Source organism: Lepidochelys kempii, chromosome 3 (genome assembly GCF_965140285.1).
Source record: "Lepidochelys kempii isolate rLepKem1 chromosome 3, rLepKem1.hap1, whole genome shotgun sequence".
Lineage (NCBI taxonomy): Eukaryota > Metazoa > Chordata > Testudines > Cheloniidae > Lepidochelys > Lepidochelys kempii.
In genome coordinates this window covers 146,742,806-146,813,979 of record NC_136382.1, presented here as the reverse complement: position 1 = coordinate 146,813,979, position 71,174 = coordinate 146,742,806, and the positions used below count along the sequence as shown (strand labels likewise).

The window sequence follows — 71,174 nt, the reverse complement described above, 5'->3', positions numbered from 1 at the left end:
TCATACAACCTGCATTTCAATACAGCCATATAGGAGGCCATGCATCTGGGAGAAAAAGAATGTAGGATGTATTTGCAGGCCTGGGGACTGCATTCTGGAAAGCAGGTGACTGAAAATGACATGGGGGCCATTGCAGATAACCAGATGTACATGAGCCCCTAGGGCAATGCTGTTTGCCCTTTTTTGCTACACGTCACTAGAGATTTTGCATCAGTCTTCTTTCTTCCATTTTTCCACTGAAAAGGGATAAAGGGGATGGGAAAAGAGAGAGAGAAAGGGAGGAAAAGCTCAGAAATTGAAAAAAAAATTGTTTTAATCAAAAATCAAAATGTTTCATTTTCTGGAAAAGGACAGCTCTCTTGGCTACATTAACAGGGGAATAGGGGCAGGAAAGTGAATGCTCTGTACACAGCATTCATGAGAGCACTACAGGAACTGTGTCCAGTGCAGGTGTTCACATACTTAAAAGAATATTGACAAAGTTGGAAAGGATTCAAACAAGAGCTATCTGACTGATTTTTTGGCCTGGAAAACATGCCTGAGAATGAGACCAAAGGAGCTCAATCTGTTTAGTTTATTGAAGGGAAGGCTAAGAGGCAACTTGACCAGTCTAGAAGTGCCTACGTAGGGTGTAGATATCTGGGACTCTACAGGGCTTTTTAACTTAGTAGACACAGGCCATGCAGGATCCAACGGTGGGAAGTTGAAGTCAGCAAAGGTCAAGCTAGAAATGAGATGCGAATTTTTAACAATGAGAATAATTAGCCACAGAAACCAAAGTATGTGATAAATTCTTAGTCTTTAATAGACTTTAAATCTCTAAAGGATATGCTAGAGTTCAGCCACAAATTGTGGGATACATGCAGTAATAACTATGCAGAAGTCAGACTAGAATACCATAACGATCCTTTGGGTTTAAAATCTCCAAATATATAAAAGGAGCATTAAGTCCTTGCTGAGTAGCAGGTTGGGAGTCTAATATTATTGATATTTATTTGTATTACTGTAGTGCTTAGGAGTCCCAGTCATGGACCTAGTGGGCTAGATGGTGCTGTACAAACAACAAAAAGACAATTCCTGCCCCCAAAGAAACTTTTTCCACCAGTTGATATAATACTACATGTAAAAGAAATTGACTTATCTGTCTCTCCTTTGAAATATACCTGCTTTAGGATTAAAATAATATTTAAAACATCATTTACTTGATCTCCAGGAAATAAATTATCTCACAAAGATAAGTTAATTTTTGTTTTCCTTTTTCATTAAGTAGTAGGAAACACATTATAGGAGTCTGTCCAAATGGGCGTGTTTGGCTGTTCTTCAAACTAAAATGAGCCTTGGAAGATTAAAGTGGAGTTTGACTCGGGATCAGGTAAATCAACATGTATATAATGCGACTAAATGGCCTACAGGACATTCGTCTGTTCTACAGTTACACAGGCTGTCTATAAAAAGGAAGTTATTTAATTTCTTTACCTGTTACAATTGAATATGCTGTGTGAGGCAACTGCTGAATGTTTCTTTGAGACATCTAAGATTTTAAGTATTAAGAGTAAAGTTACACAACACAACTTTCGATTTATATGTGGTCTTGCAGTTAAGGCAGAGGACTGTGTAAGGAGTAAAGAACAGGTATGCCTTGAATGATTAATAGCTACTGATTCCTTCTGGCTCTCAAAAACTCAAAAAGCACAGAGTGGATCAAGAGATGAGTGGGGGAAGTTGTGAGTTAAACAAACTAGAAATAATTGGCTGTGAGACTGAAGGTCAAATAGGGCAAACTGTCTGTTACTCCAAGAAATCTAAACTGCATGTTTTTCACCCCAAATTATAAACTATATGTTTGTTTGCCATTCTAAATCAAATATAACATGAATAATCTATTTTTTCCAATAAATGTCTTTCACTCTGAGTTAGGGCAGAGAAATGAGAAGCTTCTATGAATCAGATAAACTCTCTCTCTCTCTCTGTGTTGATAATGTCTTTGTTCTATTGTAAGCCCTAAATAATGTGAAATGCTTATATACAGTCACAGAATATATGGAGTATATTGACCAGATTTAGAATACTATGATTGATTTGGGTTTTTCTTTTCTTGGTAAATGACTGTTGCACTCTGCAAGTGATAGGCATTGTATAGTATAAAAAGGAAGGCTGAAAGATAAAATCACCTGACCTGCATATAACTTGGAATTATTAAAAAAAATTGCTTAAAAGGGTGGGAAACCCAATTCATGACATAGGCTAATACTGAAATAAAATCCTGAAAATAAATTGTGACAGAGTGCCAGGAGCCTAGACCTGATCCAGCTCTGGTCACTAAGGGGGCCAGCTGTTGCCCCCCACCCCTGAGTGGATTTAATTTGGAGATGGGTGCTCAATAACTTAATTAGGCAGAAGGCTAATGAGAACAGTCAGCCCATCAGCTGGGAACAGTGAGGTGAGGAAAAAAAGACAAGGTAAGAGGCTGGTGGGAGTCAGGGGACACAGGTTTGCAGGATGAGGCGATCTTTCCCTTTCTGGGCTAAGGGGAAAGTTAATGTCCACTTATATGTTGCTGTACAAGGCGGTACTGGTGGTGAGGACCAAATAAACAACACACTGGTGCTTAGAACCTGGAAAGTGCCCAGCCTGTTTGTGGTGGTCCACAGGGCAGAGGAGGGAGCCCTGCCACGTGAATCAAACATAAAAAGACTCTGCTAAAAAAAGGATTGAAGAAACCTGTTATACACCCATGCCATGTGCTGGATACCAATGGAAGCAGCAATGAAACTGAAAGCTGAGCACTCAGTTGGTAAATGGTCAGTGGAAATCAGAGGCGGGTGGTGGTTTCATATTTAGATAGAATAAATGGGCCAAACACACATTCACATAACCCAGTCACCGACCAATATTAAATAGTTAAACAAGGTGTGCTATACAGAGATCTCAGCCTGCTTATTACCATGGCAAACACACATTAAAACCCCTTTTAAAGATACAAAAAAGACAGAAATACAGTTAAACGTTTGAAATGTAGAGTGTTAAGTACGGTTTCATTTTAACAACCCAGTAGTCTGATCACACAAAGGTGATAGCTATTCTCTCCCTGGAGTGGATTTAATGGGGAGATGATTTAATTAGGCAGAAGGTTAAGGAGCTAACAACCCTTTGTGCCCTTTCCTTTTAGCTGGGGAGAGTTCTTAGAAGGAGACAACCCGCCACCTTAGTCTTTTTGATGGTCTCAAAGATGGTAATAACTGTCCTCGGAAAAAAGAAGTTAGTTGAGACAGGCTGGAGCTGTTGTCTTATTTCTTATAAGACAAACACACACACAAAAGGGGAGAGAAAAGAATATTAAAGAGAGAGAAAATGTATCTTGTCTCTGGTGTTGACTCCAACTTGCAATTGGAAAACACAGGCATAGCACCCAGCCTTATCAGCTACTCCAAGTCCTGGCAAACTTGTACCAGCATTGGGCTATTTAGGGCATTGCTTTTAGTTGCCTCTTTCTGGTCACAGGCTTACAGCAGCATTGCAAAATATGGAGTCTTGGGCAGCTAAACCAGGTTCCTTATTAGACAGGAGGAAAAAGGAAAGAGATGGGAAAGAAAAGAAATAAGGGAGGGAAAGAAAGGGACACAGTGGGGAGGAAGGAGGGGGGAGAACAAATCTCACATACCAGGTGGTGGTTAGGATGCAGCCAGAGCCAGTAGAGGTGGTGATGTTATCTGGGTGCCTCACGCTGGCCCACTCTGGTCAAGACATCTCTTAGGATGAATCTCAGAGACCAGCTCAGCTGACTTGGGCTCACAGGCCTTGGGCTGTAGGGCTAAAAATGGTAGTGTAGATGTTTGGACTCAGGATGGAGCCCAGGCTATGAGACCCTTCCCCCTAAAAGGGTCTCAGAGCCCAGACTCCAGCCCAAACATCCACATGGCCATTTTATAGCCCTGCAGCCCACGGATGCTGGAGCACCCACAGGGAAAAATTAGTGGGTGCTCTGCACCCACCGGCAGCCAAGCTCCCCACCTCACTTCACCTCCCCAGAGGTGCTCCTCCCTCCTCCCCAGAGCGTGCTGTGTCCCCGCTCCTCCGCCTACCTCCACTGCCAAACAGCTGTAGCAAGCTGCGGGAGGGGGAAGAGGAGGCACCGGGGTGGGGATTTGGGGAAGGAGTCAGAATAGGGGCAGGGACTTTGGGGAAGGGGTGGAGGCGGGGCAGAGGGAGGGTTGAGCACCCACCGGCACCATTAGAAGTCAGTGCCTATGCTGCAGCCTAAGCCCTGTGAACTTGAGTCAGCTGACCTGGGCCAGCTGCAGCTGTACCATGGGTCTTGTATTGCAGTGTAGACATAGCTTTAGGGGCTGATCCTATGCCCACTGAAGTTAATGGAGGAAATCTCATTGATTTCTGTGATCTCTGGATCAGGCCCATAGGATCCATTAAAGGTAATGGTAAAATTCCTATTGACTACAAGGGGAGCAGGAATTAGCCCAAAATAGATTAGTGCCTCATTTAGCTCATCTATAAAATGGGAAGAATAATATTTAATTTACAAGGTGCTGTAAAGCTATTTTCAGTAACTGTCTCTTCACATCTACTGATGAAAGCCTCATCCAGGATGTGTCACTTTTAGTTTTAAAGGCACATGTCAGCCCTGAGATGTTAAAAAGTAAATGAATGAATTTAAAGGAACAGGAAATGGGAAGGATGAGTGGAGGAAAACAGATTTGGGAAACCAAGATGCCAAACCTTAACCGAACAAAATGAACTAGACAAAGAGCCAGTAAAGGCCTGCCCATATGATAAATATTTCCACGAATAATCCTTGTTACACCTTTCTTGGAAGTGGATTCTACCTTTGCTGTTGTACTTAGTCTCACTTGTGGCTGGTGAATGGTCTCCTTTTCAGCAGATTGGTGCAAAAATATCAGCTCTGTCAAGACCAGTGTGAAATTGCCTTTTTGCAGAAACACAAATCTTTCTGTAGGAACGCTGCAACATTTTGCTTGTGTGAGTTTTAATTAAGGGCTGGGATTCTGATATTCTTATTCACCGCTGGAGATAATGAATGTCTTTGAGGCAAAATGTTTTGATGCTGTAAGTGCTTGATTGGAGTTAGCTGGCACTATTGTTTCACTCTATCACAATTGAATTTGTTGAACAAGAATAGGGTATTTTTTCTTGATTTATAATTACATTAAGTTTGCCAAAAGACTTTGTTCCAGGTGTTTTGGGATGAGAAAATGTGCTATACATTGACAATTAGCTGCTTGATGAGGATTAAAGGTAGGGTCTGAGGGAAGAAAGAGAGGCTTCTGAAAGCTTTGGTATTGCTGGAGCTGGAATATTGCCCAGAGCAGAGTCCCTCGCCTTTAGATTGGCTTGGGAAATAAAAGTGAAGATAAAAGGAAAAGGGTGTTACCTGTCTCATCCGACAAGGCTTTAGCAATGTTATCTTGGGATGGCAAGTAATAATTGTGAGAGAACACAAGGAATCAGCTTAATCTACACTTGAGGTCATAGTAGTGAACTAGAATTTAAGGTGCCTGATTTAAATAACTTTTAAGTTACTGTGTTTAGTCTTTTATACAATAGAATTGCTCCTTTGCGGGACATAAATGGCCAGATCCTTAGGGCAGGACAGTGAACTCTGGCCCCGTTACTTCCCATCCCCGACATGTCACTGAAGAGGCACAAAAGGCACTTGGTTAGGGCCAAAGGCTGAAGATCTGGCCTTAGGTTTGCAAGCTCAAAACATGAAGGGCAAAGTTAGGATCTTTGTCCTCATAATGGTTTTGAATGTCAGGATTTGGATGGATTCACTGCTACCAGCACTGTATAAGATTAAACAAGAGCCACAAATTTGAATGCCATAGTGGATTTCTCTAAATGCATTTTGGTGCAACTTGCTCCTTGTCTTGCATGATGAAAGCTGGCAGAAATGAGAGGCATGTATTTTAGATTGCAGCCAATTCCTTGATATGATTGATCTGTGATTCATTTACCCTCAGTGAAACAGAAGACTTGGTGTTTATGCTGTTGAGTGCTCAAAAGCAGTAATGCTTTCCTGAAGTTATCACTGAACCCATGTCTCTCTCTTTTGGAGTGGCAGATTTCAAGATGTAGTTATGTTATATGTCAAAAAGCAGAAAATCTTCTTGCTGACTGTGACTATGTAATTATGAGTCCACCTAAACTTCTAGGGATTAGAAGAGGGTGTAGTTGCCTGATGAGATGATTTTTGGACGATGCACTTCATCTGTTGTACAGCAGGCAATTCTACTTGAAGTCAGGAGGGGATATTATTGTTACATCAGTGGATTATTTGAGGTCCTTCAGTAGCTGAAGCTTGCTTTTCTATTCTTGTCATCCTCGGCATTAACTTGACTGGGGAACATCGGGGCAGGAGGAAGACTGTGAGAGGGAAAAGGGCAGGTGGAATTCAGGCAGCAGACTGAAGAGATGCAGAGGAACAGGGGCAAATGAGAGTGTGAGGGGGTAAGAGACTGTGAGGAAAGGGAGGGAAAATATGGGAGGCAGGTGTGGCACAGGAGATTATGAAGGAACAGGGAGGAAGAAAATGAGGGAGGGAGGAGACTGGGTGGTGGTGTGATGCTGACAAACCAAGTGCCAGCTCTCGCCAAAGTCCCAATGTCTCAAATGAACGCTGACCAATACAAAGCTGGAGTCGGTCTGGCTCACCTGTGTGTTAGTATTGTTAAAATGGAAATTAGAATTATAAATGTGTTTAGTGTTTAGACTTTATTGAGTGTTTGTGAGTTGCTGCCTGCATTAATCTAATTTAATCTCTGTTTCCCATACTATAAGGTAATATTTGAGTGGTTGCATTGTGAGCCTCTGTGAGTGGGTAAATCTCCTCCCGCAACCCATGAAGATGAGTCATGCAAGTGGATTCCTCCCATCAGGTGAGTTTGCAGCTCAGGAATTTTTATCCCCTTCCTCCCTGTGCTCTAACAAGAAGGAACAGGTTCACGATGCTGCTTTGACTCTGGGGGGCAAAAGCATAAGCAAGAGATCTCCAGCTGCTTAGCCTGGGTTATTCCTAAGGGACATACAGACCTTGCTTATTATAGAAGCTTCTATTATCTTTTGAAACTTAAGATTGTAACTCATTTGTGTATATCATTTACTTGCTTTAACCTTGTAAATAATTCTTTCCTTTTCCTATTTACTAAATCTCCGTATAGTTTATTATAGGATTGGGTGCAAATGTTGTCTTTGGTGTGAGATCTAAGGTGTAATTGACTTGTGGTAAGTAACTGGTCCTTTGGGACTGGAAGTAAATTGAATATTGTTGTAATTCTTAGTGTAAGGGACCATCTATCATACAAGTATGCTCACCTTGGTAGTAAAAGAGAATGGTGTACCCAAGGGGACTGTCTTTGACTCCATGTTTAGGCTGCTTTAGTGCCTGAGGAGTTTACATTTGATAATTGGTTGGTGAAATCTAAGTACAGAATTCACAACCAATTTGGGGTGTGTGCCCTGGTTCTTAACAGTCTTTCTTGAGATTGGTATTTTTATGCTCTTGAATCACTGCTGGCAGCATTACTGGTGGGACAGGTACAAAGACATGTAGACAGTAGGGGCAGGGAGAGAGATGGAAGGGGAGGGGGAGAGAATAGTGATGAGGGAAGGAAATGAAGGAAGAAAGAACAGGAGTACCTACACTGCAGCAGTTAGGACAGGGTCAGTGGACTCCCCCTCTGAGCAGCCTGGGAAGGTGTACATCTTATGTGTGCCTTTTTGTGTAAAAGCAAAATCAATTTTGCCCCTAAAATGATCTTGTGCACAGAGGCCTGGGCAGCTTCCCCACAGCAGTCATTGAAAAACAATGTGATTTATTTTATTTTTAAAAATCTAATCCTGTTGTTTTGGGTCTGACTCATGATTTTTGATTACTTGGGGTTGGCAGTACACAGGTTATTCTCAGAATAGTAGTTTTCCTAAGTGTAAGACAGCACCACCAGCAGCAAACTGAGACATTTTTCTAACATAGCTGTTTCTATCCATCCTGGCTATAACTTGCACATAAGTTCTTCTCTGACCCCCATCCTTTTGAGACCTATACATAAAAATCAAAAGGCTTATTTTGTAAATGTAATGGGTGTGTGTCATGCAAAAATACAGGATCTCAGAATGAAAACGCTGCTGGTTTTATTACAGTTACTCCTGTGCTGCCCTGTACTCCCTTGCACACATGTAGTTCCCCTTTGAAGATTTAGCTTCCTGTGTCTGGAGCTCTGCAATATTCACTGACTTGTGGATTAGTTTGTTTCCTGACATCAATGTATGTCATAACAGCATTTTCCTGTAATATACAGTAAGTACTTTTGACACCTTAAGGTATTTTTAATGTCACTGCTGCAATGTCTTTCTCTTGTTGAAAAGTAAAAAGTTTATTCTACTTGTTCGTGGGGATTTTTTGTTTTTGTTAATAGTGGTAGTCAAGAAAGTAAAAGGAAGAATGATGGTCTTGTGGTTAAGCCATTGGCCTAGAACTCAAGAAACATTGGTTCAATTCCTGGCTCTGACGCTGTTTCCTGCATCATGCTGGGCATATCATTTGGGACTTGTCTACATGGCCCTGCAGTGCGGACTATGGGGATGTGAATTGCAGCATGCACTAAAGTGTTGCACTGTAACTGCCCCATGTAGACCCTCCTACTGCAAACTAAAAGGTACCTAGTTAGTATTAATGTAGTTCTGTTTAAAATACAACTACTTTAATGCGAACTAGGTACCTTTTAGGTTGCAATAGCAGGGTCTACATGGGGCAATTACAAGACAACACTTTAGTGCATGCTGCAATTCACACCCACATAGTCCATGCACTGCGTAGACAAGCCCTTAATCTCTCTGTACTTCAATTCCCCATCAGTAAATCTGGGATAATACTTCCTTTCTCTCGCCTTTGCCTGTCTTGTTCTTTTAGACTGTAAACTTTTTGGATGAAGACTGTCACTTACTATTTGTATGTGCAGCACCTAGCACAACGGGGACCTGATCTCATTTGGGCCCTCTAAGCATTTAAAGTAATTAATACAAGTGGAAGGAATGTAATGCAGGTTAGCACTCAGAAAACTTGGTGATGGGTGTGCTATAAGAACCTTGAAAGATACATTAAAAGAGAGGAATTATTTATTAATTAGTCTGTTTTTAATTCCTGCATAAGAAATGGCACCTGCTGTTGAGAAAGGGGTTTGGGGCTAAGAATATGTTCAACAAGAAAAGACAATGTCTAACCATTTACACAAATGGTATAGAAGTTGCTGTGCCAGAGCTGCAGATCCCATCCCAAGATTTTTGCAAGAAGAAATCACTTCTAACGCATTCTCATGCTGTGCTGCAGGAAAGAGCCGAGAAGCATGTGTTGGTTCTAACCCCAGTAAGTGATTTATTACTGGTAACCTAAAAGTGACCTAGATAATCAACGCTACTTCCTGGTGTAGTGACATTACCAGTGTAAACCTTCTGAGAGCCTTCTCTATCATCTCCCCTCTTTTAGTTTTAGAAATGCTTACTAATATGGGGGTGGGGGAGGCCATTTGAGAGATACCTGTACTTTGGCGGTAGATGAGGCCGACTCCCAGAACCTCTGAGCCGGTGAGAGGATTATCCTGCTGCAGATCCATCTGGCTTTCTGTCAGTGTACTGTGCTTCTTTCTTCTCTGCCTCTCCATTTTCTCTTCTTCTTGAGATTGGGTTTAACTTTTCACTCTTTAATCATTTCACCTGTAGGCCTGGACTCTCCTTTTTTTTCTTTTTGACTTTGACTTTAGAATGGGTCTTTTTCTCTTGATCCCTTTGGACTTTAGGTCTGATCTTTTCTTTTCCCTCTCTCTGATTCTGTACTGGACCTTTTCCTTTATCTTCTCCTTGACTGTAGGCCTAGTCTTTCCCCTCCCACTCTCATTTCTGGCTGTTTACACCCATCCTCAAATAATTGTAGACTATTATGCATCCCTTCCCTTCACCCCTCATTGATGTTTTGCCAAGAAATACCTATATACAATAGCTTTTAAAATCTTTCCTTCCCATTTTAGTTAGTGGTTAATTTGATTGTGCTACGTACTCCCTCTTGCAGATCATTGTTACATAACACTGAACCTAACCCTCTGGAATTACACCCAATATCTCCCCGCAACTCAGTGTGATGCCTTTTACAATTGCCTTCAGCCAGTGTTGATCTACATGATTGTTCATATCCAAACCAATTCAACTCAATTTTTAGTAAGATTTTGTGAGTCATTAAATACTTTCCTAAGATCCTGATCTAGTTACATCTCCTCTGTTCCCCTCACACAGTAAACCCTGCCACGTCATCACTTTTTTCTTAGGAATAATTGTTTCCTAACCATTTTTATCATATTATTGTTCTTTATTCCTGTTTCTAAACTCATATGAGATTAAAATGTACTGAGTATTTTGTCTACTTATTACCCTCGAACCCTCCCCCAACTTGTTAAGAAGGATTGTGGTATTACAATCTAAGTACGGTGTAGTCTCATCTTTTGAACTTGCTAAGTAACCTTTGCTAAATCCAAAGCATCCGTTCAAAGATATCTTGTCCTCTATACTAATACCACTTTGCTATAAAATCTTGCTGTATCTTCTGTAGGATATTTTGCAAGCTACTTGTACTTACATAGTAATGTTTTATTCTTTATTGCAATGCAATATAGTTGTCTTTGCCTCAATCATTTGAAACAGCAGAGGCAGAATGTCTTGCACTCTAGCAGACTGGAGTTTATCCTTGGGAAGTTAGGCCAGTTCATTATTGCTGCATGCCTGGGAAACATGAAAACAATGTTTGAACATGGGTGGGGATGGGCTGAGATGCACAAACCCATGATTTTCACTGCCCCTAAAGGCTCATGGGGAAGGGAAAGGTGAGTCGAAAATTACAGGCATATATTTTACTCAGAAATTAGCTTTAACAATGACACTGTTACTGCATAATCATATCTCTGGGATCATAAATGAGGTGGGAAGTTCATTAGCATTGCATGCTCGGACATTTGTGAGCATGGTATTATGTTTGAAAGTTGCCTACAGAGCATAATAAAGTAAAGGGAGTATACGACTCGGAAAAAGTTTAAGTACTTTTAAAATTTTGAGTTTCACCCACTCATATAATCCTACTAGAAATAGTACTTGACAGCTGAGAAGATTGCTGTGAGAATTCAGCTACATTACACAGAGGAAGTAGTGGTACGTGTGTGTATTGAATTATTGTATCTGTCCATATGCAGTGTACATCATACAATTTATTTTTCCAGTTTTGTTCAGGTTTTTGTTTTAGCTCTGTTTCAGCTGCCTTTCTGCTAGACAGGCAGCCTTCGGTGGGTATAATATACCTTCGATGCCTGGTTGGAGTGCCCCAAGGGTCGGTCCTGGGGCCGGTTTTATTCAATATCTTCATAAATGATCTGGAGGATGGTGTGGATTGCACTCTCAGCAAATTTGCGGATGATACTAAACTGGGAGGAGTGGTAGATACGCTGGAGGGGAGGGATAGGATACAGAAGGACCTAGACCAATTGGAAGATTGGGCCAAAAGGAATCTGATGAGGTTCAATAAGGATAAGTGCAGGGTCCTGCACTTAGGACGGAAGAACCCAATGCACAGCTACAGACTAGGGACCGAATGGCTAGGCAGCAGTTCTGCAGAAAAGGACCTAGGGGTGACAGTGGACGAGAAGCTGGATATGAGTCAGCAGTGTGCCCTTGTTGCCAAGAAGGCCAATGGCATTTTGGGATGTATAAGTAGGGGCATAGCGAGCAGATCGAGGGACGTGATTGTTCCCCTCTATTCGACATTGGTGAGGCCTCATCTGGAGTACTGTGTCCAGTTTTGGGCCCCACACTTCAAGAAGGATGTGGATAAATTGGAGAGAGTCCAGCGAAGGGCAACAAAAATGATTAGGGGACTGGAACACATGAGTTATGAGGAGAGGCTGAGGGAGCTGGGATTGTTTAGCCTGCAGAAGAGAAGAATGAGGGGGGATTTGATAGCTGCTTTCAACTACCTGAAAGGGGGTTCCAAAGAGGATGGCTCTAGACTGTTCTCAATGGTAGCAGATGACAGAACGAGGAGTAATGGTCTCAAGTTGCAGTGGGGGAGGTTTAGATTGGATATTAGGAAAAACTTTTTCACTAAGAGGGTGGTGAAACACTGGAATGCGTTACCTAGGGAGGTGGTAGAATCTCCTTCCTTAGAGGTTTTTAAGGTCAGGCTTGACAAAGCCCTGGCTGGGATGATTTAACTGGGAATTGGTCCTGCTTTGAGCAGGGGGTTGGACTAGATGACCTTCTGGGGTCCCTTCCAACCCTGATATTCTATGATTCTAGGATTCTATGATTGGATCTAGATCAAATACTTACGTAGCCAGACTAAATTCACAAGAACGTAAATAGAAGCCATAAGGGTTTCTGTAAAATACCCTGTAGCTTTCATCAACTTAAATGGATGTTTATCAGTAATGAGGTATTTTGCAGTTAAATGAAAATAAGCCTTGGCAATAGCAAAACCATATTTGTCTTTACAATGCTTCTTTAGCAACAACATCCCCATAGGAAATCACAAGTAGTGCTGGATCATGGCACAGTCTTACTCAATCATGTAGGGGCATATAAGGGAGGAACCTTCCCCCCTCCAAACACATACATTTAACGGTGTGGCCTCCCACCTAGACTCAGGGCACAGTGGGAAAGTACTCTCTGCATAGCCACCAACAGCCTGCAAGCAAGTGTGCAGAGAGGGAACAGCGACAGGTAAGGAGTGGAGGGGGCCTTGGCCCACTCCCCCACTGAGCCAGCCAGCAGAGCTGAAGCGGGGTGGGGTGGAAATAATCTGTGCTTGAAAACAGCAACATCACCAATTACTTCAGCTGGGGCTGGGCTGGCTCAACTACATCTTGCCCCTTTCACAGACCATGATGCAAAGGCTCCATCTGAATCTTAAATAGGTCATATTAGCTTTCCTTGTGTTGTTGAAGCCATTCAAGTCTGAATAGCATAAAAGAGCACAATAATGATACATTGGAATAAAATCTAGGCACTTGTTTTTTGTAATTATGTACACCCACCCACCCCCACCCCGGTAAATAAACCAAGTAGCTAGGCTAGAAAATGAGAGCTAATACAATGGGATACTTCATTGCTCTTTGAGTATGAAATCTGCTAGACAGCTTTGTATTATATACAGTACTGTGCTCAGGCTGGTAAAATAACCTTGTGCTTCATGGTCATGAAGTTTTTTCCATTTTCCCAAACAAGCCATTAAGTAATTTTGCACAGGACATGTGGCACTTCACCAAATCAATCTACTAAGAAGAGAAATCAGCTGATATTAAACAAATCTACTGGTATTCTGATTCATTGCTGTATTGGGCAATTTTACACTGGCGCTGAACACACAAAGGGCCTGTTTCTCATTTATATTAGGGTCCCTTTACACAATCCTGACAGCATAAAGGGGCCTTAAGGTACAATTTACACCCATTTCAAGGCCCCTTTAAATTGCCAGACCAGTGAAAGGGGTATTAGTGTAAAGGAAAATCAGGTCAAATAGCAAAATCAGGCCAAATAGCAACAATTTCAAAATCCACTCTTAAAAAACCTGCTAGTTGCACTATAGAGATAAAGACAAATCGAGCCAGAATCTAATAGTCTTTCGTTTTCTCTGCTTGCATGTAACTAAATACCTCAGAGTCCATTTGCTCTTTTCTTTTTAAAGAAAAACTCAAGAAACTGGACGGAAAATGAGCAAGGTAAATAATGAGCATCTGATCTCCAGTAGTATACCAGAAATATAAAAGTCCAGAGAAGGAGAATGAAAATAATTAGGGGCATTAAAAGACTTTCATACAAAGAGATATTAAAGCAGTGGTTCTCAAACTTTTGTATTGGTTACCCCTTTCACGTAGCAAGCCTCTTAGTGCGACCCCTCTTATAAATTAAAAACACTTTAACACCATTATAAATGCTGGAGGCAAAGCGGGGTTTGGGGTGGAGGCTGACAGCTCACGACTCCCCATGTAATAACCTCATGACCCCCTGATGGGTCCCAACCCCCAGTTTGAGAACCCTTGTATTAAAGCTAGTAGGACTATTTAGTTTAGAAAGGAGACAAATAAGAGGTGACATAATGGAGGGAATATAAAATACTGGATCGTGTAGGATCAGTTTAGTCTCTATTTAGACTTTTTCAAAATACAAGAAGGGATGATATTAAAAAGCAACAAATTGAACATTAATGTTTTACAATTGTTTTATATACCCAACAGCTGTAATGTGTGGAAATTACGGATAAAGGTATTAGGTACAGAGCCTTAATAGCAGAATTCTCAGAAAGGATTAGTAAGACACAGTATTTATATGATTAAGAACATTATCTAGGGTTAAAATAGTCTTACAATTTATAAGGAGTATCAGTCCTGCTGCTTCAGGACATGAGCCAATAAAGCACTGCCAGGTGTTCAGATGAAACTTTTCCCATAAGCATGTTACTGTATAATTGATCATTTTGGCAGCTTTACACTCTCTTCTGCTGGCAACTGTCCGTCTATGCGGCTAGGTGGACCATTGATCTGACCTGCCATAGTAATTCTTGTGTTCCTATTAAATTAATCAAACATAATGATGTGTTCAAACAAAATACATTAGGATTTCGCTCCTTTTTTCTCTAGTAGAGGAAAGCAGTCATAAGCAAGATTTGAATGTGAAGAGAAATTAGCACCAGGGATATATGGCCACAACCTCAGCTCATGTAAATCAGCATAGCTTCACTGACTTCAATGAAGCAATACAATTTACACCAGCAGAGGATTTGACCCATAAAATTTCCCAAGATTTGTCAGTGTTTAAGGCTCAGAAGAGAACTGAATAGGGTGACTCTTGACACAGCTCACTGTACAGAGTTTTAAAAATTAGTCTTTTAGGTCCAGCATAAAATAAATCAGAGAAATGTTTCTCTAAAACAATTACCATACTCTTAAAATTGAGAAACATGTAGCTGTGAGTAGAGTCAGTCATAGTGCGCTGCTGGCTCAGTTCAGGTTCCTCCCGCTCTTCCAGTCCTGGGCCGCTCCAATTTGAGGAATAAAGTGGCAAAAACCTTTCATGCTCTTTTCGTTCTGGCTTGATCTGGGTTGCAATGCCGTCTTTAAAAACAAATAGCTAGTTTAGTATGCAAACCTATTATTCTGCCTCGTCACAGGAGAAAAATTTGTGTAGGTAAATATTTACTTGGCTTTAACTCCCTCAGACTGAACAGGTTTATTATCTAGTTGCTATGATCCTGCAGAGGAAATCAATCTAAAACTAAGTATTCTACCAAATCATAGTTGTGGTGGTGGTAGTGGTTTTGTTTTTAAATATAAGGGTTAGCAAATACTTCTAGCTCTGATTAGGTAACCCCTTTATACATTTTCTGGAACAAGAAAAAGCAGGGTTCTTTAGCTCATGAAATGGCCTTTAAGTTTCAGAGCATATTTAATGTGCTGAATGAACCTCTTTTCTTGTTAATATGTGCAACCTATTTACCATAATCATCCGCTATTTCAGGTCACTAAACTAGGTCTATTTCCTATCTGCTGGATTCTAAAAATAATAAAAAAGTGAATATTTCAGCCACTATGAAGGTAAATTATTTTCAGCAGGGGGGGAAAGAGTTCAAACACAGACCAAAACAAACTTAGGATCACACACAGCATATTTTTTTAAGCATTCAAAATATGAGAATTGCTAGCGTACAGGATAAGGTGTTTATTTTTCACTCTTCCTGAGCAAAATAAGTTATTCAGCCATGCCAAAGATCTGGGTTTTTGTTTTTGTTCTTTTTGTTTTTATAAATCCATAGAACAGGCTGAACTGTGGAGTTTTTGTCTATTTAGAATGTATGCTCCTTGGGGCAGGGACCATGTCTTATACAGGATTCAACATATCGTTGATGCTTAACAAATATAAATAATTGCTATTTCCAGTATGTAAAATAGGGATTCCTATTGTCAGCTTCTGAATGACCATTATCAGAGTTATTTTATTGTAGCATTAGAATGACATGCATCTGCTGGCAAGAAAGCTGGAGCCATCAAACAATCGAATTAGCATACCTGTAGCTTTTTGCCAGGGAAGTTCGGCCTTGTTTTCCCACACTAAGCCGTGACTGACAAAAATGTCTGTGTAATTCTCAACATTTAGAAACAGTAACCATGTCTGTCTTTTCTTTAGGAAAGTACTTGTTTACTGCTGTGTGATGTAACTATGTAATTGCATGCGAGGCAGATACTCCGAGTGCTGTGAGTTAGCAAACACTAGTTGTTACTATAATAACAGGACTAGTTCACAAGTGCTGCTAATTGCTACTTGCCGGGCTCATTCCAGAGGAGAAGTACAGACATCTAATATAATTTAGCCCTAAAAAGATACATTCTGAGACAGCTAACTAGCAGCATCTAGAAAATGACCCTAGTGAAATGTCAGGAGAAGCTAGGTGTTCATAAACGTGTAAGAATGTGTTAAGATGGCCCGCTTCTGAGAAATCAGCTATGAATGTTATTACTCAAATCCTGCAGTCTGGCATGGCATTGTATACAATCCCATCTATGCCAAACACAGAGGCAGGAGACCCTGCTTCAGCAAGCTATTTAAGTATGCGCTTAACTTAAAGGGGACTAAAGGACACTTGGAAATCTTTGCAGATTCAGAGCCTAAAAGTGTCCTGATGTTCAGCACATCTGAAGTGGGACTAACATTGTGAATAGGTCTTGTGCAGAATCTCCGCACAGGGCAAACTTCACTCAAAGCCTTCAAACAACTTGCAGGGTACAGGTGTTTCTTTATGGAAATAAGTTTGTATAGGGTCTTATTAATGATGAACCTCATAACATTACTCTACAATGTACTCTTTTCTATATATTGATAGTGTAATGGGTCTCCTTCCCCACTAGCTGGATTGCAGATGGGTGTGATTTGAAGGAGAGACTGGGAAAAGGGAAGTGAAACAGGTGTGGGTTGGGTGGTTTTTTTTTGTTTGTTTTGGTTTTTTTGTGAGGCGGGGGGCTGCCTGTCCTCAGCTCTAGGGTAGGGAGATGACATTGTGTTAACTCTGTCTGTTAAAGTTTGTTGGTATGTGATCTTGCCATATTTATTCAGATATCTGTGATGCTACAGTATTTTTTACAAATTACAGTACAAGGTGTAAGAAGGAACTATGAAGCAGTTGTTAAAAAATTACAGGGCAGAATTACAATATTTGGTACACACAAGACCACCTTTTAACTTTAAATAATAATCACCAGCTCTTATGTATTGCATTTCAGGATAGTCATCCCTTATCTAAACTCTACATTAGAGAACAAAAAGGGCCACCATAGCAAGCCACTATCTCACCTTCCAGTAGTATTTGAAAGAAGTACTCCAAAAAAGTGGGTTTGGGAGGGCTAAACTTCATGGTTGATTAGACATGGAGGTCAGTCATACACTGGGATACAAACTTGAGGTTTCCTATCAATATGACTGACCTTGGGTTGTTTCTTTGCTGACTAAGGCCCCAGTTCAGCAAGGTACTTAAGCACCTGGTATGGTTTTTAACATACTTAAATTTAGGCACATGCTTAAGTACTTTGCTGAAATGGCCTTTGCAGTGTTTCCAATTGTGCTTGCAAGTTTGGAGATCATCAGGATGGTGGCTGTTGAGAGGTCATGAGCACTGCATCTGAAATGTGAAATGCCACAATGTTCTAGTCTACCTCCCGAGCTATTCAGTTCACAGGATATGGGACGCATGATTAAATCACATCTAAATGAAAGGCAGAGTAAAATCAATATGTTAATTATATAAATTTTGTTGGCTGCCTTGAGGATTTTTCTTTTAAGAGTTTGGAAAACATTGCTAGATGTACATGTAGTTGCCTTGTTCTAAGCTGTGGAAGTTCTGAGGTCTTCACTGTGTCTGAATTCTCCATCTTCTCCCCAGCAATGGATCGAACGCAGCTAGAAGCAGTATACCAAGTTAAGGAACTTTAGTGTTAAGAGAAGACTCAAGAGCATATTTGTTTTCCTGTGCTACAGATCATTGCATTCTGATTGAGTAGTTGCTCCCTGCCAGAAGTTATGAGTCTTGTCATGGGAAATTCCAGGTGAGCCTGATCTATGTTTCTTCGAGGTAACAGCTGCTTCTTTTGCTCAAAGGGAATTCCCACTGACTATGATTTGTTACAAAGGGCATGACCCCTGGTTTTGTTTTGACACTGACTTTGAGCTGTTAGGGATGGCATTGTTTTTGTTTTGCTAAAATAAGACCTGATAACAGAGAAATTTTAGTCAACTACAAGTGATGAAGGTACTTCACAAGCAGAGGGCCTGATCCTCCTTTCACTTACACCAGTCATGTGCAACTGTATTGGAGTTGCTTCTGGGCCACGCTGGTGTAAATGAGACCAAAATCTGACACACACATAGTGAAAGATAAGGAAACCACTAGCAAATGCTACTGCTTTGCCTGGCGTGACCTATAAATGTTTGAATGGTACCACTTGGTCTTCTATAAGTCAACAAAACCTACTAAATTTGCCAACTTCAGCACATAGGACAAGTAAAGAAGACTTTAAGTTGGCCCACTTTTCAGCATCCAATGAAGAAATACTGTATAACAAAACTAAACACTTCATGTTGTGGTAACGCTTACCGGTCAGTCAGGCTGGAACCCCATTGTGCTGTAAAAATATCTAGTAAATAAGCCTTTGTCCCAAAAAGCTTATAATCTAACAGATGAGACCTAACAGGCGAATGAAACAAACAAGTGGGTGGGTGGATGATGGAACAGATGAGGTAAATAAAATATTAGGGTTTACACAATTCTTCGCTACTTAGAATCAGTAATCACAGTCTTTTGCAATCTCGGTGGCTCAAGGAAATATTGACCATTAATAAAAAACAATTCCAAATGTTTCCCATCAAACTTTAGATACTGAATGTTGGTCCGAGCTCCATTTTCTTGTAAAGCCACAAACATCAGTAAAGTTTCAAAAGAGATTTCCCGGAGTGCATTCCATGTGTTAAACAGCTAGCAGTCTACTATACAGAATTACTGTGGTATAACTATGTCGCTCTGGGGTGTGAATAATCCGCACCCTTGAGTGACTTAGTTACACTGACCTAAGTGCGAGTGTAGACAGCGCTATATCGGCCGGAGGTGGATTAACTAAGCCACTAGGAGAAACTCTCTCTCTTTGGAGGGCTTGAACAGTGATGGCATGCAAAGCTGTAAAATGAGCTACAGCTCTGTCCCGCCTGGCAAAGTGGGAGGGGAGCCTTGTTGTCACAGAATAAGTTAATAGTGTGAATAAAATCCTAACTCTTGAGTGTTTGTTTTCTCAATCTTAAAATTTAGCTCAATGAAGTGTAATGGAGCATAATATAGTAGCAACTGTTTGGTCTTATCCCTATATATTTTGGCTATTTCTTAGGACCAGATTGTGTTCTGGCCTATGTGCCTGCTCAGGTCAAAAGAGGGAGTTAAAAAAAAATCCTCCTTATTTCCTTGCATGGGCTACTTTAGGTCCATCTGAGTAGACTGAAGTGGGCACTGCAGACTCACTAGTCCCCCCCTAAAGCAGGTGGGTGGGGTGTGGGGAGGAGAGAGGAATGGATGGAGCTTTGCCCAACTTGACAACGCACAGCTGTCACAGCTCAGCCAAAATGAGAGGAGCAGGATGCTGTAATTTGCTACTGGTCTAGCCAGCAGCCGTTAGTGTTGGGATTGTTGTGTGTTTTTTCTACTGAAAAGTCATTGGAATACAAGATTGGGTGTGTGGTTCCTTTTCTATAAATAAATACACTGTTACTATAATAAATTAATACATTCCTAAGTGATTTTGGGGGCATCTGCCAGTGGGGAAAATAATATCTTTGCTCGCTATTTGTACAGCACCTAGCACAATGGAGTCTGGGTCCATGATTTAGAGCGTCTATACGCTATTGCAATATAAATCAATTAATCTGTTTATCTGTAGCTCACTTCAAGATTTTGGCATCCTGAGCTATAATGCAGCGATAGTAGCAAGATAATTGTATAAGACTCTTGAAATAAAAAAGTTACTTAATATACTTTGTCTACCTCTGACACCATCCTCCCTACCCCCCAAAACAACACCCCAAAACCAAATTTCTTCATTTAATTTTAGTTGTGAATCAACTAAGTGGCATAGCTTGTATGAAATGTTTGGGGGGACATAACTGGTAGATCTTAAACTATATTTATAAACATAGTTTATATATGCTGTGTTAGTATGCAATTTCCTTCCTTCAAAGAATTTATATAAAATTTGAAAAAGGAAATAGAAAAATGAAACATTACATTTGAATCCCATCATTTTGAGAGGATTTGCCAGGAAATAACTGTGTCTATATTTAAATTTTAAAAACTAGAAGGTAAGTCCCCTTTGTACTAGGTGCTCAATGCATAAAAGTAGCCTCATAGCCAAGAAAGGATTAGAACAATGTTTGCCATCTGTATTAAGCATGAAACAGAAAATTAATCCTAAACTGCCCCCTGCTGTGTATTAGGAAAAATGCAGTAAACATTATATCCAGTTCTCAAACTTGATTTCCTAAAGTAAGCTTCCTCAATCCATATTTTAGGCACCAAAATGAAAGTGGATAGTTTTGGGAGGTGCTGAATGTTCACAGGTCCCACTGAAGTCACTAATGTTTGTAAGTGCTCAGTACTTCTGAAAATCAAGCCACTTTTTAAAAGGTGCCTAAGAATGGATTTAGGTGCTTATTTTATGCTCTAGTTAGAGGAAGAAAACACCTGTATTGGATCCTAAACTCCACCCTCTGTAAAAGCAGGATATAGACATAGATTAAGGCCAGAAGGGAGCATTACAATCATGTAATCTGACATTTTGTAAAACACATCCAGCCATTTCTGCATCAAGCCCATAATCTCTGTTTGAACGATGGTGTATCTTTTAGAAAGACACTGTCTTGATCTAAACCCTTCAATAAAGCATGAACAAGTGTAAACTGATTTTTTTATATATACACACACCCTCCCCCTGTAGATGTAGCTACTTTAAGGTGAGTCATAACTGGTTGGAACACCATTCCCAGAGAGTAGTTATTAGTGGTTCTCAGTCAAGCTGAAAGGGCATATCGAGTCAGGGCCTGCAGGGATAAGCTTTGGGTCTAGTTCTGTTCCATATCTTAGTCATCAATAATTTAGATAATGGCATAGACTGTACACTTAAAGTTTGCAGACGATACCAAGCTGGGAGGGGTTGCAAGTGTGTTGCAGGATAGGATTAAAGTTCAAAATGATCTGGACAAACTGGAGAAATGGTCTGAAGTAAATAGGATGAAATTCAATACGGACAAATGCAAAGTACTCCATTTAGGAAGGAACAATCCTTTGCACACATACAAAATGGGAATGACTGCCTAGGAAGGAGTACTGTGAAAAGGGATCTAGGGGTCATACTGGACCACAAGCTAAATATGAGTCAACAGTGTAACACTGTTGAGGGAAAAAAAGCAAACATCATTCTAGGATGGAATGTTGTAAGCAAGACATGAGAAGTAATTCTTCCACTCTACTCTGAGCTGATTAGGCCGCAACTGGAGTATTGTATCCAGACTGGGTACCACATTTCAGGAAAGAGGTGGACAAACTGGAGAAAGTCCAGAGAAAAGCAACAAAAATGGTTTAAGGTCTAGAAAACATGACTTATAAGGGAAGATTGAAAAAATTGGGTTTGTTTAGGCTGGAGAAGAGAAGACCGAGGGGACATAAGTTTTCAAATATATAAAAGGAGGAGGGAGAAAAATTGTTCTCCTTAACGTCTGAGGATAGGATAAGAAGCAATGGGTTTAAATTGCAGCGAGGGAGGTTTAGGATGGACATTAGGAAAAACTTCCTAATTCCAGCATGGTTAATTACTGGAATAAATTGCCTAGGGAGGTTGTGGAATCTCCATAAATGGAAATTTTTAAGAGCAAGTTAGACAAACACCTGTCTAAATATACCCATGGGGGTGTGTGTGTGTAAGTCAGGTATATAAATGTAGCCTATAAATTTAGATTACAGAAAGAAAATGCTGCTGTACCATTTTTTAAATGTAAAAAGTAATTTATAAGCAGCATTTCATAGATCAAATAAATGTTTGTTGCGCTAACCAGACAGAAAATAAACACATACTTGTTTCTTAAATAAATCCAATGATTACACCTGATAAATCAAATTTCACTGGCACAACTTCATCAACTACCTTTACCTTTTTAAAGTCAGATGCTGTTTACCATCATACTTGTGATAAACTTCTAGGCTTCTAAAACTTTAGAAATCTTCCCTCTTTTGATGAAGAATTACAAAGACTACACCACATATTTGAAAACTATGATCCACATTTTTTTTTTTTTGTAAATAGGAGTGTGTTGTGGTTAAGGCTCTGGGCTGAGACTTGATATCTGGATTAAAATCTTCCTGATTTCCTGTATGACCTTGCACAAAACACTTAATCTTGCTGCACCTCTGTTTCCTAGCTTGTCTATTTAGATTACAAACTCTTCAGTACAGGGATTATTTTACTACATGTCTGTATAGTGCCTAGCACAATAGATTCCTGATCTCATTTGTAGCTTCTAGGTGTTGGTGTAACACAGATAATAGAGAAGAAAAAAGGAAAGAACAATAGATGTTAGATCTAAGTTATACCTACAATTTATAACTTTCTGACAGCACCTCCTGACGCAACCCAGTAAATAACAATATTTAACAAGCACCAAATACGAGACACACACTACAGAAATATTCTTCTTGGTCTATTTTCAGATTCCTGTAGTCTGAACATTTGAATGATTTTCAGAAAATTAGGTGAGAAATTGTGAGAATAGTTAACATGAGTATGTGTGTAGATCTGCTATTTCTGCATGCCAATAGCCAGTGAGATATCTGGGGCCATCTGATTTGAGCCTGAGAATACCAAAAGTCTTTGCAAAAGCATGTGTAACAGAATGTATTTGGAACAGAATCATATAAATTAGAGTTTAGATCATTCAGTCCATCTTCCCACAAATGCAAAACTTCTCCCAAGCACACTGTCTAGTACTTTCACCAGTCTAGTGTTAAAAGTCCCAAATGATAGTGGCTTCCCTAACTTCCCTTGGGAAGCTATTCCATAAGCTGGAAGTTTCTCCTTGTATTCAGCCTTCATTTTCTCTTATTCCTAGATTTACTACTTCCTACAGGCTACTCTAGTTGTCCTGGCTAGAATAGTCCACTAGGGCCTGCACTGCTGACCACAGATCAGATGCACTGTACATATCCCTTTCTGGCATGTCCATAATGGAGCAAAAAGGGGGAATCCTCAGCTGCCTGCTTAAGGTAGCTTTAAATGTCCTTTGTGCTACTAGAGTGGCACAGATCGCTTTCAAGAGTTGAGAATGTGACCCTAAATAATTGCACACATGAAGAGCATTCAAATGAATGCATGCAAACGCATTGACCTATTTTTTAAAAAATCTGGCCCATTTAAAAATGTCTAAAGAGGGGAGCATACACTCTGCTATACCAGTTTTACATGGGCATAAGTCCACTGTTGTCCTGGGTGTCATGCTATTGTAGAGGAGTGGAGAAGTGGACCAACTACAGCTATTTCTTGCAGCCTACTTAACTTATTATTGTATTGTGTAATTAATTGTTCAGTTAATTCTAATAACCACACAATAAAAAAATACATTAAATTGTATTTGCTCACGCTCCAATTGAAGATAGAAATAGTTACAGGGAAATACTATCAGCCTGAATACTACCACTGCCTGCAAAATTTGAAAAACATAATTGTGACAGGTTAGAAACTATATATTAAGTTTTCCAGATTTCACATATATCTATTGCCTCACATTCATGCTATAAATATAAACAGATATTGAGCGGGACAGGGAAAGTCTCGCAAACTGACATAGAAAAGAAATCAATGTGTCTAAGATAGCGAGATGGTAGGGACCTTTTAAATACCTTATACAGAAGGAAAATAAACTCTGTCACTGATGTATTTTCTTACTGAAAGAAAAGAGGACTTTTCCAAACCCTTCTCTTTTAAATATCTGAAATGAAACACAATGGAAGACATCAACAGTTTGGAAAACAAAACCTATCAACTCATCCATTGCAGCCATCCTGATAAATCCTATCCCTCCCCCTTCCATCCTGTGAGATTTTACATGCTGACAAAAATATGCAATGTTAACACCACAGAGCATCTTACCGGCTATGGAAACGATACTGTGCCAGAAAACAATGTCTATAATTTTTTTTTCAGAAAGCCTGAACAATAATATATTACTGCTTTGATCAAAATGCGATATTACCCCTTTGACATTACCATATGCAATATACCACATTCCTTCAAAAACAAAAAGTACTAGAACAGATGGATAATTCTTGCAACAATTTCCATATTCATTGATCCTACAGATCCATTTTTGAAACCAGTTAATCCGCAGCATTGTTTGAAATCACAGGGAAAAACATCTAGCCTGTAATCCTTTATACCTGTCTGCTGAGCCTGGATACCCATTGGTTGACAGCAGCTCTTTGCCACAAAAAGGTCAAATGTGCATAGCCTGTATAATATAGAGACAAATATATTTGGAGGGAAGCCTTTTAAAAAATACTTGCAGCCCCCCCATACTTGCCAACCAGCTGATGATAAATTCAGAGGCTCATCTCACTCTCTCTGTGTAAGTGTGGTTTCTCCCAATCATTTCTGTTGCAACTTTCTGCCACATTTTTCTCAGGTGCAAACTGTATTTCTAGTTCAGTGAGCAATAGGAATATGGGTTGTTATAACCATACAGCTAAGGGCAGCCTAGAAATCCTCCTTACTTGCAAGGGGTTAAGAAGCTCAAATAACCTGGTTGGCACCTGACCAAAAGGACCAATGGGGAAAGAAGATACTTTCAAAGCTTGGGGGGTGGGGGAAAGAGAGGCTTTGTTTTGTGTGTTTTCTTGGGAAGTGGAGAAGCATCAGGTCAGAAAACTCCTCCTCCTATAAACCATCCTAAAAGTCTCTCATATTACAAAAATTGTAAGTAAAAGCAGGCAAGGCATGTTAGATTATCTTTTGTTCTGTTTGTGAATTTTTCCTTTGCTGGAGGGAGGTTTATTCCTGTTTTCTGAACTTTGAAACTAAGCCTAGAGGAAGTTCTGCTGTGTTTTTGAATCTTTTGTTACCCTGTAAAGTTATTTTCCATCCTGATTTTACAGAGGTGATTTTTACTTTTTTTTTTAAAATAAAATCCTTCTTTTAAGAACCTGACTGATTTCTCTATTGTCCTAAGACCCAGGGGTTTGGGTCTGTGTTTTGTAACCAATTGGTTAGCATATTATTCTCAAGCCTCCTTAGGAAAGGGGGTGTAAAGGCTTGGGGTGATGTTTTTGGGAAATAGGAACTCCAAGTGGTTCTTTCTCTGATTCTTTGTTAAATCACTTGGTGGTGGCAGCGTACCCTCCAAGGGCAAAGAATTTGTGCCTTGGGGAAGTTTTAACCTAAGCTGGTAGAAATAGGCTTAAGGGGTCTTTCATTCGGGCCCCTGCATCTGTACCCTAGAGTTCAGAGTGGGGAGGGAATCCTGACACAGGTGATCATACAGAGGACTGAGAAGCATTAGCAAAAGTTGGAGCAAAGAGGGGAGACTTGGAAATCACCTGTCTGTACCGAGGCCCTGATCCTGCAAAGACTTATGCACACTCTTAATTTAAATGAAGTTGTCTCGCTCACTTCAGTGAGACTACTTACATATGTAAAATAAGGCCTATGTGTAAGTTTCTGCAGGACCTGGGCCTGTGATTGGATCTTGGCATTGCTAACAAATCTCACATTCATAAGGCATGAAAATTCATATAAAATAAACACCCACCAGACTGTTTATATTTTTTAAAAAGTTCCTAGTTCTAATCCTTGAGCTGAGTTCATGTGGACGTTAGAAGTCTCCTATGCAACTCTATTGCAATAACATGGGATAAGTGGCCAAATTATATTATATAGCAAGGACATATGCAATGCTGTATGTCTGGGTCCCTAACAACATAGGCACAAAGCTGCAGTTTTGCTTTAGACACAGCTGACATCAAGCCTGCATTGTTATGTCTCTTGTATGTACACAGTGAGATCTAGAAAGTGAATTATAATGGGGACAATCCACTACAAGGTTTGGTAGAAAAATAAAAGCTATGCACAAAAGAATGGAAAAACACTATGTAGAACACAGATATTGTATTTCTGTTTGCATGTTACTTCTGATTGTTTGCAGTTGATTCCCAGATGACAAGCTATCTTTAACTTTTTGAGTAAAAACTGCAAAATTAGTTTAAGGCTAACTTTGAATTTTGTTTTTAAGGTTAGACTTCAAAAACAAAGAACATATATGCTGGTACAATCAACGCCCCCTGGACAACCACAACTCTAGTCCTGGATCATTCCGTGAGAACAGCCAGAAACACACAGACAATGAGCCAGAGTCTACGCCCACAGGATATATGTAATTCTCATTGACTTCAGTTGGAGTTACTTGTATGCTGCAATGGAAGAATCATGCCCCATTAGTTTGATCCTACTTCTAGTGAAGTTAAAAGGGGGAACAGGAAAGAGTCAATGTCCTGTTATCAATGACTGCAAAAATTAAGAATGCATCTTATTAGACTACCTTATACAATCTTACAACTGTACATAGCTATTCTTTTAGACTTAGCTGGTTGAGGCATGGACTGGCATTACTATAGGGATGTACAGTGCCTAGCACAATAGGGTCCTGACCTGCTTGGCCTCTAGGCACTACGGCTATACAAAGGTTAAATAATAAATATTTATACCAAGCTGCATTTGTGTTTACATCAGAAATAGTCGTGCATCCTGGCTTCTTCAGGACCACATGAAGTCCCATTACGAATGCACACTTTTGACTACTTTGTTCCCAGTATATTTTTTTTTATTCATAATCATTGTACCCCCCTCTCCCACGGTTCTTATGCTTCAAAATAGTGGTTCACTCAGCTACTGTACCACCACATACCTGCCTCATACCTATGAAGCCAGCAGTATCCGTCAGTCAACCTGTGGAACTTTTTTTTTTTAAATCCTGGCCTTAATGATTTCTCAAAGCACCTATAGCCAGGGATCATCCATTTTTATATGTTAAATCAAAATAAACTAAGTAATGAAGGCAAGGAGTCCAAAACACGGTTTTATAGGAGAAATATTTTGCTAGCAGTAAATTAAAGTGATTGTTTAAATATTCTACTAAGAATTGTTAAAAGGAACGTAAACACTTTGCTACAGACCTAACATTTGAGAGAATAACATATTTCAATATTTTTTGGCCTGGTCCAAATCCTTCTGAAATCAGTGGGAATCACTCAACTGATTTCAGTGGGCTTTGGTTTAGGCTCTTTATGCTGAAAGTGGCATCTTTTGGAGGAGACAAAATGAAGATTATCTTATTTGGGCCCTGATCTTGCAAAGACTTACTTACACATGTATGTAATTTTACTTACTGTGATTAGTGACATGGGGTTACTCATAATGCATAAAGTTAAGCATGTGTGTACGATTTGGTGCCTTGGTCATGTAATTTTACTTACTGTGATTAGTGACATGGGGTTACTCATAATGCATAAAGTTAAGCATGTGTGTACGATTTGGTGCCTTGGTCATGATCTTTCATGACCAAGGCACCAAATCGTACACACATGCTTAACTTTATGCATTATGAGTAACCCCATGTCACTAATCACAGTAAGTAAAATTACATACATGTGTAAGTAAGTCTTTGCAAGATCAGGGCCCAAATAAGATATCATGGACCTTTTTGTAAGTGTGGGGGTGTTAAGCTCAGTGTCCTGCCATATTCTAAAAATCAGATTACATTTTGTCTACCTTCATTCACTGTGTGATTTTGATTGACAAGGGTATTCTTTACTACCATTTCCAAACTGCTGAATAGAATTACTGTGAACTAGTAAACAGATTATGCACTCCCCTCCAACAACAGCTGCGTTGAAGTAGTACTTCAAGTGGCCATACCACTCTCCAAGTAAATTTTGCCTATCATTTACAATGCCTCCCATGAGTAAGCTAGTATGACAAACTAAAAAGGCAAGAGAAAACAAGGATGAGGGATATCAATAAATTAAATCTAAAGAAAAATTGTTGGATAAAAAGACTTTGCTCCTTTCCTAGGAACAGAAATTACCATGATGGCTCAGATCAGTGGCTCATCTAGTCCAATATCCTGTCACTGACAGTATCCCATACCAAAGCTTTGGAGGAACTTTTAGTAGACTGAGATGGAATAATCTATCCATAGGGAAAGCTTCTTCCCAACTCCTAATAATTAAAGGCTGTTTTAGTCCCTCAAGAATGAGATTTTTTTATCCCTTCTAAATCTAATTGCTTTTTTTAAATTAATTTTTTATTGGAACTGGATGTTCTTGTTACTTATAACATCCAATTCTTTCTGAATTCTGCTAAATGGCAAAGTTTTCAAAAGTTTGTGTGTGTAACAGTTACAAAGCTTTAACTTTTTGAATCTCAACATCTGTCATTAAATAGTCTGCCCCCCCATAATTTCCCACAACTGTGAAAATTTAAATCAATAAAAATAATTGTCAATTATTTAAAAATAAAAATTGAATTCTGACAAACTTATCTATGTAGTTAGTATACAAAAGTGCTTTTGCTTCTTTTCAGAGAAAGGTGCTAGGTGGAGCTTAATCTTCAGATGTTTAGACAAAGTTCATTTCTTTAGGGGGGGGCTTAACAAGTGATCAGATGTATAATTATTAGGAGCAAGTTGTTTTGTGCTTTGTATGGTTGGTCCAGTATGCATTTGTATAGTTTTTATTTTTGTAGTTGTACATTTTTAGTTTCTCTGAAAGCAGGCAGGGCAAGGGATAAGTACTTTAAATTGAAACCAAAACAAAAATAAATTACTATAAAAGCAATAGGCTACAAATCTGTTTCAAGCAAGCTGTTATAACAATAGAGCTCACTGGAATGCATTAAAATATTTGTAATATCCTGTGTGCGAGCAAAAATGTTTATTTACCCCTCATACAGCTACTCGTAAATACTTAATGCATTATGATTGTGGATTATCAAGACACAAACATGAAACTTATATCCACTGAAATTAGTAAATCAGTAATGATCAACAATTCTAATAATTGGGCCACCCATGACTTTATCTGAAGTCAATGGAAAACACACCTATTCAGCACTTGTGAAAAATCAGACCCATTGATTTAGGAGCCTAACTTTGCTATTTTTGAAAAACAGGCCCTGTTTAAAAAAACACAAAACAAAAAATACTTTATTGGTACCATTTCTATCTACAAAGAGCCAAGGAAAATATGCTTTAAAAACAGGAGATTTTATTTGACAAGTACATCATTTATTTTAAATTAACAATTCAAAACCCAAAGCATGTCATTTATCAATGTTAACCAAATGTTCCAGATTAGCATTTCACAAAAATCAAAATTTCACAGTTCAAACTATTTCAGAATATGCCTCCCGTAAGAAACTATCTCCCAAAGTAAACATTTTTAGTAAAAGTGCAGGTGGAATTTTACTATATTTTGACAGTATATCTTAAAGGAACCTTTTTATTGTTTTTTAATTGCCTGGTTATATTAATAAAGACTTGGCAAAACCAGAAATCCACTGAATACAGACTGTTACACTGTCCTGTTTTGTTGCTTTTCTCATAAAAATGATCCAGCTGTTTTCTTTCTTTCAATTGGCATTTTGGAAAAAATCAATCTCAAGAAAACCAGCCTGCCAGTTTGACATGCAGATAAGCTAGATATGATGACTGATACTCTGAAAGTACCTTAGATAGGAAAAAAAAAATATGTTCTACATTTTTCTCGTTTTATAGCAGCATAGTAATAATTAATAGTAGCTAAAGTGCAGACCGGTAGCTACATGTATCCTGGTACAGTACTCAGCAATGAAGGAAAAATATTTGTGTGGCCCCTATGTAGCTGAGTATGCAGTTACTGTGCTTTCTTCTTTTGATAATTTGACACTGACCATGTGCAAAGCAGAAATAACAATGTTCCTCTCTAAAGCAGAGTGAGACAATAAATATGCCAGCAGGCGCAGCAGCCCGAGGCAGAATGATGCATTATTGGCAAGAAAAAGTATTAAACAGATCCTCAACTTGTATAAATAGTTGTAGTTCAGTTGAAGTCAATGGAGCTAAAACAAATTTACAGCAGTTGAGGATCTGGCCTTATGGCTCCATGGACATCTGCAGTCCAGAGCCTCATCCCATAATTATGGATTCTTTTTTATTACACTAGCACTCAGAGGCCCTTATCAGACTGGGCTTTCCTTCTCCTGGGTGCTATACAAACAATAGATTTTTAGTGTAACAAATCTTGGGAGGCTGTGGTAAACAGTTTTTTTTATTATTATTAAACAGTCTTCATTTACAGAACCAAGCCAACAGCCTAAACTTTGAGTACTCGGTGACACCATTTAACCTTTTGGATACATTTTATTGTTCATATAAGCCCCATTTTAGGCCTCGCCTTCCTTCTTAATTTTTGCTCATAACTATGTTAAAGACTTAGGCTTTTCCTTAACTGATTGTTCTGTATGGCTCTGGCAGTTTGCTCCTTGAGGTCCTTCCTTAGCACTGTCTAAATGAAGAAGTTGAACTGGTTTAACTTTTCTTTTACAAATTAATTTAAAGTGCAAAATCCTTCACAGACACTTATTTCAGTTTAGGGATGACATTTTGATTTAGCTTTCCTCTGTTACCAATCAATTTAAGTTAAACCAAAAAAGCCTCATTTAAACCAAAATAAGTCTATGCAGGGCACTGCACAAGTTTAAAATAGGTTTAAATTTAAACCTTAGGTTCGACTGATGCAGTGTTCTCATGTAGACATGTCCTTCTACACCTTCTGGTAGGTTTCCTTGCTTTATGGTGTTCTGTGACTCTCCAAGTCTGAAATGTTTTTATCCTAACTCGCAAACATATCCAAAGTATAACTATCAATTGTGATGATCATTTTTTAAAACATGACATTTGTGATCCATCACATAATGACAAATATTTGACCTAGTGTAAACACAGGCATGGGTGTTAATGTGCAATGCTTCCAATAAATGTATTAATCCTAATTTCTAAAAATATGAAAATTAAAATGTGATACTCCCAAAAGTTCATATTTTTGAAGTGTGAGAAGTTATTCTTTAAAAAAGAGGTGTTTCATAAGGAGAGAAACTAAGTACAGCAAAATTAAATAAATTTGTGGAGGAAGAGTAGTGTTATAATACGGCATAAACAGGGTAATCTTCTAAATCCAGTGTCAATAGTGTACAGTGTGAAGCTGTTTATCCAGTATTACATCCTATACTGGAATTCAAGTTCCTGGAAAAGTCATGCAAACCACTTATTTTTTTAGTAGTACACAATTTTTCAAAGTGAGTACGATGAAGTACATGTAGAAGCTAGAATTTGGAAAGGTTTTACAGCAATGGAATTAGTAGTCAGAAAGGCTCCAATCCTGTAACTGGCTCCAAGTGGGTAGACCCCTGCACCTTCCTGAGCCAACAAGACCAAAGTTTGATCAAAATTCACTAATAAAACCAAACAGAACAATTGCATAAGCTTTAAGAATATTAGACAAAACTGAGCAAAGAACATTGCAAATGTCCAAAAAAATCAGTTAACTCACAATACAGTGCAACGTAAATCATAATCTGCATTACAAATACTGTTTTAGTGCAGACACATGTATGTGATTAAAACAAAACTCTATCCACAAAGCCCTGCTGATGAATGGTCCCCTATACATATGCAAGCTTTGAAGTGTACATATATGTATTTTTCTGACAGGGATTTGGGTCTTATCTAAGAACAGTCTCTGCGAAATTTGTGAAAATAGTCACTAGCTTCCAAAATTACAAAGTCAATAAGTTTGCTCAAAAAGCAAAGTCAAAAATTTTAGAAAGGGCTGCTTTATGTACTAGATCCAATCACTTTTTCAAATGGGGAAATTCATTTTAATCCTTACTGAGAAATCTATAGATTAGACTGTGAAGAACCTAGAATTCTACCATATTCTCTCTTCCACCTTCTACTGTTTTATACACCACAATCTTTTATGACTGAAATTCCTGCTAAATATGTAAGCCAGCAAACCAAAATGAAAATCAAAACCATGGAGTTTTTCCTTTTTCATTGCAAAAGCAAAAGACTGATAAGCATGGTTGTCTCTGACCTATACTAAAAAGTCTCTCAGTAATTTCCAGAAGTAGAGCATAAATTTAAGATAATTGCACTTATGCTTCATTTCTTTTCCAAAAATTTCAATCAATAACAAGATTCAATTTAATACTTTTCTTCTACTGAACTCCACTCATAAATATACTCTTACTCAAACAGTGGATGTGTGAGTAAACATGTTTACATGTGTAAGATTTTAGGGCCAAACTTTCAACAAAAACATTAGCAGGCTAAGGACTTAGAATTTCTTCGATTCTACATTGGCACGGTCATGTACGTCATTAATACTAACCATCTTATTGGTTTCTAAGTTAGCATTCATTTTGTGGTCCATATTCTGTAAGAGCGATGGAAGATCAAGAACAGAAGAAATTATATAATGAGGTACTGGGGAAGTGTTTACTGGCATTGTCATTGTTTTATTTATCCAGACAGTTGCTTTCAAACCTGCATTCAGGCCTCCTTGAATATCTGTGTCTAGTGAGTCACCAACCATCACACAGTCCCAAGGCTGTACTCCTAGTAGATCACAACAATAAAGAAATATAGATGGTGCTGGTTTCTCTTCTTTCTGTTCTCCTCCCACAACAATGGCATCAAAGTATGGTTGACAGGCACACGCTTCAATCTTCTCCCTCTGAGTCTGTTTGTCTCCATTAGTTAATAAAAGCAAGCGGACCATTTTTCGAAGTTCAGTAAGCATGCTTCTTGTATCCTCTGTTAGGGTTAGATGCTGGAGGCGTGTAGTTTTCCACAGGAAATAACATTCTGCTGCCAGATTTCGATTAGCCTCACCACCCTTTGTTTCTTGTATTGCTTCTTCCCAATGTGAGATCCTTAAATCAGTAATGCACACCTTAGCTGGATCATGACACTCTTTGAGGAGTTTTTCTTGGACTTTATCACAAATCATGTGAGCTTCTCCTTCATCACACTGATGTTTTGATTGCAAGACATTTATTACCTTTAACAAATGGAAAGGGAAAGGAAGGTTACAATAAAGCATTACACACTAAGGGCCAGATTCTACCACCCTGGCTTACATGAAGTATTACTTTCTTCCACAGCAGTCCCACTGAAATAAACTGGGTTACTCCTTGAATAATGTATTATTCAACATTAGTAAGGATGGCAGAATCTGGCCCATAATTTGAAGTGATGTATCACAGAATTAAAAAAAAAAACAACCCATAAGCATAGCTCCACTGCATCAGGAGGAGCCCTCAGAAGGTACTGTGCTTTGGCTTTCCTCCAACACCAGAGGATAGGTGGGAGGGAGCAAGAGAGAGTAAATTACTTCACCCCTGAGTGTAGCATACACATAATATGACCACATTAGGGAAACCTGGGGTGGGGGTGGGGGTGGGAGGGTTAATCCTTCATACTCCCAGGGGGTCTAGCACAATCTAATGCTGAATGTGTGATAGTGTGATTTTCAGACCCATGGTCTAAGCTGTTATAAATCTCTGAAGAAACTGGTTACTACTCTATCAATAAGTGATGGCAACTTCAGAGCCTTGTAATTTCTGCGACAAAATCACAAATAGTAACACACAACGCCCCATTATGCAACCTTTATTTAGGATGACTAAAGTAAGGCCTCAGATATTATAGGGATGGGCACTACTGAAAACCCTAAGCAAGGAATGGTGTGTAAGCTGCCCCTCGCCAGAAATAGCCCCAAGCAGCATAATGCTTCATACACGAACCTCCCTCTTCCACACACCTCCCTCTTCCACGTTGCTCTGGCAGATCTACAGTCACCTCCCAAGTCAGCTCAGTAGTACTGAGCCGCCACTCGGCCTACTCCCCACCCCTTCGTTCCTGGGCCACCTAGTGGGCACACAGCCCCCATCCGTGTGCTCTGACCCAGGTAGCCCACTCGGCTTGCAAGCGAACTTGTTATTTCCCCTTAATCCTCTGCACAGCCACATAGCCATAACCCGCCCAGAGCGGGTAATGTCAGGTATCCCTCGGCCACGTACCGCTGATTGTGTCCCCCCCCCCCGTGAGGCAAACGCCAGTGCCTTACAGCGAGCCCAGGACGAAGGGATTAATAATTTTATGGGGCGGGGGGGGACTGGTTATGGGGCAGCACATGACGCTGTCCCCAGGGTAGAATTTTGGGGGCTGCCGTGCCCGGGGGATGGCGGCGGGGGGGTGAGGGGAGAGGAGAGGGGCTGCCGTGCCCGGGGGATGGCGGCGGGGAGGAGGGGAGAGGAGAGGGGAGAGGAGAGGGGCTGCCGTGCCCGGGGGATGGCGGCGGGGAGGAGGGGAGAGGAGAGGGGAGAGGAGAGGGGCTGCCGTGCCCGGGGGATGGCGGCGGGGGGGTGAGGGGAGGGGAGAGGGGCTGCCGTGCCCGGGGGATGGCAGCGGGGGGGCGAGGGGAGGGGCGAGGAGAGGGGCTGCCGTGCCCGGGGGATGGCGGCGGGGGGGTGAGGGGAGGGGAGAGGGGCTGCCGTGCCCGGGGGATGGCGGCGGGGGGGTGAGGGGAGGGGAGAGGGGCTGCCATACCCGGGGGATGGCGGCGGGGGGGGGGTGAGGGGAGGGGAGAGGGGCTGCTGTGCCCGGGGGATGGCGGCGGGGGGGGGGTGAGGGGAGGGGAGAGGGGCTGCCGTGCCCGGGGGATGGCGGCGGGGGGGGGGTGAGGGGAGGGGAGAGGGGCTGCCGTGCCCGGGGGATGGCGGGGGGGGGCCGAGGGGAGGGGAGGGGAGAGGAGAGGGGCTGCCGTGCCCGGGGGATGGCGGCGGGGGGGGGAGGGGAGAGGAGAGGGGCTGCCGTGCCCGGGGGATGGCGGCGGGGGGGGGAGGGGAGAGGAGAGGGGAGAGGAGAGGGGCTGCCGTGCCCGGGGGATGGCGGCGGGGAGGAGGGGAGAGGAGAGGGGAGAGGAGAGGGGCTGCCGTGCCCGGGGGATGGCGGCGGGGAGGAGGGGAGAGGAGAGGGGCTGCCGTGCCCGGGGGATGGCGGCAGGCGGGGGGGAGGGGAGGGGAGAGGAGAGGAGAGGGGCTGCCGTGCCCGGGGGATGGCGGCGGGGGGGGAGGGGAGGGGAGAGGAGAGGGGCTGCCGTGCCCGGGGGATGGCAGCGGGGAGGAGGGGAGAGGAGAGGGGCTGCCGTGCCCGGGGGATGGCGGCGGGGAGGAGGGGAGAGGAGAGGGGAGAGGAGAGGGGCTGCCGTGCCCGGGGGATGGCGGCAGGCGGGGGGGAGGGGAGGGGAGAGGAGAGGGGCTGCCGTGCCCGGGGGATGGCGGCGGGGAGGAGGGGGGAGGGGAGGGGAGAGGGGCTGCTGTGCCCGGGGGATGGCGGCGGGCGGGGGGGAGGGGAGAGGAGAGGGGCTGCCGTGCCCGGGGGATGGCGGCAGGGGGGGGTGAGGGGAGAGGAGAGGGGCTGCCGTGCCCGGGGGATGGCGGCGGGGAGGAGGGGAGAGGAGAGGGGAGAGGAGAGGGGCTGCCGTGCCCGGGGGATGGCGGCGGGGGGGGGTGAGGGGAGAGGAGAGGGGCTGCCGTGCCCGGGGGATGGCGGCGGGGAGGAGGGGGGAGGGGAGGGGAGAGGAGAGGGGCTGCCGTGCCCGGGGGATGGCGGCGGGGAGGAGGGGGGAGGGGAGAGGGGCTGCCGTGCCCGGGGGATGGCGGCAGGCGGGGAGGAGGGGAGAGGAGAGGGGAGAGGAGAGGGGCTGCCGTGCCCGGGGGATGGCGGCGGGGGGGGTGAGGGAAGAGGAGAGGAGAGGGGCTGCCGTGCCCGGGGGATGGCGGCGGGGGGGGAGGGGAGGGGAGAGGAGAGGGGCTGCCGTGCCCGGGGGATGGCGGCGGGGGGGGTGAGGGAAGAGGAGAGGAGAGGGGCTGCCGTGCCCGGGGGATGGCGGCGGGGAGGAGGGGGGAGGGGAGAGGGGCTGCCGTGCCCGGGGGATGGCGGCAGGCGGGGGGGAGGGGAGGGGAGAGGAGAGGGGCTGCCGTGCCCGGGGGATGGCGGCAGGCGGGGGGGAGGGGAGGGGAGGGGAGAGGGGCTGCCGTGCCCGGGGGATGGCGGCAGGCGGGGGGGAGGGGAGGAGAGGGGAGAGGAGAGGGGCTGCTGTGCCCGGGGGATGGCGGCAGGCGGGGGGGGAGGGGAGGGGAGAGGAGAGGGGCTGCCGTGCCCGGGGGATGGCGGCAGGCGGGGGGAGGGGAGGGGAGAGGAGAGGGGCTGCCGTGCCCGGGGGATGGCGGCGGGGAGGAGGGGAGAGGAGAGGGGAGAGGAGAGGGGAGAGGAGAGGGGCTGCCGTGCCCGGGGGATGGCGGCAGGCGGGGGGGAGGGGAGGGGAGGGGAGAGGGGCTGCCGTGCCCGGGGGATGGCGGCGGGGAGGAGGGGAGAGGAGAGGGGAGAGGAGAGGGGCTGCCGTGCCCGGGGGATGGCGGCAGGGGGGGGTGAGGGGAGAGGAGAGGGGCTGCCGTGCCCGGGGGATGGCGGCGGGGAGGAGGGGAGAGGAGAGGAGAGGGGCTGCCGTGCCCGGGGGATGGCGGCGGGGGGGGTGAGGGAAGAGGAGAGGAGAGGGGCTGCCGTGCCCGGGGGATGGCGGCGGGGAGGAGGGGGGAGGGGAGAGGGGCTCCCGTGCCCGGGGGATGGCGGCAGGCGGGGGGGAGGGGAGGGGAGAGGAGAGGGGCTGCCGTGCCCGGGGGATGGCGGCAGGCGGGGGGGAGGGGAGGGGAGGGGAGAGGAGAGGGGCTGCCGTGCCCGGGGGATGGCGGCAGGCGGGGGGGAGGGGAGGAGAGGGGAGAGGAGAGGGGCTGCTGTGCCCGGGGGATGGCGGCAGGCGGGGGGGAGGGGAGGGGAGAGGAGAGGGGCTGCCGTGCCCGGGGGATGGCGGCAGGCGGGGGGAGGGGAGGGGAGAGGAGAGGGGCTGCCGTGCCCGGGGGATGGCGGCGGGGAGGAGGGGAGAGGAGAGGGGAGAGGAGAGGGGCTGCCGTGCCCGGGGGATGGCGGCAGGCGGGGGGGAGGGGAGGGGAGGGGAGAGGGGCTGCCGTGCCCGGGGGATGGCGGCGGGGAGGAGGGGAGAGGAGAGGGGAGAGGAGAGGGGCTGCCGTGCCCGGGGGATGGCGGCAGGGGGGGGTGAGGGGAGAGGAGAGGGGCTGCCGTGCCCGGGGGATGGCGGCAGGCGGGGGGAGGGGAGGGGAGAGGAGAGGGGCTGCCGTGCCCGGGGGATGGCGGCGGGGAGGAGGGGAGAGGAGAGGGGAGAGGAGAGGGGAGAGGAGAGGGGCTGCCGTGCCCGGGGGATGGCGGCAGGCGGGGGGGAGGGGAGGGGAGGGGAGAGGGGCTGCCGTGCCCGGGGGATGGCGGCGGGGAGGAGGGGAGAGGAGAGGGGAGAGGAGAGGGGCTGCCGTGCCCGGGGGATGGCGGCAGGGGGGGGTGAGGGGAGAGGAGAGGGGCTGCCGTGCCCGGGGGATGGCGGCGGGGAGGAGGGGAGAGGAGAGGAGAGGGGCTGCCGTGCCCGGGGGATGGCGGCGGGGGGGGTGAGGGAAGAGGAGAGGAGAGGGGCTGCTGTGCCCGGGGGATGGCGGCGGGGAGGAGGGGGGAGGGGAGAGGGGCTGCCGTGCCCGGGGGATGGCGGCAGGCGGGGGGGAGGGGAGGGGAGAGGAGAGGGGCTGCCGTGCCCGGGGGATGGCGGCAGGCGGGGGGGAGGGGAGGGGAGGGGAGAGGGGCTGCCGTGCCCGGGGGATGGCGGCAGGCGGGGGGGAGGGGAGGAGAGGGGAGAGGAGAGGGGCTGCTGTGCCCGGGGGATGGCGGCAGGCGGGGGGGAGGGGAGGGGAGAGGAGAGGGGCTGCCGTGCCCGGGGGATGGCGGCAGGCGGGGGGAGGGGAGGGGAGAGGAGAGGGGCTGCCGTGCCCGGGGGATGGCGGCGGGGGGGGGGTGAGGGGAGGGGAGAGGGGCTGCCGTGCCCGGGGGATGGCGGCGGGGGGGGGGGTGAGGGGAGGGGAGAGGGGCTGCCGTGCCCGGGGGATGGCGGGGGGGGGCCGAGGGGAGGGGAGGGGAGAGGAGAGGGGCTGCCGTGCCCGGGGGATGGCGGCGGGGGGGGGAGGGGAGAGGAGAGGGGAGAGGAGAGGGGCTGCCGTGCCCGGGGGATGGCGGCGGGGAGGAGGGGAGAGGAGAGGGGAGAGGAGAGGGGCTGCCGTGCCCGGGGGATGGCGGCGGGGAGGAGGGGAGAGGAGAGGGGCTGCCGTGCCCGGGGGATGGCGGCAGGCGGGGGGGAGGGGAGGGGAGAGGAGAGGGGCTGCCGTGCCCGGGGGATGGCGGCGGGGGGGGAGGGGAGGGGAGAGGAGAGGGGCTGCCGTGCCCGGGGGATGGCAGCGGGGAGGAGGGGAGAGGAGAGGGGCTGCCGTGCCCGGGGGATGGCGGCGGGGAGGAGGGGAGAGGAGAGGGGAGAGGAGAGGGGCTGCCGTGCCCGGGGGATGGCGGCAGGCGGGGGGGAGGGGAGGGGAGAGGAGAGGGGCTGCCGTGCCCGGGGGATGGCGGCGGGGAGGAGGGGGGGAGGGGAGGGGAGAGGGGCTGCTGTGCCCGGGGGATGGCGGCGGGCGGGGGGGAGGGGAGAGGAGAGGGGAGAGGAGAGGGGCTGCCGTGCCCGGGGGATGGCGGCAGGGGGGGGTGAGGGGAGAGGAGAGGGGCTGCCGTGCCCGGGGGATGGCGGCGGGGAGGAGGGGAGAGGAGAGGGGAGAGGAGAGGGGCTGCCGTGCCCGGGGGATGGCGGCGGGGGGGGAGGGGAGGGGAGAGGAGAGGGGCTGCCGTGCCCGGGGGATGGCGGCGGGGAGGAGGGGGGAGGGGAGAGGGGCTGCCGTGCCCGGGGGATGGCGGCAGGCGGGGAGGAGGGGAGAGGAGAGGGGAGAGGAGAGGGGCTGCCGTGCCCGGGGGATGGCGGCGGGGGGGGTGAGGGAAGAGGAGAGGAGAGGGGCTGCCGTGCCCGGGGGATGGCGGCGGGGGGGGAGGGGAGGGGAGAGGAGAGGGGCTGCCGTGCCCGGGGGGATGGCGGCGGGGGGGGTGAGGGAAGAGGAGAGGAGAGGGGCTGCCGTGCCCGGGGGATGGCGGCGGGGAGGAGGGGGGAGGGGAGAGGGGCTGCCGTGCCCGGGGGATGGCGGCAGGCGGGGGGGAGGGGAGGGGAGAGGAGAGGGGCTGCCGTGCCCGGGGGATGGCGGCAGGCGGGGGGGAGGGGAGGGGAGGGGAGAGGGGCTGCCGTGCCCGGGGGATGGCGGCAGGCAGGGGGGAGGGGAGGAGAGGGGAGAGGAGAGGGGCTGCTGTGCCCGGGGGATGGCGGCAGGCGGGGGGGAGGGGAGGGGAGAGGAGAGGGGCTGCCGTGCCCGGGGGATGGCGGCAGGCGGGGGGAGGGGAGGGGAGAGGAGAGGGGCTGCCGTGCCCGGGGGATGGCGGCGGGGAGGAGGGGAGAGGAGAGGGGAGAGGAGAGGGGAGAGGAGAGGGGCTGCCGTGCCCGGGGGATGGCGGCAGGCGGGGGGGAGGGGAGGGGAGGGGAGAGGGGCTGCCGTGCCCGGGGGATGGCGGCGGGGAGGAGGGGAGAGGAGAGGGGAGAGGAGAGGGGCTGCCGTGCCCGGGGGATGGCGGCAGGGGGGGGTGAGGGGAGAGGAGAGGGGCTGCCGTGCCCGGGGGATGGCGGCGGGGAGGAGGGGAGAGGAGAGGAGAGGGGCTGCCGTGCCCGGGGGATGGCGGCGGGGGGGGTGAGGGAAGAGGAGAGGAGAGGGGCTGCCGTGCCCGGGGGATGGCGGCGGGGAGGAGGGGGGAGGGGAGAGGGGCTGCCGTGCCCGGGGGATGGCGGCAGGCGGGGGGGAGGGGAGGGGAGAGGAGAGGGGCTGCCGTGCCCGGGGGATGGCGGCAGGCGGGGGGGAGGGGAGGGGAGGGGAGAGGAGAGGGGCTGCCGTGCCCGGGGGATGGCGGCAGGCGGGGGGGAGGGGAGGAGAGGGGAGAGGAGAGGGGCTGCTGTGCCCGGGGGATGGCGGCAGGCGGGGGGGAGGGGAGGGGAGAGGAGAGGGGCTGCCGTGCCCGGGGGATGGCGGCAGGCGGGGGGAGGGGAGGGGAGAGGAGAGGGGCTGCCGTGCCCGGGGGATGGCGGCGGGGAGGAGGGGAGAGGAGAGGGGAGAGGAGAGGGGCTGCCGTGCCCGGGGGATGGCGGCAGGCGGGGGGGAGGGGAGGGGAGGGGAGAGGGGCTGCCGTGCCCGGGGGATGGCAGCGGGGAGGAGGGGAGAGGAGAGGGGAGAGGAGAGGGGCTGCCGTGCCCGGGGGATGGCGGCAGGGGGGGGTGAGGGGAGAGGAGAGGGGCTGCCGTGCCCGGGGGATGGCGGCAGGCGGGGGGAGGGGAGGGGAGAGGAGAGGGGCTGCCGTGCCCGGGGGATGGCGGCGGGGAGGAGGGGAGAGGAGAGGGGAGAGGAGAGGGGAGAGGAGAGGGGCTGCCGTGCCCGGGGGATGGCGGCAGGCGGGGGGGAGGGGAGGGGAGGGGAGAGGGGCTGCCGTGCCCGGGGGATGGCGGCGGGGAGGAGGGGAGAGGAGAGGGGAGAGGAGAGGGGCTGCCGTGCCCGGGGGATGGCGGCAGGGGGGGGTGAGGGGAGAGGAGAGGGGCTGCCGTGCCCGGGGGATGGCGGCGGGGAGGAGGGGAGAGGAGAGGAGAGGGGCTGCCGTGCCCGGGGGATGGCGGCGGGGGGGGTGAGGGAAGAGGAGAGGAGAGGGGCTGCCGTGCCCGGGGGATGGCGGCGGGGAGGAGGGGGGAGGGGAGAGGGGCTGCCGTGCCCGGGGGATGGCGGCAGGCGGGGGGGAGGGGAGGGGAGGGGAGAGGAGAGGGGCTGCCGTGCCCGGGGGATGGCGGCAGGCGGGGGGAGGGGAGGGGAGAGGAGAGGGGCTGCCGTGCCCGGGGGATGGCGGCAGGCGGGGGGAGGAGAGGGGAGAGGAGAGGGGCTGCCGTGCCCGGGGGATGGCGGCGGGGAGGAGGGGAGAGGAGAGGGGCTTCCGTGTTTGGAGGATGGCGGCGGGGAGAGGGGCTGCAGTGCCCAAGGGAGGAGGGGGGAAGAAGGGCTGCCGTGCCTGGGGGATTGGGGGCGGAGGGAAGAGGGGCTGCCGTGTCCAGGTGTGGGGGACAGGCGGCGGGGGCGGAGCAGCCCCTCCCGGAGTTGGTGGTGTCACCCTTGCGCGCCGAGCCAGCCCGGGCCGGTACCTCCTGTATGGCCCGCCGGCCCGCGGCGGCCGTGTCGACGAGCGTGTTGTCCAAGTCGAAGAACACGGCCTTGACCCCCTGCAGCCCCATCGCAGCCTCGCGCCCGCGCCGCCGCCGCCGCTGCTGCGCTCGGCCGGCCGCGCGCTCCTCTACATCTCGCGAGAGCTGCGGGTCTCTCAGGGGATTCCCAGCAGGGCGGCCGAGAGAACGGGGGCGAGAGAGACCAAAACAGCGCGAGACCTCGTGCTCGCGGGCGGCGTGTGCGCTGTCGGCTTACGTGGTTGCGCGCGCAGCGGGCCCCGTTGGGTTGTGGTTCCGACCCGCGGTGGAGGGGGCGGGTTTCCTGCCACGAAGCTCTTCTCCGTTCACACGCGCTGGCGCCGCCCGGCTAAAGGGTGGAGCGGCGATAAGGCTGCGAGTCCGACGTTAGAGCGTGGCCCTGGCCGCCTCCACCGTGTGTCCTGGGCATAGTCCTGGCAGCCCCCGCCACGCACATCCCCTGCCCTGGGCGCAGCTGTGGCCGCCTCCCACACACCTTCTGCCCCGGGCACGGCCATGACAGCCCCTCCGCTTCCCCTGGGCACAGCCGCGGCAGCCCCACTCCCCCCCACGCCCTCTGCCCGGGGCACAGCCGTGGTAGCCCCTGTACATCTCCTGCCGTGAGCACAGCTACGGCCTCCCCCCGTAGCCCCTGCCCTCTGCACAGCCAGGAGTCTGACAGCCCCGCCCGAGCCCATCCTCTCCAGGCACATCCCTTGTGCACAGTAATGCCAACCCCACCGTATGCCACATTTCCTCTGCCCCCTCACTGAGCACAGCCACAACCACCTTGCTCCATACCCCGTCCGGAGCACAGTGGCGCCACCATGTGGCCGGCGCGGCAGACCTTGGGATTATGAAATGGGCCCCTCCTCATCTCACAAAACCCGGTGAGTGGGCAACAAAATGGCAGATGAAATTTAATGTTGATAAATGCAAAGTAATGCACATTGGAAAACATGTTAACTATACATATATAATGATGGGGTCTAAATTAGCTGTTACCAGGCAAGAAAGATCTTGGAGTCCTTGTGGATAGTTCTCTGAAATCATCCACTCGTGCAGCGGCAATCAAAAAAGCAAACAGAATGTTGGGAATCATCCAGAAAGGGATAGATAATAAGACAGAAAGTATCATATTGCCTCTATATAAATCTATGGTAAGCCCACACCTTGAATACTGTGTGTAGATGTGGTTGCCTCATCTCAAAGAAGATATATTGGAATTGGAAAAGTTCAAAAAAGGGCAACAAAAATGATTGGGATATAGAACGGCTTCCATATGAGGCAAGATTAATAAAACTGGGACTTTTCAGCTTGGAAAAGAGGCGACTAAGGGGGGATATGAGAGAGGGCTATAAAATCATGAGTGGTATAGAGAAAATAAATAAGGAAGTGTTATTTACTCCTCATAATACAAGAAAAAGGGGCCAACAAATGAAATTAATAGGTAGCAGGTTTAAAACAAACACAAAGTATTTTTTCATGCAAGGTACTGTCAACCTCTGGAATGCCTTGCCAGAGGGTGTTGTGAAGGCCAGTACTATAATGGGGTTCAAAAGGGAGCTAGATAGATTCATGGAAGATAGCCACTGATGGATCTATTACCCAGGATGGGCAGGAATGGTGTCCCTAACCTCTGTTTGCCAGAAGCTGGGATTGGGTGACAGGGCATAGATCACTTGATGATAACCTGTCTGTTCATTCCCTTTGGGGCACCTGCCATTGGCCACTGTCAGAAGACAGGATACTGGGGTTGATGGACCTTTGGTCTGACCCAGTGTGGCCGTTCTTATGAGAGGAAAATTCTGCGCCTTAATGAAGCATTTCCCATAATTTGCACTACACTGGTGGCAAGCTGCAGATGAAGACTGAGAAGGTGTGCTTAAGAGTTCTTGCTGCTTGCATGTTCCTCAGTGTGGCCTGCCTTTGGAATATCTAAGAGTATGTCTACACAGCAACTTCACACCTGCAGCTGGCCCGTGCCAGGTGACTCGGGCTTGCCGGGCTAGGGCTGTTTCACTTCTCTGTGTAGATATCTGGGCTCAGGCTGGAACCAGGGCTATTGGACCAGCGAGGTCCCAGAGCTTGGGCTCCAGAACGAACCCCGGAAGTCTACACAACAGAGTAGAAACAGCCTCCCCGCAGCCTGAGCCATCAGCGCCAACTCTGTGGGTGCTCCGGGGCTGGAGCACTCACTGAGAAAAAATGGTGGGTGCTAAGCACCCACCGGCAGCCCCTGGATCAGCTCCTCCCCAAACCCCCAGCGCCTCCCGCCTGCCGGCAAGCACTGTGGATCAGCGCTTCCCACTCCCACCCTGCACCTCCCGCCCACCGCAATCAGCTCTTTTGTGGCGTGCAAGAGATTGGAAGACGGGGAGACGAGCAAGGATGCAGTATGCTTCTGGGAGGAGGTAGGGCTGGGTGGGAAGAGGTGGGGCAGGGGTGGAGTGGGGACAGGAAGAGGCGGGGTCTGGGTGGGGCCTTGGGGAAGGGGTGGAGTGTGGGCAGGGCCTGGGGCAGAGCTGGGGGGTCGAACACCCCTCGGCACTTTGAAAAGCCGGGGTCTGTGTTCTGAGCCCTGTAAGTCCAAGTCAGCCAGCTGTGGGTTTTTCTTTGCCGTGTAGACATACCCTAATTGAATGAGGAACTCATGCTGGAGGATGATAATAATTTCATGTTTCAGAGTAACAGCCGTGTTAGTCTGTATTCGCAAAAAGAAAAGGAGTACTTGTGGCACCTTAGAGATTAACCAATTTATTAGTCTCTAAGGTGCCACAAGTACTCCTTTTCTTTTTGCGAATAATTTCATGGCTATTGTTGAGGGTGGTGATAATGAACATGCTGTAGATTTAAACAGGTAAGCACATGAGTTCCAGGCTTGCATTGTGGAGACTATTCTATTTGACTATATTTAGTCTTTTGAATGAGTCTCTTGACAAACCTGGAGGGACATTGGCTTACTGAACCCAAACCACTATCATTTCTTGGTCCTGGGGAGAAATAGAAGAGAAATGTTATTCCAGGTACCAAAAAAAAAATAATGCAAATAAAACAGGTCTGCCATCCTTACTAATGTTGAATAACACATCCGAGACAAAAAGAGAGGATATAATGAAATCCACATTCTTCCCCCACCAAGCATCACAAGCCAAAAGCGATGGGGTTCATTGAAATAAAGGTTGGTCCTCCAATCCCAAAGTCAGTCCAGCAGGAGTGTAGGCCGGTAGCAATATTCGTGTCATCACCATGCAGCTTAGTTTTTCTAATGATGGGCCTAGAACCCTAGATCCACAATCATGATTGCTGATCTGCCCTCTGCTGGTGGAATATTTAATTTGATTTGAGATCTTTACTTCATTGATTGCAGCTTTTTCCTTATGGCTTGGTTTCTGTATGTGCTGGGGCTGTGAAGATATCAAATATTTGAGTATGTTTTGTGCTGTGTGCATGCTGTATTTAACTACATTAAACCTTCTTGTATCACTGTGCACAATGTAATTCTAGTATCCTCACTGGATTAAAATATGCTGCATAACCTTCTGTGTTGTATCACATATTTGTGTTGCAGCACATAATTTTGTTGGGACAAAATGCACAACTACTAGAATGTAGACATCCATGTAAATCCGGAGATCTCTCTGCCTAGCTCTGGCTTTTTCACACTGTCTACAGATCCAGAGGAGGAAGGAAGCTGGAGACCCCTTGGGAAGAGGAAAGAAAGGCTCGTGGAGTGAGAGCCCCGGTGATTGGTTGGGAAGCGGTAGGTGAAGTAGTGGGGGAGGAAGGATGAGCTGCGAGCAACCCACCAAAGAGGAAGTGATGGGGGCTGGGTGGGGGAGGCAGACCATCTGCAGAACAAGGAGAAAGAAGCGGTCTTCAGGTAGAAGAGAGTGAAAGGGGAGGGTAGGTGGTGGGCAAGAGCCTACAATAGTATATATAGAGGTGGGGATTGTCTGTGGGATGGGGGAGCAGAGAGTGACACTGGTAAGGTTTTATTTTAAAAGTGCTTGTTCTATTTTAATAGCTGTGATCTCTGGGCATTGATAGCCAGTTTCAGATCTTTGTTCTGAGGGCCATGCAGGGAATTTTTCAGTCATTCTGAAAAGCTGATTGCTGTTGCAGAGAGCTGGGAAGAAATGCAAACCTGGTTTATGTTAAAATTGTAAATAGACCACTAATTTACAAGACTCTAGTTACCTAAAAATAAAGTTTGAAAGTCAGTAATTAGAGCAGGGGTTCTCAACCTTTTTCTTGCTGAGGCCCCCCTCAGCATGGTGTAAAAACACCAGGGCCCAGTGAGGGCAGGAGGGGAACTCAGGGTTCCGGGCCGGCGGGGGGACCCTTGGGCATAGGCATAGATTTACTTCTCTTTGCGGAAGTGCTGGGGCTTGGGGCACCAGGTTTCAGCCACGGGGCTCCACAGCCCCCCTGAAAGGGCTCACGGACCCCCCAGGGGGTCTGTGGACCCCAGTTGAGAACCACTGATCTCGAGTATATTGCAGCTTAGAAAACCCTGATCTGCAGAAAGTCTGGAAAATCTCAGTCAAGTTACCAACTCTAAATTCATCTTTGCCTTTGTTATCATCCTTATTTATTCTCCACTTACTAATGGGCAAACCCCCACTACTTGCTATAAAAAAGACAGACAAACAATCCCAGGCACTTCTCTTGCTTCCCCTGTGAATCTCATTCTCTGCACCTGAGACGACAAAAGGAAACAGCTGTTGGACTCAGGGGAAGGAGTCTTGACCTGATAGTCTGGTCAGTAATCTGCTAAAGCATGTGGTGAGAAAGTTTGCTTTGCAACTAAAATAGTGTCTTAAGTAGATATTAGTACGTGTTTTAAATTTTTATTTTTCTTCTAACCATTTCTGATTTTTATGCCTCATTACTTGAACTCACTTAAAATACATCTCTTTGTAGTTAATAAACTTGTTTTACTGTTGACCCTTACGCAGTGTCTTTAAGTTGAAGTGTCTGGGTAGCTATTTAAGGTAAGGAGTTGGCATGTTATTCCATTAAAGGTGTAATGGATTTAATATATTTGTACGGTCCAGGAAAGGGCTGGGCAGTATGGGACATACATTTCTGGGGGAAGATACAGGGCTGTTGGTGTGTTGGGATCCCCCTGCAATATAACCAAAACTACTGCTTAATTTGTAATGGTAGAGGTGCTGGGGCTCAAGCATCATGCAAGCAGCCGTGCAATGCTCCACAGACATTCCTCTGGCAGCTGAGTGATGTGGAGGGTTGCGCTGCTGTTTGCATCTCTTGTGCGCACAAAAGAACTGATGCGGTAAGTCCAGAGGCGATGGGGCTATGAACTGCCAAGTCCAGAGGTGCCGGGACTCAGCCCCGGCAAAAATTAAGCACTAACCGATACTGGTGAGAGCCCAGTGTAGCTAGCAGGCTGCGGTTACATGCAGACACTCAAGGTATGGCTTGCATGCTGGGAGACTGTGAGTGGCCCAGGTAGGAGCTGCTACAGCAAGGCATCATACGGCACCCAAAATTGCAGGGCAGGGATGACAACCCCCACTAGTCTGGATTGTGCCATGGTATATCACAACTGGACATAGTAAAATTGATTTCTGACCTGTATCTGCAGTGTGGTGTCTCTGAAGTATACTGGTGAAGGGGCTTGATTGGATTCTGTTGAGTCCGCTGTGGACAGTGACAGATTCTTTTGTGGAAGGTTAATACACCTCTACCCTGATATAATGCGACCCGATATAACACGAATTCGGATATAACGCGGTAAAGCAGTGCTTTGGGGGGGTGGGGCTGCATGCTCCGGTGGACCAAAGCAAGTTCGATATAACACGGTTTCACCCATAACGCGGTAAGATTTTTTGGCTCCCAAGCACAGAGTTATATCGGGGTAGAGGTGTATTAGATACTGGGGTATCCAGCCTTTACAGTGAAGGCCGTCTTTTTGGTTTTACCTAAAACCCTAACTTGGCTATCAGTATTAGGCTTAGACGAAAAAGTTAAAGACAATCTTTACTCTGAAGAGATCCCAGTCTCTGTTTTAAAACCACTGTAAGCCTGAGAAGCAGTTAACCCATCTTCCTTTAGTCCTCTCTCTTTCCTGTTATTGTGGCAACTCATCCAGTTTTACAACTTCTAGTTCGCACACAAACAGCAGCATGATTCTACATCAGCAACTCCCCAGGGTGCTTAACAGATACCTTTACCTTAGGTAAAAAGAACAGGAGTACTTGTGGCACCTTAGAGACTAACAAATTTATTTGAGCATAAGCTGTAGCTCACAAAAGCTTATGCTCAAATAAATTTGTTAGTCTCTAAGGTGCCACAAGTCCTCCTGTTCTTTTTGCGAATACAGACTAACACGGCTGCTACTCTGAAATCTGTCTTTACCTTTGGTGGAAACTTAACAGCCAGTGGGTTAGGTGGAAGAGTATTCCATTCCACATGGAGGCTGAGGGGCTGAACAAGCACAATTTGTTTCTCACCCTTATCCCACTAGGAGTTTCTCCCATTACAATTTACGCCAAAGGAAAGCACAAGTTAAATGTAATGCTCAACACTGGCTGAAATCCATTACAGTTCATGACCAAGAGTTCACACCAGGAGCTTGTAATTCAACACTTCTTTCAGTTTGGATTTCCCTTATTGGACAAGAGAAACAGGGTGATGCAGCAGATAAGCCAGTGAGTTCATATGGAAGAGTTCCTTATCAGCCTCCTCCTCCCTCTCCTCCCAAAGAAAACTAGAGACACGGTTTAAGGGCAGAGTCTGGCAAAAGGCAAAGCAAACTCCAACCATGGCTATGAGCAGCTTTGCTAGGGAAATAGATGCAGTTCTTGATGCAGCTGAAGGGAAAAAACCTGAGGAGTTGCTGATCACGTACAAGGGGGTGCTATACCCTAGTGTGTTGTGTTGCGCTGAGACCTTCCAAGCATTGGACACCATGAAAGTTAGAAAAGATGATGTCTTCCTCGCTACTTATCCTAAATGCGGTAAGTCTGGATTTTTTTGGTGCAAAATTGAAAGAAAAGTGCTTAGATGTCAAATATATGTGATCATTTTCTAAGAATGCAGAAAAGCACTGAAATTCAAATGCTACATGCAGTAGTAAATCCTCTGTTGTCACAGGGAAACAGTGTGCTAGTGAAGGAGTACTTGTTGCACCTTAGAGTGACTAACCAATTTATTTGAGTATTAGCTTTCGTGACCTACAGCTCACTTCATTGGATGCATACTGTGGAAAGTGTAGAAGATCTTTTATACACACAAAGCATGAAAAATACCTCCCCCCACCCCACTCTCCTGCTGGCAATAGCTTATCTAAGATGACCACTCTCCTTACAATGTGTATGATAATCAAGGTGGGCCATTTCCAGCACAAATCCAGGGTTTAACAAGAATATCTGAGGGGGGGGGGGGTTAGGAAAAAACAAGGGGAAATAGGCTTGAATAGAGACTGGGAGTGGCTAAGTCATAATGCAAGGTAACCTAAGTTAATTGTATCCAATTTGCAAATGAATTCCAATTCAATAGTTTCTCGCTGGAGTCTGGATTTGAAGTTTTTTTTGTTGAAGAATTGCAACTTTCATGTCTGTAATCGCGTGACCAGAGAGATTGAAGTGTTCTCCTAATGATTTATGAAAGTTATAATTCTTGACATCTGATTTGTGTCCATTTATTCTTTTACGTAGAGACTGTCCAGTTTGACCAATGTACATGGCAGAGGGGCATTGCTGGCACATGATGGCATATATCACATTGGTGGATGTGCAGGTGGACGAGCCTCTGATAGTGTGGCTGATATTATTAGGCCCTGTGATGGTGTCCCCTGAATAGATATGTGGGCACAGTTGGCAACGGGCTTTGTTGCAAGGATAGGTTCCTGGGTTAGTGGTTCTGTTGTGTGGTATGTGGTTGCTGGTGAAGTATTTGCTTCAGGTTGGGGGGCTGTCTGTAGGCAAGGACTGGCCTGTCTCCCAAGATTTGTGAGAGTGTTGGGTCATCCTTCAGGATAGGTTGTAGATCCTTAATAATGCGTTGGAGGGGTTTTAGTTGGGGGCTGAAGGTGACGGCTAGTGGCGTTCTGTTATTTTCTTTGTTAGGCCTGTCCTGTAGTAGGTGACTTCTGGGAACTCTTCTGGCTCTATCAATCTGTTTCTTCACTTCCGCAGGTGAGTACTGTAGTTGTAAGAATGCTTGATAGAGATCTTGTAGGTGTTTGTCTCTGTCTGAGGGGTTGGAGCAAATGCGGTTGTATCGCAGAGCTTGGCTATAGACGATGGATCGTGTGGTGTGGTCAGGGTGAAAGCTGGAGGCATGTAGATAGGAATAGCGGTCAGTAGGTTTCCGGTATAGGATGGTGTTTATGTGACCATCGTTTATTAGCACTGTAGTGTCCAGGAAGTGGATCTCTTGTGTGGACTGGACGAGGCTGATGTTGATGGTGGGACGGAAATTGTTGAAATCATGGTGGAATTCCTCAAGGGCTTCTTTTCCATGGGTCCAGATGATGAAGATGTCATCAATATAGCACAAGTAGAGTAGGGGCGTTACGGGACGAGAACTGAGGAAGCGTTGTTCTAAGTCAGCCATAAAAATGTTGGCATACTGTGGGCCCATGCGGGTACCCATAGCAGTGCCGCAGATCTGATTGTCCCCAAATGTAAAATAGTTACGGGTAAGTCACAAAGTTCAGCCACCAGGTTAGCCGTGACATTATCGGGGATAGTGTTCTTGATGGCTTGTAGTCCATCTTTGTGTGGAATGTTGGTGTAGAGGGCTTCTACATCCATAGTGGCCAGGATGGTGTTATCAGGAAGATCACCGATGGATTGTAGTTTCCTCAGGAAGTCAGTGGTGTCTCGAAGGTAGCTGGGAGTGCTGGTAGTGTAGGGCCTGAGGAGGGAGTCTACATAGCCAGACAATCCTGCTGTCAGGGTGCCAGTGCCTGAGATGATGGGGCGCCCAGGATTTCCAGGTTTATGGATCTTGGGTAGTAGATAGAATATCCCAGGTCGGAGTTCCAGGGGTGTGTCTGTGCGGATTTGATCTTGTGCTTTTTCAGGGAGTTTCTTGAGCAAATGCTGTAGTTTCTTTTGGTAACTCTCAGTGGGATCAGAGGGTAAAGTGCTAATAAACGATGGTCACATAAACACCACCCTATACCGGAAACGGCATTTGCTCCAACCCCTCAGACAGAGACAAACACCTACAAGATCTCTATCAAGCGTTCTTACAACTACAGTACTCACCTGCGGAAGTGAAGAAACAGATGGATAGAGCCAGAAGAGTTCCCAGAAGTCACCTACTACAGGACAGGCCTAACAAAGAAAATAACAGAACGCCACTAGCCGTCACCTTCAGCCCCCAACTAAAACCCCTCCAACGCATTATTAAGGATCTACAACCTATCCTGAAGGATGACCCAACACTCTCACAAATCTTGGGAGACAGGCCAGTCCTTGCCTACAGACAGCCCCCCAACCTGAAGCAAATACTTCACCAGCAACCACATACCACACAACAGAACCACTAACCCAGGAACCTATCCTTGCAACAAAGCCCGTTGCCAACTGTGCCCACATATCTATTCAGGGGACACCATCACAGGGCCTAATAATATCAGCCACACTATCAGAGGCTCGTCCACCTGCACATCCACCAATGTGATATATGCCATCATGTGCCAGCAATGCCCCTCTGCCATGTACATTGGTCAAACTGGACAGTCTCTACGTAAAAGAATAAATGGACACAAATCAGATGTCAAGAATTATAACTTAGATAAACCAGTTGGAGAACACTTCAATCTCTCTGGTCACGCGATTACAGACATGAAAGTTGCAATTCTTCAACAAAAAAAACTTCAAATCCAGACTCCAGCGAGAAACTGTTGAATTGGAATTCATTTGCAAATTGGATACAATTAACTTAGGCTTGAATAGAGACTGGGAGTGGCTAAGTCATTATGCAAGGTAACCTATTTCCCCTTGTTTTTTCCTAACCCCCCCCCCCTCAGATATTCTTGTTAAACCCTGGATTTGTGCTGGAAATGGCCCACCTTGATTATCATACACATTGTAAGGAGAGTGGTCACTTTAGATAAGCTATTGCCAGCAGGAGAGTGGGGTGGGGGAAGGTATTTTTTCATGCTTTGTGTGTATAAAAGATCTTTTACACTTTCCACAGTATGCATCCGATGAAGTGAGCTGTAGCTCACGAAAGCTTATGCTCAAATAAATTGGTTAGTTTCTAAGGTGCCACAAGTACTCCTTTTCAGACTAACACGGCTGTTACTCTGAAACCTGTCAGTGTGCTAGTGAGCCATGTGTTTTCCTCTTCCATAATTTCAGATGTGTGTTTATTCTAGGAGTGATAGACATGCTGCTGGCTGTAGTAACTTAAATACAAAGAATCATGCAAGATTATGGTGAGCTTAAATATACAAGTGTCAAGAAATTTTAAGCTTTTGATTCCTATAGTTGCTGTAATTCTGCCTTTTTGTGCCTATGTAGCATTATACCTTCATGTATATGGTGAAGAGATGGGGGTCAGTCCACAGAATTCAGAGCCAGAACAGAATCTGAACTGCCCCGAAACTTTGTTAATAACAAACTAATGGCAGGCTTAGAGCTGTACACCGGTATAAAGAGGCACGGACCCCATCACTAGTTTAGAACAGACACAGACAAGACAGTTCAGACACAGGTCATGAAGGATGGGATTTTCAGAAGCAATCAGCGCTAGCCTAATTCTGCTCCCGTTGAAGCAATGGGTGTAAAGATAGGTGGATGCTAAGCACTTTTGAAAATTCCACCTTAAGAGATGGTATGAATTTAAGATGGGAATAGGATTCTACAAGGAAAGACTTTGTAGGAGATATGTTTTGAAGAAGGCTTTGAAGGAAGAAAGGAGTTTACTTGATGCAGGAGAAAAAGAAGATTTTTCTAAGCAAACTGAAAAGGAATCTGATTGGCTAATAGGCGATCTCCAGTCAAATTATATAGGAAATTTAACCAGAGTATCTATAAAAAAAATTAATTATACTATTGGCCTTGCAGTATGTAGGCAGGAATGAGAAAACACTTAAGTTAAAATTCCATTTACTAAATAAGCTATTCTTGGAGCTGCAGGTTTTTTCTGGCAGAGCCGTAGGCTGAGCAATTGCAGAGAGACAGTTCATAGGCGAGCCAGGTAAAATAAATTGAGAGATTTCCAGTTTATATATAGGCAGGTGTGAAAGTAACTTAAAGGACTTACCCGTACTCTGGAGTCCTGATGAGGCGGTGGGGCCTTTAAATCCCCAGGCACTTTAAATCAGGGTTTAAAGGACCTGGGTCTAGGGCTGTGAGGGCAGCAGCTGGGAGCCCCGGGCCCTTTAAATCACCCCCTGAGCTCCCAGCTGCAGAGGCAACTGAGAGCCCTGGGGTTTGGGGATGATTTAAAGGAGGCTATTTAAAGTGCCTGGGCCAGATTAACTTTTTGTGGGCCTGGCACCAAAGATATTTGAGGGCCCCTGTCATAAATATAAAGGGAAGGGTAAACACCTTTAAAATCCCTCCTGGCCAGAGGAAAAACCCTTTGGAGGGAGTTAGGGTGCGGGAGCAGGCTGGAGGTTGGAGTGCAGAGTCTGTCCAGGAGCTAGAATGAGGGAGGGGGCTCAGGAGGTTGGGGTGTGGAGCGCTTACCTGGGGCAGCTCCCATTCGGTGCAAGTGGTGCAGGTGGGTATGTGGGGTGGGGGAGGGAGCAGGAGCTCCCGTTTGGTGCTCAGGGTGGGGATGTTGGGGGGTGCAGGAGTCAGGGCATGTGGTGGGGGGGTGCGGGCTGGGGTCATGAGGGTATGAGGGGGGTGCAGGAGTCAGGGCAGAGAGCTGGGGGTGTGGGCTGGGGTTGCTCCCAGCCCTGAGCGGCTCACAGCAGGGGGCTGGAGGGGGTATGCCCCCTTCCATGCCCTTCCCCAAGGCCCCGCCCCCACCTCTTCTCTGCTTCCTCATGCCAGATAACAGCTGATCAGCAGCAGGGAGAGAGAGTGGGGGGGGGCGGGGGTGAATGCAGCACACTGGGGAAAGAGGCGGGGGAGGTGGGAGCTGGGCTGCCAGTGAAGCCTGCCCTGCAGCAGCAGGACAGAGCCCCGGGAGAAGGCAGCACCAAGCTTCTGCCCCCATAGGAGAGAGCGGGGAGCAGAGAAGAGCAGCCAGGGCCCCTTCCGAGCGTGGGCCCTTTAAATAGCCACTGGAGCCCCACCGCCACTACCCTTTCCTTTTTTATGAGTCTGAGCTTAACTAGGTTCCTGATTGCCCTGGCTGTGGGAGACACTCCCAGCTGGGATAACAAAACCCATAATGGGATTTAACCCTCATGTTCCAACTTGCTGTCCTGCTTGGCAGAATCTCCCCCTCACACACCAGTAGGTTAAGGGTGCAATAGCACCACTTTTGGGGGATACATGTGTCAGGGTTCCCTCCCCACTCTGAACTCTAGGGTACAGACGTGGGGACTCGCATGAAAGACCCTCTAAGCTTATTTCTACTAGCTTAGGTTAAAAACTCCCCAGGCACAAATTCTCCACTGTACCTTGGGTTTCAGTAACGCTGCCACCACCAAGTGATTTAACAAAGAACCAGGGAAAAGGACCACTTGGAGTTCCTCTTCCCCCAGCAATCCCCCCAAGCGCTTACACCCCCTTTCCTGGGGAGGCTTGAGAATAATATCCTAACCAATTGGTTACAAAATGATCAAAGACCCAAGCCCCTGGGTCTTGGAACAATGGAAAAATCTGTCAGGTTCTTAAAAGAAGGATTTTATTTTAAAAAAAAAAAAAGAAAGAAAGGTAAAAATCATCTCTGTAAAATCAGTTTGGAAAATACTTTACAGGGTATTCAGACTCAAAACACAGAGGATCCCCCTCTGGGCAAAACCTTAAAGTTACAGAAAACAGGAATAAACCTCCCTCTTAGCACAGGGAAAATTCACAAGAAAAACAAAAGATAAACTAATCCGCCTTGCCTGGTTTACCTATACGGGTTGCAATATTGGAGGCTTGGATTGGGATGGGTTGGAGAAGATGGCCCCTCTCAGTCCCAAGAGAGAACAACCACACAAAACAAAGAGCACAAAGAAAACCTTCCCCCCTCCCAAGATTTGAAAGTATCTCCTTTCCGCATTGGTCCTCTTGGTCAGGTGCCAACCAGGCTATCTGAGCTTCTTAATCCCTTCCAGGTAAGGAGGAATTCTAGGCTACCCGTAGCTGTATGGTTATGACAACATGCCATTCAATACCCTTATCGAAGCTGTTCTTAGCCCAAGACTGATGATTTTTTCAGAACACTTGGTAATATTTAGGCTGGTGTCTGTTTGGCCCAGATCCACAAAGGAATGTAGATGCACAAACTCCAGACTTAGGTACCAAAGTCCTAGCTTTAGGCACCATTCCAATTTACAAATCCCCAGTTCAGCTGCTGCCTATGCTATAGACAAACTAAATTTACTCACCACCTCCATTTTTGCTGTAAAAGTCTCCCAGACACCTATGTTTCTTCCTCTGGGCAAATACACTGATGCCTCTGGGAGGCACCCAGATGCCTACTCACACCTAAGCCCTTCATGATCCTCAAGCCAGAGGCAGATAGGCACTGTCCCAGCTATCTCATCTGTAGGGCCTGATCCATTAGGTGTCCTCAGAGGCAGCCTAATTGCACAAAATGACTTGGGGGGGAAGGGGACGGATTATGTTTTTCTAAAAGATATGTTCTAGGAATTCTTTGGGGGATGTTTATGGCCTGTGTTATACAGGAGATCAGACTAGATGATCACAATGATCCCTTCTGGCCTTGGAATCTATGAACCTTTAGCCTAGTGTTTAGGATACTCACCTGGGATGTGGAAGATTCCCAGATGAATTCCTCCTCTTCCTGATGAGAAGAAGGAACTTGAACTCGGCTCTCCCAGACTCATGATAGTACCCTTGCAGGGATCGTTTGATTGTTGGACAAAGGCATTCCTCTCCCAGTAATACTCTTTTTTTGCCACAGATAGTTACTCCTGAGCACAGCCCGTGCTCTACTCTTCCCTGCCAACCCAAAAGGAAGCATATGTGTAGTAACTGAGCTGACTGGGGCAATAGAGAAAGAGCAGGTGGCAGTTTGAGGATGTTGCAGGGAAACCTTATCTTCACTTCTCTGTTCTTCAGTCTTGCAGCAAAGATCTCCTCCTCCTACATGAAGGAGATTCTGTGTAGCAACAAGATCTGAGTCACTGCACGGCAATAAAAGACCCACTGCACCAAGTCTCAGAGCCCAGGTCAATTGATTCAGGCTTACAGGACTTGGGACACGGAGCTAAAAATAGCAGTGTAGACATTTGTGCTTGGGCTGGAGCCTGGGCTCTGACACCTTCTTCCCCCACTGTGGGATTTCAAAGCCCAGGCTCCCCTGAACCCAGATGTCTACACTGCTATTTTTAGTACCACGAGCCTGACTCAGTTGACCCAGGCTGTGAGATTCAGTTGACCCAGGCTATTGGTGCCATGGGTTTTTTATTGCAGTGTAGGCATATCCTTACACTGTGTTCACAAGCTGTACATAGCAGAAGCAGCAGCCTTAAAGTGCTTACAAGGGTTGCCATTATATACACATAGGCAATGTAAATAAAGTACAGTTGTGCGGGGGATATATAACTTAACTTGTAATTGCCAAAGCACAGGATTTCATTCTCGCCCCCAATGTTGCATTAAAGAGACACACTCAATGTAAAAATCACACTTCTGTCTGAAAATTGTGTACCTACAACTGTTACAAGCTATATAATGGAACACCTACAAGTTATATGGAGGACTAGTATACTGACTCTTTAGAAAATTATGCTAGATATTTAACAGGCTACAGTTCTGAAATTCCTGCTTGGCTCCTTCTAACAGTTATTTTATGTTTCAGGAACTAATTGGATTGAACACATTTTAAATGACTTGACATCCGCAGTTCTAAGGGAGGAGGTACCACGAACAAAGCATTTACAAATTCTTGAATTTGGAGTTCCAGAAAAATTTCAGGTCAGCATGGACTAATTCAGAAAGCTTATTTTTAGTATCTAGTACTTTTTAAAATGTCTGTATTTTACAGTATCTCATATAAGTACAAAACACTTTACAGAGAGGATATACACTTCCATATCAAGTAATTTGAAGTTAATTCTCTCAATTACTTTTTGTATGTGGGAACATGTTATAAAAGATTAAAACACGGGCAAACAAGTGTGATTTGAAATGAAATTGACTTTTGTGTACTAAAAGAACAGAAATTAATTTTAACTCTAATCTGGACCTCCTACTGCTGTATTAGAATTTCCAATCCTTAGTGTCAATTTTGAGTGCAATATTTTAAAAATCTTTTGAGAAGAAAAGGTTAATGAAGTCATTAGCTGATTATTTCTGATTTCTATCCATCCTAGTTTAAGGTGTGACTTTTCCAAAGTGAAGTCGAGCCTATGCCTAAGGGCTTGGCTACACTTGCAGATGCAGAGTGCTGGGAGTTAAACCGGCCTTTGGAGACCGCAGCAGGGAAAACGCTGCCGTGTGTTTACACAATCAGCTGCAAGCCCAGTGGTGTGGCCACATTAGTAGCTCTTGCAACGCCACCGAGAGCAGTGCATTGTGGTAGCTATCCCAATGTGTCAGTGGCTGCAGCGTGCTTTTCAAATGGAGGAGGGGGTGGAGTGGAGTGTGACAGTTGTGTTGTGTGTATGTCGGGGGAGAGACAGTGTGTTTTGGGGGGCAGTGTGTGTCAGCATGCTGTCCTGTAAGTTCAGATGGCAGCAGACTCCCCCACCCCCCACCTCTTTCTCACACACACGTGCCTGGGCAGCAGTGGCATTCCACAGTAATGGTTTGCTTTGTGTCCCGGAGAAGATAAACATGCCGGCTGTCAGAAATGGAGCTTTGAAAGGGGATATCCGCTTGCCTGCAGCCATTACAAGCTACATACCACACAGACTATGCTGACAGCTTGTGCCACACCCTCTCAAAGAAACTGCGGAACCACCTGATCAACATCCTCTACAGCAAACAGGGAAAGATTAAGAATGAGCTCTCAAAACTGGATACTCTCATAAAAAACCAACCTTCCAGAGTTCAAAACAATGAGAAGAGTGGCCACTTGACTTCAGGGGATTATGAGATGTTTCCGGAGGCCAATCCCCGTGCAGTAATGCAACACGTCTCTCAGCAAGCTTTGTGCTTCTCGTGGAGGTGGATTGCCGGGAGCGCTCCAGCTGCAGAGTCCAGGCGCTCTAAGTGCCTTGCCAGTGTGGACACCCAGGGCCGTCCCTACCCATAAGCAACGTACGCAGCTGCTTAGGGCACCAGCAGATTTGGGGCACTAAATTTCCTGGTGACCTAAGCAGCTGCGTGCTGCTCCAGGCCCTGCTCCGCCTCTTCCCCATGGCCTCCTCCTCTGCTCCGCCTGGCTTCTTCCCACTCCTGCTCTGCCCCAGCCCCGCCCCCACTCCACCCCTTCCCCAAAGCCCCTGCCCCTGCTCCACCCCAGCCCCCTCCCCACTCCCCTGAGGACTGCAAGGAGTCGGGCCCGCACTTACCAGCGGCAATAAGTAGAGCGACCCGGCCACAGCCTGCTCCGCTCCGCTGGCTCCCAGCCACACTGCCGGTGCGTGCTGCGGGGCTGTTCCCCCCCGGGCCGCAAGGCTGGGAGCCCAGGGAGCAGAGCAGAGTGGGCTGGGGCCGGGTCACTCCACTTCCCGCCACCCCATAAGTGTGGGGTCGGGCCTGACTGCCCTGTACTCACCGGGTGGCAGGAAGTGGAGTGAGGGGTGAGGGGGGCCTGCGTAGGGCACCAAAATGGCTAGGGATGGCCCTGTGGACACCTCAGAAGTTAGGATGCCTGGGGCCGATATAATGCACTCTAACTTGCAAGTGTAGCCAAGCCCTACGTCTTTGCAAGATCAGGGGAATGTGTGACTCTAACAGTGTATATGGCTGTGTGTGTGTCTATATGTTATAATTGCAAACGATGAGTAGTAACACCTGATGGACTGTTACTTTTCTTTATGTGGTTTTATAAGTAATGCACAAGATTGGGAGTCAGAGTTAGGAGACCTGTGTCTGGCTTCAGGCGAGACATTTCATCTCTCCTCTTCAGTTGCCTCATTTGTAAAACAGAGATATTATTTATTTTTGTCACAGAGGTGCTGTGAGACTTAATTAATTACCGTTTGAAACTATTTAAGAACCTCAGTTAAGAGATCATATGGGCTGACAGCAATGGAGCAAAACCTGGGTAAAATCTGAGACAGTGTTGCAGGACTAAGGGTACGTCTATGCTGGCAGAGTTACTGTGCCGGCAGTTTCAGCGCCGCTTAGAGAGCATTGATGAGAAACTGCTGTTGTGTGTTCACACCGTCAGCTGCTTGCGTAACAGTGTGTTCACACTTGTGGCACTTGCAGTGGTATTCGGAGCGGTGCACTCTGGGCAGCTATCCCACAGAGCATCTCTTCTGCTACTAAGAGTTGTGGGAAGGCGGAGGGGGTTGCGGGGCATCCTGGGTCCTGTCCCAATGCCCTCTGATGCATTGCTTCACATCCCAGCAATCCCTGTGCTTCCGTCTGCATTTGGCGCCATCTTTCAAAGGTTTGTGTACTGCGTGCCCTGCCTCTTCGGTCTGCAGGAATGGATCCCGCACTGTTGACCAATATGCTGCTCGCTCTGACCAACACGTCATGAGCGGCAGTGGAATTATTCCTTAAACTACAAAGGCGAGAGGAGACTGACATTGATCTCACCACGCGTAGTAACCATGACACGAGATTGCTTGTGGCATTCACGGAGGTGCTGACCACAGTGGAATGCTGCTTTTGGGCTCAGGAAACAAGCACTGAGTGGTGGGATCATCCTGCACGTTTCGGATGATGAGCAGTGGCTGGAGAACTTTCGGTTGAGGAAAGCCACATTCTTGGGACTGTGTGATGAACTCACACCAGCCCTGTGGTGCAAGGATACAAGAATAAGCGCTGTCCTGCTGTTGGAGAAGCGCGTGGCGAGTGCACTGTGTAAGTCGGCTATTCCAGACTGCTACCAATTGGTCACTAACCAGTTCGGAGTGGGAAAGTCAACAGTTGGACTCAGGTTGACAGAAGTGTGCAGGGCCATTAACCACATCCTGCTCCACAAGACTGTGACTCTGGGCAACATGCATAACATTGTGGATGGCTTTGCACAAATGGACTTCCCTAACTGCAGAGCGGGACAGATGGCACGCATATTCCAATTCTGGCACAAGACCAACTAGCCACTGAGTACATTTATCGGAAGGGGTATTTCTCTATGGTTCTTCAGGTGCTTGTGGATCACCGTGGGTGTTTCACGGACGTTAACGCATGACATATACACCTTTCGGAACACTGGCCTATTCAGGAAGCTGCAAGCAAGGACTTTATCCCCAGACCAGAAGATCACCGTAGGGGAAGTCAAAATGCCCATTGTGATCCTGGGAGACCCCGCCTACCCCTTAATGCTGTGGCCTATGAAGCCATACATGGGACACCTGGACAGCAGCAAGGAGCGGTTCAACAACAGGCTGAGCAAGTGCAGAATGACTGTTAAGTATGCTTTTGGCCATTTAAAGGCCCGCTGGCGCTGCCTCTATGGGAGGCTGTACCTGGCCGATGACAATATTCCTATGCTTATAGCTGCGTGCTGTACGCGCTATAGTATTTGTGAAGGGAAGGGTGAAAGCTTGACACAGGGCTGGACCACTAAGGCTCAGTGCCTGGAGGCTGAATTTGAACAGTCAGAGACCAGGGCTATTAGAGGGGCGCAGCATGGGTCCATAGGATCAGGGATGCCTTGAGGGAGCAATTTGAAGCTGAAAGCCACTAAGATTTGTTGCTATGCTCAGGAGTGCAGTTCTTGTAATGCCAGGAGGTGATTGTGATTGGTGCAGACGATGCACTATGAAAGTGTAAGGAAACTGCCTGTTCCTTTGTGGGGCTCTCTTTGCTTTCAATTAATGGAATAAAGATTGCTTTCACACCAAAACAATTATCTTATTTAAAAACAACCGGAGGAGAGAGACAAACAAAAAAACACATCAGCACTGTGAGGGCTGGGGGAAGGGAGGGTCCCAGGATTGTTAAAGATTTGGGTATGTCCAGGTATCATATCCAACCTTCTCCTTTGGAGTACAGTGCAGCGGGTACTGTACTTCAGTAGGGCTAAACTGCAGAGGGACGAGTGTTGAGTGCAGTAAAACCACCCTGTAAAGTAAAGTAAAACACGCAAGCCTGTGCCTAATACAGTAAGAAAGTGATTACAGATGAAATCTCACTCTCAGAGATGTTCCAGTAAGCTTCTTTTACAGACTAGTCTCTTTCTAGTCTGGATCCAGCAATCACTCACCCCTGCTATTGTTACCTTCCTTTGCTCCAGTTTCTTTCAGGTATCCTTTGGGGGTGGAGGGCTATCTCTTGAGCCAGCTGAAGACAAAATGGAGGGGTTGAAATAGACTTTCTCTTGTGGGTGGACACCCCCTCCCCGTTATAGAAACCAGCTACAAAATGGAGTTTTGGAGTCACATGGGCAAGTCACATGTCCATGCATGACTCAGAGCTTACAGGTGGCAGCCATTGTTCACATGCTACCTTCAATGTCCTCAGGCAGACTTCTTATGTGGATTGAAGTCTTCCAAGAACCATTGTCTGTTAAGTGTTTCTTGACTGGGCACTTAACTTGCAAATTCCTTTCTAAAGAAGCTGACCAAATGCCTTACTAAGGCGACTTACAATCAAACAAGTACACAGCCAACATACATAACTTTGAGTACAAAAATGATACATGCATACAAATAGGATGAATATATTCAGTAGATCATAATCTTTGCAGAGATATGTTACATGGCCTATTTAGCATAAAACATATTCTAGTTGTGTCATATTTACTTTCATAAGCATATTTCCATAAAACATTATGGGGTGCAATGTCATATACACATATTATATATTGTCAACATATTCAAGGTAGACATGTTGTGATTCCTTTTTTTTTCACATATTCTTTTTGTTTTGATTTAGAAAATAAAAAGTTTACCTTCGCCACGTCTTTTTACCACACATCTCAATTGTGATAATATTCCCAAGGCTGTTTTGGGGAGTAACGCAAAGGTAAGTGAGCATTTTAATATTTGATATTATTCACTTTCCAAGCAACTCCCAGTTTTCCTCTGGCAAAAGTTCTCTACAGGATTGCCTGGAAAACAGGAATTCAGTTTCACAAAAAAATTCAAGGTTACAGCATTTGGTTTTGTTCGGCATTGGGATGTAACCAAGAACGGTGGAATTTTTTTTGTGAAAAAACAGATTAAGGAGAGCAAAGACTTGAACCTGGGTCTCTGATGTTCCAGGTTAATGCCGTAACTGTTGGGACTTTGGCTATTCTGGGATGTGTGTGTATATGCCTCTCTCTCCCTCCCATTTTAACCAGAAATGAATAAATTTCTGGGAAAACTTTTGGCCAGTCAGCATTTTCTGGTGAAAAAACATTTCCCTGAAAAATTCCTGACCAACTCTAGTTCTCTACTTGTCTTTTTCAGATCCCACAATCTGACATCTTTCACTAGAAAAGTGGAATTCAGTTTTTACTGGTTGTTGTTTGTAATTCACACCAAGGTCAAATCTTAGATCCCAGCCCTGCAAGGTGAGCTGTATAGGATAGCCCTTATTGCTCCATGGAACCCCCATGAAGTCATAGGGGCTCCAAGCAGGTGTAAGGTCTCTCCACACAAATCAATTTGCAGGATTGGGGCCTCACTTTCCAAATTTCAGTTCCTGTAGGAGCTGATACGTTTTTAATGCAGGGCCCTTGAGATCAAAGGTTACCTTAAAATACCAAAGACTCATGTGCCTTTGCTGTTTTAACAGTTACTGGTGTTATTTCGAAATCCAAAAGATGTAGCTGTATCCTATTACCGCTTCTACAACAAAAATCCTATGCTTCCAAATGTCAGCTCCTGGGATGAGTTCTTTCAGAAGTTCATGAGTGGAGAAGGTACAGTTATTAGATCTTTGCTATGTTTCTCAGTGGCGTTTATAAACACTCTAGTACAGTGTTCTCAACTCTTCTTTGGTCTGCAGTCCAAAAAGGGAATCTGTGATCATCATGTTAAAATTAATCCCAAATGGATTCAAACTAATGATCTGGGTTGGGGAGGGCAGGGGAGCTGGTGCTAAGGAGTCAAAGGTGCTTCACTCTTCTTCAACCCTGAGCAATGCTCAGCACTCGGAGCATTGCTGTGGAGATATTCAAATGGTCAGGATGGTGCAGTATACAGGGATTCCACTTCATCCCCAGCACACAAAGGGTAAACTCCAGCTTTCCTTTTCTTTCTGGAAGGCATTATCCTTCTTGCGATTTCACATCTTAACAACTAGATTTATGAGTGAGCTTCTCCCCCTTTGTTCTCAGCTACTTTTTTCTCTTGCTTTCATTTGCATCTCAGAGCAGGGGTACACATTTTAGAGCAATTCAAAATAAAGGTTTGGGGTAAAATTTTTAAAAGTGCCATAGTGGCTTAGGAGCCTAACCCTCATTGACTTTCAGTGAGACTTAATCACCTAAAGGCCATATTTTTAAAGGCATATAAGTGCCTAAAGATGCAGATAGATGCCTAGTGAGATTTCAAAAAGCACCTAGGTACCTAATTCCCATAGACTTCAAGCACTTTTGAAAATTCCACCAGGCACCTATCTGCCCATCATATCGAAATCACTTTTGAAAATGGGATTCAGGTTTTCTAAATCTCTTAGGCACTTTTGAACATTTGGCCCTTTATTTATAATTGAGCAGAGGTTTGAGCTACAACTGAAATAGATAAACCCCTTTCTGTAGACTGAAGAACTCAGTATTAGTCTCACTATCATCTGTGACAAAGAGCACTATTATGCTGGAAAGAAGAGTATTCCAAAGAGCGTTCATGCTGTCAAAGCAATGGGAGCAGACATGAGTTACAGATTTCCTGTCATGTCAAGAAGCTTCATAGCAATCGGGCTCAAACAGACTCAAGGAAAACGACAGTGAGAGCAACCCTGCATTTCAAGTGAAGTTCTCTTGTAAAGGGGAAAAAGAGACTGTAAAAATGGCATAGTGGATTTTGTACACATCTCTTTATTACTTCCAGATCAGAAGTGCTAGGCTTACAAACAAACAATGTTTTATGTAACTGCCAGCTCCTCAAATTCCATCTGGGATTTGTGAATCAAGTTGGGCTCTTTCCTTCTTCAACACCACTGCCAGTGATAAGCACTCTGCAGGCCAAACTGCACTCTTAGTAACATCTGTACAACCCCACTGGCCTGTCATGCCAATTTAGCAAGCTATTTTGATGATGATGTTGCGCAAAATGGAATAGATTCCAGCTTGTACTCTCCTAACTGTGCTGATTTGGCAGAGTTTAATGCTTTTCACTCCTTTTAAGATGCATTTTATTTCCTAAAGTAAGCAGAGAGGGCACTGTATATACTTAGGAAAACAGACCTGTTTAGTAAGAAGGTGCCTTGTTTTACATACTCATTTTGCAGAGAACAGCACTTTAACAAAATATCAAGCCAAACCCTCTGTCATACTAGCTACTCTGACACTGAGGTGCATTTCAGGGATTTTGAGAAGTTGCTGACAGTATAATACAGTGTCTATGTATGATATCAGCAAAGTCTCTTTATTTCACCCCTTTTTTTGTGCAGTTCTGTCAGGAAAGAGACGAGAAATCAGCTGGATCTGTCCGGCTGAGTAATCCCCTGATGTAGGAGAGCTTTCCATGGATGCAAAGCTGGCATTCTTGATTCTTGTACTATTCTGCCGCTATAACTGGCACAGGGGTGGTGTCAAGAGATTAATCTTAATTGGTGAATAGTTCCTTGGGGACTTTGCCACTTACCATAGGTTAGAGTAGCCTCTAGGCTGCTTGAAGTTACCGTGGAGCCAGGTCTGAGCTGGGCAGAGAATCAGGGAACCGTAACCATAAACTGCCTTACAGCCCCTGAAGCAAATGGAGAAAATTTAATATAGCAAAGAGTCTGTGCCATATTCTAGTAAACAATTATTGGAAAATAAAGTATACTGGTAGAAACTAATTGTTTATATTTTGTAAGGGCCTATCCCTGCAAGCACTTATGCATGTGAGTAAAATTTACTCACATTAATAATCCCACTAAAGTAAAGGAAATTATTCGTATGGTGAGTGTTTGCAGGACCTTAAATCTGTGTTGTTGGGGTTATTTTTTTTAACTTCGCCATTTCATAAGTGCAATGTTAGCCTGGTTATGTGATAGATTGAATATACACACATGGCTGTGTTACTGATTACTACAAAATGTATTCAAGAATTAATTTGTTGTAAACAGATTTTTTTTAAAACTTGTCATGTAGAAACGGTATAGCTTGATTATGTAAAAATAGTTGGAAGAAGAAAGTGAAAAGTCAAGTCTGGAGTGAATGACTTCCAAAATAACATCTGTCCCCTCCTCCCCCCAAAGAAAAAGAAAAAGGAAAAAAAAAAGAACTAAGAACAGAGTACTGAAGGATTAGACGATCTAAGCTCTCCAGGACTCTATGTTGAAGTTAGCCTGTACATTTCATCTTGGGGCAATTTAAATATACTTTAAATTATCTTCTGTTTTTGACCTGTCTGCCTTAACTTCATTTTAGTCTGCTGGAACTCATATTTTGACCACATTCTTGCCTGGAACAAACACATGGATAAAGAGAATATCATGATCATCACCTATGAAGAAATGAAAGAGGTAAATATGTGTAGAAAGTTAAAAATGGAAAAGACTTATTAGGTCTTGTACTCAGTTCTGATACAGAATTGCTCCCTTCAGTATATTCTCAAGCATCTTGTCCCATCCAGTTTTCATTTTGTCCCAGGCAAAACCTTATTGTGCAGAGAACAGGTATATGATGTTGCAGCCTGTTTTCCCACTGGCTACTAGCCCTTCTATCTTTAGCCCAGCTCCCTCCTCAAGCACGACAGCCTTGATCCTGCAACATTAAGCACGTGCATGAGAGTGGTCCCATTGACTTCAGTGAGACTGTTCACATGCTTAAAGTTAAGCATGTCCATGTTAGCAGTTTGAGGATCTTAAACTGTAAATTCTCTGGGTTAGGTAATGCCAATGCTTATATAGAACAATACTAATTGATGTGGCTAGATAAATGTTATCAGTAGTAATTAATACTAAAATAAAGAGATCCATGCAGAAGATTGAGAGCATTCACTTAACACATTGCCATTTGGGAAGGGAGGCACATTCCAAAATCTTATCAAAAGTAACCACCATTCCTGCAACTTCCTGCTGCTGAACTTAATATATTTCTCTAATGTTCTGCCCTTTGTAAGGATGAGAATATTATCAACTACATTCATTTGACAAGATAGAGGGAAAATGTCTGGCATGTTTGCTTTAACTTATACATAATTCTATCGCATTTTTGTTTTTCAGAACTTACCTCAAGGAGTGAAACAAATAGCTGAATTTTTGGGGTTCTGTCTGCCTGAGGAGAAGATTCAGTCTATTGCAGAGAATGCCGCCTTTGAATCAATGAGCAATACATCCCAAGAAACATATGGAAAATTTGGTCCCATCCTTTTCAGAAAAGGTACATTTATACAGAGCGATGATAGGCCTAGAGTTTAGAACAGGTATCCAAATTGGTCATGGGAGCTAATTAACATTTAAAAGGCTTGATAAGATGCATGACTGTTGTGACCATTTCAGGAGGTCCCAAATGCAGAACTAATGCATTTAATTCATAGCTGATAATGAATTTTCTTCTCCTGAAAATGGACATCCCTAGCTAGATGATCACTCAGGCACTGAATGCTGTTCTTTCAAAATATGAGCTCTGTGGAAAATACCTTGGTTGTAAAAGGTGCATGCATATATACCTGTAAAATTTAGTGCAAAGGGTTTTCTTTAACCTAAAATTTTAAGAACACCATCCACATTGAAGCCTCATATTGATTTGAAATGTGGCAATAAGTTCAGTCATTCCAACTGTTTGTGTCAGCATTTCATTGTTATCTACCGCTACCTGACAGGTGATCTTATACTTCCAGGAATATTTATGAGTTTATTTCATTGTTCTTTTGCAGGTACTGTTGGAGATTGGAAGAATCTGTTCACTGAAGCTCAAAGCCAAGAAATGGATGCCAAATTTGAAGAATGTTTAGCAGGAACGAAACTGGGAGCCAGGCTAAAATATGATAAATACTGCAAATATTAAATCCTTGAATATCAGAATGACATTAGCATTTACTCAGAAACATCATCTATTTTACTACCTTTTGTTTGAGAACATAGAGATTAAAATAATTAGCCTTTCACGCAAGAATTTTCACACAAAAAACAACCAAACCCAAGACACAGTAAATAAGGCTAGTGGTCCAAATACTGCCCATCTGTGACTTATTTAGGCTTAGAATCTCCTGTGCATAGTGGCACATGAGGCAACCCACTTTTCCTACTGCTGCCTGCCCAGAACAAGATGTTTGACTCAATTGTAAATTGTCTCCATGATGGCAACAACTTTTGCAATTGTTTTGCAATAGGCCATTTTTTCTCCTTCATGCCTTCTCTTCCCTCCGGGTGGAATCCAATGGAATGCTACGACTACACTATGCAGCTTTTAGCAACACGGCTGTGCCGCTATAGCCGTGCTGCTAAAAGCCGCGCAATGTAGCTGCTGTTTGTCGTCAGGAGAGAGCTCTCCTGCCGACAAAAAAATTCCACCCACAACGAGCAGCAGTAGCTTTGTCGGTAGGTTCACACAGGCACTTTTCGTTGGTAAAACTTTTGTCGTTCGGGGTGGCGGTTTTTGTCATTCAGGGGGTGTTAAAAAAATGTTTTGCCAACGAAGTCCCAGTGTAGACACAGCTAAGATATACCTTTGTGCTTCTGCCTTGTGGTAGCCTGATGACATTGTTGGGGACACTGGGGCATGGCCACTAGGTAACTCGAGGGGATGGAAGACCACGAGTGTCGATGAAGCCCCCTCGCACTAGGCCCAAGTGTCCTTGGCCCCCCGCCTGGAGGCACTCACAGCAGTTATGCTGAGGATCTGCAACAATATGTTGCAGAGTCAGACTGCCTGAAACTAAGCAAGGCCGAACAGGGCAGATATGAAAGAACAATGCTGAATAAAGCAGCTTTATGTATGGTTTAACAAATGAGAACAAGGGAACTAGCTGGGAACTGGATTGGCTGGCTATATGGATACTTAGGGCAGCTTGCTATTGGATAAGTATGCTGGGAAAAAGGATGTCTAAAAGCCTGTGTAACTTCCTGCTCTGTGTGCAGGATTTGAGATACTATTCTCCCTGTACCTTTTTGCAGCTGCAAATAAACTTTTCTGCTTCTCCACCCCGTTGTGATTATTGGGTGTAGCACACCGGGTCGCGAACCAACCTCAGCTGTTGTTTAGCCTCTCGGCACTGGGTGCCGGCAACAGCTTTTGGCGTCCCTGGGTGGGCGACGAGGCTGTTATTTAGCCTTGCCCGGATCCCTCCTGGAGGTCGAGGATTGCGGCGAGAACCGACGCCCAGCACGCACCGGTGAGTTCATTGGGGGCCTCGGAGGAGACGCAATTTGATCGACCCCTGAGGGCACAACGGTGAAACGCACTCATATAGTGGAGAAGCAACTGTGGACGACGGTGAGGAACCGGTCCCTTGGATAACGTAGGAACCTTTTGAAATCCGGCTTGTTTGCTCTGTTGGAACCTGGGGACGCCCTGAGTTCCCCTGTATGTATGGGACAGGGACAGAGCTCGGGGGTTAGGGCACGGTGTACGCCCCTAGAATGCATTCTACCAAACTGGAAGGTATTTGGTGCGGATCCAATGACTAAGAGCCAATTAAAACGATTCTGTACAGTTGACTGGCCTCAATATCAACTAGAGGACCAGGAGTGGTGGCCACCAGGAGGGTCAATTAATTACAACACGATCCTTCAGTTACTCCTGTTCTGTCAGAGAACAAGGAAATGGAATGAACATATGTATGCGCATTTGTTTCTGACTTTATGTACTCGACCAGATATTTTACAGCGCTGTAATCTGACTCCGACTGGTTCGGTAGCAGCTAATGTTAGTCCCCAGACCCCCACCCCCACTGTAATGGCAGAGCCGGCGTCCCCTTCGGCCCCTACACCCACACCTTGTAAGTCCCCAATGGTTGGCCTATACCCCTTAATCACCGAAACTAAAGTCGCCCGGTCTGGATCGGACAGGTGTCCGGCCACGACTATGCAGGTTTATACTCATGTGCCCTTTAATCCTGTGGATTTGGCTGCTTTCAAAGCACAGGCGGGAGAGTTTTCCACCAACCCAAGCAGGTTTATATCAGTCTTTGAGGGGTGCCTCTGCAGCCACAAGCCGGACTGGGATGATTGTAACGTCCTCCTGCGAACCCTATTGTCTGAGGTTGAAAGACAACAGGTTGTGTCCAAAGCAAGGGAGGAGGCGCAGAAACGATACAACGGGATCGTATTAATGTCCCTGACCCGGATGCACAAGTCCCCCGAGCAGACCCCAGGTGGGATCCAAATGATCATGGGGATATGACCCGCCTTACCACCTATAAGAAGTTGCTCTTGCATGGACTCCGTCACTCGGCTGTCCGACATAATAATTGGGCAAAGCCATCTGAACTAATACAGGATTTAAAAGAAAGCCGAGGGGCCTTTCTACAGCGTATTTGGGACACAATTCGACAGAACACTAATGCAGACCCCGATGATGAGGCTACTGAGTCAATTATTAAGGGAATTTTTATGAGCAGAGCAGCCCCTGATATTAAGAGAAAGTTACAAAAAAGGGGCGATTTAATGGGCATGGCCATGGCACAAATCTTAGAGACTGCAAACCGAGCTTATAGTTTGAGAGAGACAGAGAAGGAGAGAAAGCAAGTGAGACTGATGGTAACAGCGGTACAGGCCGGCACTAAGGGAAGTGGCTGGGGAGGAAGGAGCTGTGGACACGAATGTCTGGGCTCGCAGGAGAGACGACTGGGTCGCAACCAGTGTGCCTTGTGTCGAGAAGAGGGACACTGGAAAAATGAGTGCCCAAAGAGGAAAGAAAAGGGGGGTGCCTCTATGATGGCGATGGCGGAGCAGGAATAGGGGTGTCAGTGGAGACGGACCACCCTACCCCTGGAACCCCGAGTAAAGATGCGGGTGGGAAGCTCAGAAATAGATTTTTTTAGTGGACTCTGGAGCGGCCCGAACTGCCGTACATCGACCCCTTCAGTTGCCAGTAGCAGATTCCCTTACTGTGGTGGGAGCCACAGGCAAAGACACCAAGTGCCCAGTGTATGCCCCAGCGGAATGCGCTTTGGGAAACAGAACTATATCCCACAAGCTGGTATACCTCCCTGAGTGTCCAACACCTCTGCTGGGACGGGATCTGCTTTGTCGCCTCGGTGCCACCCTGCATTTTACTGAGGATGAAATAACCCTTACCTTATCCCCTGAGAATGCATGGATCATGACCCTTGCAGTTGAGCCCTCAGCCATGCAAGCCCCAGAATGGAGCCCATGGGAAGACCAGATGTACCCCCTTGTGTGGGCATCAGGGATTCCAGGAAAGGCCACCCATCAGACCCCCATTACTATTCAGCTCATACCAGGGAAAGGCCCAGTGCAAGTAAAACAGTATCCAATCAAGAGGGAAGCCAGAGAAGGTTTACAGGAAACTATAGAGCGATTCCTAATGTATGGTATTCTCCGGGAATGTCAGTCAGCCTGGAACACTCCCATTCTACCCGTACAGAAGCCTGATGGCACGTATTGGCTGGTACAGGACCTAAGGGCAGTCAATGAACAGGTTAAGACTTTGCACCCTCTTGTCCCTAACCCGTATACCTTATTGGCTTCTATAGGGGAACAGTATACACATTTTTCAGTCCTCAATCTGAAAGATGCTTTCTTTACCATCCCAGTTGCCACCCCGTCACAGGAGATCTTCTCCTTTGAGTGGGAGGACCGAAAAAGGGTTAAAAAGCAACTTCGCTGGACAGTGTTGGCCCAGGGATTTAAAAACTCCCCCACCCTCTTTGGCCAAGGTCTGGCCAGGGACTTAGAGGAGTAGGATATTGAGGAGGCCCTCCTTCTGCAGTATGTAGATGATTTGTTAATTGCCACTGTGGGCCAAACCCCCTGCCCTAAAGCCACCATGAGCCTCCTGAATTTTATTGGACTCCAGGGATATCTGGAGCATGGAGTAAGGCTCAAATCGCCCTCCCAGAGGTACGGTACCTCGGGTTTCACATACGGCAAGGGGAGCGTCAGCTTTCAAGCGAAAGAAAGGAAGCTATCTGTCAAGTTCCGACCCCAAGTAATCGTAAGCAGCTCAGGGCATTTCTGGGTATGGCAGGCTTTTGCAGGATATGGATCCCAGAGTTTGGACTGTGGGCTAAACCCCTGTACGACTGTGTAAAAGGAGCAGATCATGACCCCTTCTATTGGACCCCAGAGGCTGACAGGGCATTTAAAATCCTGAAAAGAAAATTGATGGAAGCCCTGGCTCTGGGCCTGCCGGATCTCTCTCAGCCATTTCAGTTGTATGTACATGAACGAAAGGGGGTGGCCCTAGG

At 46.3% G+C, this 71,174-nt stretch overlaps 2 protein-coding genes across 3 annotated transcripts; one reads left to right on the top strand and one right to left on the bottom strand.

The window, feature by feature from the left end:
- Positions 1-29,426: 29,426 nt before the first annotated feature.
- On the bottom strand, positions 29,427-41,677 carry NANP (N-acetylneuraminic acid phosphatase). Its single transcript, XM_073338397.1, has 2 exons — positions 41,492-41,677; positions 29,427-33,283 (listed from the first exon to the last, which is right to left on the bottom strand). The coding sequence occupies exons 1-2, from the start codon at positions 41,579-41,581 to the stop codon at positions 32,558-32,560; spliced, it is 816 nt and encodes a 271-aa protein (XP_073194498.1). The 5' UTR covers positions 41,582-41,677; the 3' UTR covers positions 29,427-32,557.
- Positions 41,678-41,795: 118 nt separating this feature from the next.
- On the top strand, positions 41,796-67,944 carry LOC140909335 (sulfotransferase 6B1). 2 transcript variants are annotated; one of them, XM_073338395.2, is made up of 7 exons: positions 41,796-42,420; positions 56,456-56,571; positions 61,600-61,689; positions 62,446-62,572; positions 65,228-65,322; positions 66,025-66,181; positions 66,678-67,944. In XM_073338395.2, the coding sequence occupies exons 1-7, from the start codon at positions 42,387-42,389 to the stop codon at positions 66,806-66,808; spliced, it is 750 nt and encodes a 249-aa protein (XP_073194496.1). In that variant the 5' UTR covers positions 41,796-42,386; the 3' UTR covers positions 66,809-67,944. The 2 variants fall into 2 exon arrangements, with proteins under 2 accessions (XP_073194496.1, XP_073194495.1); XM_073338394.2 differs by lacking the exon at positions 41,796-42,420 and adding an exon at positions 47,976-48,516.
- The last annotated feature ends 3,230 nt before the right edge of the window (positions 67,945-71,174 follow it).

Coding starts and splice junctions, on each gene's coding strand:
- NANP (XM_073338397.1), bottom strand. CDS start 41,581: ATGGGGCTGCAGGGGGTCAAGGCCGTGTTCTTCGACTTGGACAACACG. Junction 33,284..41,491: donor GCCGGCGGGCCATACAGGAG/GTACCGGCCCGG, acceptor CATTTGTTAAAG/GTAATAAATGTCTTGCAATC.
- LOC140909335 (XM_073338394.2), top strand. CDS start 48,321: ATGGCTATGAGCAGCTTTGCTAGGGAAATAGATGCAGTTCTTGATGCA. Junction 56,572..61,599: donor GAGTTCCAGAAAAATTTCAG/GTCAGCATGGAC, acceptor GTTTTGATTTAG/AAAATAAAAAGTTTACCTTC. Junction 65,323..66,024: donor CCTATGAAGAAATGAAAGAG/GTAAATATGTGT, acceptor TTTGTTTTTCAG/AACTTACCTCAAGGAGTGAA.